Source organism: Benincasa hispida, chromosome 12 (assembly GCF_009727055.1).
Source record: "Benincasa hispida cultivar B227 chromosome 12, ASM972705v1, whole genome shotgun sequence".
Classification (NCBI taxonomy): domain Eukaryota; kingdom Viridiplantae; phylum Streptophyta; class Magnoliopsida; order Cucurbitales; family Cucurbitaceae; genus Benincasa; species Benincasa hispida.
This window is the reverse complement of record NC_052360.1, coordinates 28585597-28657685: the sequence shown is the minus strand read 5'-3', so window position 1 is coordinate 28657685 and position 72089 is coordinate 28585597. Positions and strand designations below refer to the sequence as shown.

The following is a 72089-nucleotide window of genomic DNA, read 5'->3' as shown; positions in this document are numbered from 1 at the left end:
TTTTTTTTTCTTTACCTTTCTTCTTAATTTTTCCTGCCACAGGTCACCACTTTTGATCATCGTCGATGGCTGTTACAGCTATCCAACTCTAGCTACCGCCCACTGCGGGCACCACCTCCAACTATCGTTGTCGATCACTTCTGACCACTACCATCAATTATATCGAGATGGTAGTGGTGGAAAGAACAATAATGGTAATTTATGTGTAAGACTATCCATGGAACTCCAGGAAGCTAGATTGGAACTTGAGGGCTTAATTTTTCTTTTTCCTTTCTTTGTTAGAGGAATTGAAGGTATGGAAGACGAAAACAAAAAAGAACTAAATGACAATTACACCCTTCATATTATGGATATTCCCTTCTTGCCCTTTATTCCCACTTCAATTTCTCTCTTTTCATTCTTTACTTTTAAATTAAGTAATTATTTATTATTATTTTTTTAACAAGGCAAAATCAAATCCATCCAATTTCTCTCTTTTCACTCTTTACTTTAAAATTAATTATTTATTTTTTATTTTTTTTTTAACAAGGAAAAATCAAATGCATCCTTACATATGATACATAGTTTTTTTCTGCTTGTCAAAAACAAGCATTTGATTATATTCCGTAAAGGTTTATATAGTATAAACTATAAAATGCTTATGGTTAAAATGTCACCCACTATTTACTCCGTTAGCATCAAATTATAACTTTTTTATAGATAGTTAAATTATAATTTTAATATTAAAATAATAATGATGATATTTCTTTATTCATCACAATAAAATGTACTATTGCTCTATATTTTTTTTTTAAAAAAAAAAAACAAAACTATAAAAGTACTACCATAGATATATCGAGAGGGTTTATGATTTCATTTCATATTATAATAATTAAATAAAATTCTGATTTCGTGCTATAATATATATAGAGTTTTTTTAGTTTCTAAAATAGTGTTTACGTATAAAAACTTTTTATTTATTTAGTTTATTATTAAACTTTTGAACAATAAATAAAAGATTTCTCTGGAATTCTATTTTTTAGTTAGTTTTTTTTTCCAATTTTTATTTTCATGCTTATAACTTATATTTATACACACATAAATTACTAGAGAACTTGAGTTACCAAACAACATAATATTGATACACTGAGATGGATATCACATGATCCTTCACCTTATATGGTAATTTATTCTAGTTATGCTATGAATGGCACTCGTTTCATTACATAACATCATGATGGTGTTCATAATGTGCAGAATAGTGATGTGTATTTAATAGAGAATAATACAGATAACTAATGCAAAAATTAAAAATCACATAATGACATGATGTTCTACAGTGTGATCCAAGAGATGTGGGAGTTGAATTACACTAACCTTAAGATTGTAATGTTTAAATGTAATTGGGTTGATAATGTAAGCAGCGTCAGAACAGATGAGTTGGGTATTAAATTAGTTAATCTTAAACGTATTGGACTTAAGTCAGATTCTTTTATCCTAACATCACAAGCAAAACAGGTACGATGATCATATTAATGAAGATGAGAGTTAGAGGGCATAACTTTAAATTATAACAGTTCTAACAATGTTGCTACAAATGCATTTGATAAAATGGATGATGAAGATGGTCCAATCTACATTCAAACTAACTGTAATAGCATTTGGATAGTCAATGAAAATGAAGTGGCCAATTTTCCATGATGTGAAATTTTTACTTATATATTTATCTTAGTACAACCATTAGGATCTTTTAATATTATGATAAATTTTGCTTATTACTTATTTATGTTTTTAGTTCGATAATAGTATTTATTTTCATTATAGTTACTGGTGGACTCCAGTAGTGACGACTACTTCTTGCTTGGTGGTGACAATTGTGGTGTAGGGTTGGATGATGTTTTAGAGACACCGTCTAGTCAACGATCTGTCTGTGGTCCTACCACAATAATTCAGGACACAAATTACTTCGAATGTGGATCGACGAGTTGTTGAGTGTAATGAACGTGGTCAATGAATTAGTGAAAATATCACTCAAATGGTGAGTTACATCGAGACATGTGTTCAACTATCAAGACATGTTTTCCTTTAGTTTTCTAAAGACTTTATTTATGTCATCGTTGAAATAAAATGTTAAAACAATATTTATCTCTTATTTATTTATTTATTTTTTAAAAAATGACCTTTAAGGTTTAACTAGGGCCCTTTATAAACTTTGTTTAAATCCATAAATTCTATATAAAGTTTTTTACGATGGAAAAAAAAAACGGGTGGACTTTTCTCCCAAGGAAAAGAGTCGGCAAGTTCTTTCTTTTATTGGACTATTTTAAGTTTTGCTAAAGAGAATTTTGGGTTTTCTAATTTCTTTTTGTTGATTGGAATGGAAGGATTTTGAAATCTGTTTCCGAGTTTTAGGCCATTTTGTTTCAACTATTTTTCTAAACTTTTCAGTAGTATGTTTTATTTCACCTAATTTTGAAAAACAATGACCTAAACTGTGTTTGTAAGTATGTTTTGTACCGTTTAAAACTGATTGAAATTGTTTTAAATGTTTTAAATGTTTTCTTATTAGAAAGCATATTTTGTGTAGTTTGAGGAGATTGAAAATATTTTGTTTATTGTTTTATTGATTTTGTAAAATAAAAGTATGTGGCGGTTTTAAATGATTGGAAATGTTTTGACTGATTTTGGCACGAAAGTATTTCTGTTTTGGTTTTGTTTGCTTCTGAAATTTTTTGAAAGGTTTGAATGGTTTGATCCGATCAGTTCTACTGTTGAAATTACTATTTAAACCTATATACTTTTGTTTCAAATATTTCTTAATGATTCAATAGGAGCTATTCAGATATAGCATTTTTTGTATTTTGGTGATTGTATGTTATTTTGTTGTAGCCAAAGTTGAACTAATGTTATATGATATTACTGACGGCATGTTTTCATGATTTGAAATTCTTTGGAATGAAGATTCTTGTTTGTAGTGCAATCATATGGTCTCACATTTAAGTCTTTAAATGTTGTTCTAGTTGATTGTTTATCGATATCTCTTACGGAATGATTGGTGTTAAGACATCTTTTCTACCATGTATATAAAAATAGATTGAAAGACTAAATACTGTTTTATCGGAAGTTAGACTAAAATATTGTTTTATTGGAAGTTTGAAAATAGATTGAAAAACTAAATACTGTTTTATTGGAAGTTAGACTAAAATATTGTTTTATTGGAAGCTTGACTAAAATATTGTTTTATTGGAAGCTTGACCTTTGTCTAGCCATGGATAAAAAATAAATGTTTGATTGAATGAACTTTTTATGATTAAATATGTTTTTTTCAAAAAAAAAATGTAATATGAACTTCTTGTGAAAATTGCTTATTGAGTAGTATTGTATTCATCTTTATTTTTCAAAATATTTTTCAGATGAAAGTGCAAGCGATGATTTTGATCGTGATTGAAGGATCAACGTTCTAGCATTACACAAGAGTTTTTATTCATCATCTTAAGAATTTATGGGTTGTTTGGGAGGTTGGAATGTAATCATGATTACTAGGAATCATAGTAGTGTTGTAATGCATGAGGACTCAAAGGCGAAATGGAAATGAGATCGTGAAAAATGAAAACGGCACAAGAAAAGGTTGGGATAAAAACTAGCAGAACGGGAAGAGTTTAATATTACAAATCGGACCAAAACACACAATCAAAATAGGAAAGTTGTATTTAATGGCCAAAATGGGACCTCCAATTGAAATAATTACCATTTTTTTAATTCATTGATTTATGACTAAAGATGTGGAGGGTCCCATCTCTCTATGTTATGTAAAGTTTCAATTCTACCCTCCTAAATCCCAAGCTCTCAATAATTGTGATTGAGGTATATCCCCACAAATTTAGCAAAATCCACGACCATCCACAAATTTAGCTGCCAACAACAAGGGAGATTTCGTTGGGATTTAGTTTTTAATTAGTAGGGATGGTTTAAAATTTTATTAAAAATACAGTGTTGTTTGTTTTTACAACAAAAAAAAAATGTTCTATCACTAGTAATTAATGGTGCCAAGGGTCGTAATTTTGGATTGCAATCAATAATGGCAATAAGGCTTCTACCATTAAGTATTGGATACCCGATTCCATCTTCCACCCCGATATATGGCAAACATAGAAAGAAGAACATACGGGAAGTAGGAAAAGCAAGTCAGCTACCGCTAATAGAATAGCTTCGTCCGGGAAATGCGCCCCTATTTTAGCATAAGTCTTTATCTACTGTGCACGTAAACAATCCTATTCATTGCCCCTTTTTAAGTGTAAAAGACGAAACGTCTTCTCATTTTGAAGAATTCTGTTCAACAGCCCAAGGACTTGGAAAGGAGATTCAGTCCCCAAGAACCCAAAGGACAAAGACAAGGGAAGCATTCTGATCATGAACTTCTAACATCTCTGGTAGGCGAGGTTCCTTGTAGCATGCAGCAACTAGTTGTAATTTTTTTTAACTTAAGGTATGTAATGATATACTCTAATATCTAACCTTAGATATTTGTTTAATGAGTACCACATTATAATCAACCAATCAAAACTAAGACGATGTACAAGGGGTTTGAGACTAGGTTCCATTTGATGATCTTCCAAAATAAATCTTCCTTGGCACATTCCTCCTAAAATGTAACTATACTGAAAAATCTTTAGGTTTTTCTAAGTTTACGGTATTCGCTTGGTTTGTTTTCAATACAAGGTATTTGCATACCATAGTATAAAGTGCATATTTATATGACTCATTTTAGTTGTTTTTTTAGCTACTAGGAGGTCTTTTTTAGTTGTTACAAGGTATAAGATTTAAATTGTTTAGGTATTTGTGTTACTAAAAGTGTGTAATGAAAATTTAGCTAATTTTAGTACAAGGTATTTGTGCGGCAAAATTGATAAGAAAATTCTAGGAATTGGAAACATAAACAAAACACAAATACCCTCTTTATAATTATAAATAATAGATAATTAATAAAGCCGAGAGGGTTTGCTGATTAATAAAGGAGTTGGGGCGAGTCGGTATATGTATATGATGGGCAATCCCAAATTAGGTTTTATTCTTCACCTACACAATATCTATATATCCCAAATTAGATATATATTTCTTTTGGCACAATTTTTAAAACTTTTACAATATCCACAAACTTTATTATGTTAGGTGTTATATTTTTGTAATTTGTTGTTAATAACAATGTTTTTACTTGTTTTTAAGAGTTGTTTTCAGGATTTGTTTTCAAAAGTTGGTTCATTAAAATAAATTACTTAATATTCCTTCATTTGAGGAATTATTTGTTTTTATTTGAATTTTAAATTTATTAGTATTTCATTTAGATAAAGGGTGTTTTTTTATTTGATAAATCCGATTAAAAATTCTAAAATAATCATTTGACCATTTATTTAAAGAAAAAGTTTGACAGGGTTTATTTAAAAAGTCCAATTTGGCCATTTACTCAAATAATCCATCAAAATATGGCTTTTGTATTACATTACAATCCAAACTCATTTCATTACCGATCCTCAAACAATCCCTAGGTTTCCACATAACTTTGATTAGTTTTGGACCTTTTGAATTCATAGTTATTATACTTTTTTTTTTCTTCCAAACATTGGTATACTACTGTATGTTTGGACAATGAATTCGCATCTTGGAGTTCTTGTCTTGTAAGTTCAGTTAATTAATGAGGTTGTTCTAAGTTTCTTTTGCTTTTATTTACTTGCTTCCACATTATTGTTAGGTTTTTTGAAATAATAATTGTGGGCTACATATCAATAAAAATGCTGAAATGCCGATGAAGATTTAACAACATATTCTTACTTATTATATATACTAATATCCAAGTATTTGTTACATCAGAAAATAGGTACAAAATTAGCAAGTTGCTAGTTTAACTTAACCATACCAAAGCAAAGACGAGAAGCTTCAAATTCATCATCTCTTCTGAAGCACCAAATTTGAATATGTTGTCCACTTTTCAATCCCGTTTCTTCCACAAACGCATTTCACTGTGTCATCAAACAGTACACATCCCCACTTCCAATCTTCCACTTCTTCAAGCAAATCATTCTTTCTTCAAAAACATTGTCCATTATCAATACATTCATCCCTTTCTTCTTTTTATTTTCTCGTTGGTTCAGCAATTTCTTCTCCTCTTCTATTGTAAAATCGAACAATAATTTCTTCTTGTTCATCTGTTTCTTAGTCATAGTTGTCGGCGTCGGCGTCGGAGGCTTTTTTCTTTTGTGGGTTCTGTTAATTTTTTCTGGTTCAACAAAAAAAACAGAGCGTGATATCTCTACCAGAATATCCGCAGCCTCTGACATAGACATTGGAAAATCGGTTTCAATCTTAGGTTCTTCTTTATTTCCGGCACCGGAAGATCTTCTTCTCTTCGGTATGTAAATTTGGTTTAAATCAGGAATACGAAAAACCCATTCTGAAGCCTTCAACCTCTGCCCCCTTTACCCTTATTATTTCTTAAACACAAAAAGATCGAAATCGAAACAGAGTAGAAGAAATAGAACAGAGGTAGGTATTTATCTAGCCGGACTTCAATCTCCGGATTACTTATGGAAATTAAAACCTAGAAGGAATTTGATTCCTAATTCGAATTTAAATCACTCATTTTGTTACCGTTAAGAAAATCTTTAGCGGAATGAGATTTGGTTTAGGAAAATATTAGGAAATCTTTATCTTTTTGTTTCATTAAATGCTCTGTTTCTAAGAAATGGAGTCCAACTCCGATCAAACTCCGATCAAAATCTTATAAAAATCTTCCATATAAGATTTTCACTTACTTGCATTCAATTTCTAACGAAATTAGATTTTAATCTCAATATTTGTAAATATTCTTATCTCAAACACTACTAATTCGGGTCGCCGGATTTTTGCTTTTATATTTTTGTTCTTCCCGAATATCACTCCTGGAATCCTTCCCTCTCCAGTTATCGATTTGATAATGTTATTATTTCTAATTTGTTGTTTCTTGATTTTGATTCTTTTTGTTTCTTTTTTTTAGAAATAGAAATTATTAATTCCTTAACTTTTTTTTGGTTTTACTTTCTTGAAAGAAAAAAAAGGGAAAATAAATGTGTGATAATTGTTTGTGTTTTTAATTGAAATAAAATCTAGTACATATAATATAATAAATATAGAACCAAGATTAAAACAAATACAAAATCATTCTGAGGAGTTTATAGTATTTGAAATTTTTTTAAAAAAATAATAATATTATTAATGCATGGCATTGTGGCATAAAATTCCGATGTGAAAAGTATAGTAAAAAAAATTACATTAATGAAAATTCAAAGCTAAATGCTAATTGTGAAAAATCGTTTGCTTGCTATGAAAGATAGACCAAGATATATATTTAGATTTATGAATTTGAAAGATAAAATTCTAACATTTTTTATATTTAGTTTCGGAAATAAAATGGTAAAATAAAAATGAAAAGATAAAAGGATATTCGGTCTTTTTATAGTACGAACAGAAATTAAAAATTTAAAAGATACAAAAGGAGAATTTTTTTTAATAATACATAGAAAATATATGCATATTATTAATTGATTACTTTGATGTATAGTTAAATTTAGAATTTACGGATATTAATACTCTTATAATTTACAATGTTTTTATGGATAAAATCATGCATAATTTTTTATTTTTAAAATATGTTAGGATACAAAATATAAGAAGTTGTTTAATGCAATACGTACAAAACTATCCAATAGTAAAGTGAGGAAGATTTATTTTAAACTAATTAAAACGATTTAATTTATTGAATATAACTAATAATCCCTCCTTCAAATCTTTTAAAATTGAACTAAATAATTGCTTCACGAATTAATTAATAATCCATTTAATTATGAATATGCACGCTTTTAAATAGTTCTAAATCTCAATAAATAAAAGCGATTCAAGTTTAATTTATAAAGTGAAAAAAATTAAGGAAAAGAAAGAAGTTCTAAGAAAAACAGAAGTTTAAGAAAGAAGAGCAACAAAATATGGACGGTTTGTTTTGCTAATCAAATTTTTTTATTAAAAAAAAAAAAAAGATGACTTTAATAGATGAAAATTTTAAGGAGAGGCCTTCTTCCAGAGTTGTAAAAAAAAAATTAAAAATAGAGAAATATATTTTTCTAAAAAATAATAGAGGAAGTAGGAAAAAAAATTATTTTAAATGAAAAAAGATAAAAACATTTACAAATAATAGCAAAATATTATCGTCTCTCTACGAATCACTGAAATTGATCGTGATCAAACAGACACAGATAGTCTATCGCGATTTATCGCACATAGACGGTAAAATTTGGCTATATTTAAAAAAAAAAAAAAAAAAAAGTTTATTTTACTATATTTAAAAACAGTCCAAAAAAATCTAAAAGACTAAAAAGGATATATCTTATAAAAACGATGTCTATCTAAACCTAAAAATGAATAAAGAAAATAATAACATTAAGAAAGAAGATATACCAGAAAAATTGAAGGTGATACCTACTTCTAAAGCTAGAAAAAAATGTTAGAAACTTAAAAGAAGAAGAAAAAAAGACAGCTGAGAATGATGTTGCTGTTAATGAAATTAAAAATATGTGTGAATGCTGCAGCAAAATTTCTATAAAAATAAAAGCAAAATAAATTGAGAAGAAAAAAAAAGAGAGGAGAAAGTGAGAGGTTTAAATTTAGTCATTTATATAAAAATTTTAGATTAAATCCTAATTTGATTTATAATTAATCAAATCATATTTTTAATTTTTCACGTCATTTGTTTTATAAATTATACTTTAGTTAGAAAATTGAAGATACTGAATCTAGATTTCAAATTGTAATTTAATTTTAAATTATTTTTTAATCTTTAATAATCAAATTATCTAATATATTATAATAATTAGCTTGTAGATAGTATATATAAAAATGGATAGATTATAGTGGGCAAATAGTTTGGAAGCTGAAATTTATCATTTTGGAGGTTCTCTCATTTCATTGAAACTATACATTTTTATTTTTGTCATCTTTCAAATAAAACTATACATGTGACCATTAATTCCAATTTCTCTCCCTCTCTAATTTTTTCTGTTTTCGGCTTATGGGTTTGAATTTGTCATATACTTGGCAAAATATATATATATATTGATCTACCAATATTTTGAAAGGTTATAAATAATATGTTAGATTCAATAAATAATATATAATGGTTAGATGAAGTCTACATCTTTTTTTTAAATATATATATATATATGAAGTCTACGTCTTTGAATGTTTAATGTAATGTCCTAGGATTAAAAGTTGTTAATGGGGTGTTTGGTTTACCAACATAAGTTGAGTTGAGTTGATATAATATACCAACTCAATATTTGACCTACCAACTTTAAATGTTGGTGGAGTTGAATTGGTATATTTTACCAACTCACCTCAACTCTCCTTTCTTCCAATGTTTTCAATGGCTCCACCCATCGGCCATTGTCGGTGACTATCGCTTTCACACTTCGGGAACCAACTTCGAGCTCCAACAATCACCTTCGATGACAACTCTGATGACCACCTTCGCACGACCAACTCCGACAATCAATTTCGAACTTTGACAACCGCCTTCAATGAAAACTTCGGCAACTAACCCTAACAACCACCTTCACGTGATCAACTCCAACAACCAATTTCAAGCTTCGAAAACCACCTCCATGTGACCAACTGTGAACTCCGACGACCACCTTCACGTGACCAATTACAACAACCAATTTTAGGCTTCGGCAACCAGATTCGACAACAAACTCCGATGACCAACTTCGACAACCACCTTCGTATGCTCCAACAACCACATCTGATTGCAAACTCCGATGAAAATTACCCTTCGAGTAACCACCTCTGGGCTTCAACAACCATCTTTGACAACAAACTCTGACAATTAACTCCAATACCACCTTTATGTGACTAACTTCGGGCTCCGACTACAAACTTCAACAAAAATAATCTTCGATGGTCAACTTCAACGACCACCTTAGCCCAACCAACTCCACTACCACCTTCATGCGACCACCTTCAGACTCCAATGGCCACCTCCAATTACAAACTCCAGCAAAAATCATCTTCAATAATCAAATTTGACAATCACTTATGACTATTATAAGTAACTGTTAAAATATGTTGTAGGGTTGTTGATTATATAAATAATAGTATTTTGTCTACATTAAGTACAATATTTATACATAGAAATTTGTAAAATATATTTTTGTTTAATTGAATTCACATATCATAAGAGTGTTAAGAATATTTAGAAAAGTATATAATATAGAACAAAAAAAAAATCATAAAATGGAGTTTTTTTTCTAGAACATTTTCTAACAAGAATTAGTGAAATTTTGAGATTTGTTGTATGATAATCCTCCAAATTTGAAGAATTGAAAATGAAATTGTTGAAGAAATGTGGTGACATTCCATTGGCTACTAAGATGATGTGGGAGATTCAATTAAAAGAAATTCATAGATAAATTTAAGGAATCAAGTTTTGATTTCTCTTTGTTTCTCATTTTATTTTACCATATTTCTGCAAGAAATTTAGTAGGTTAATTGTTGTTCATTACCCAAAAGAAAAAGAAAGAAAAAATTGCAATTCATATTTTATTCAAACAAAGATGGATAGAATTATTGAATAAAAAAGTTTCAAAACAAAAATAGTAATCATAAAAGTAAATTATTAAAAGTTCAAAAAATTGTACCAAATACCCAAACATATGAACTCAACTTTACACCATAAACATAAACATACGAACTCCACAAATATATGAACTTCAGACATCATATCTAACTCAATGTCTCAATTGTTTTGTCATCTTTTAAGATTAGATATATAACCAACAAATATGTTATTTGATAAATATTTTGAAAAAAGATCCACGACAATTTTGAACTAAGTTAACTTATATTAGTTTTAACCTTAAACTTGTAATTTCACTCCATTATACTTTAAACTTAGATAAATATTGTAATGATTACCTTATAGTAGGCTTTCATTTTAAAAGATCATTAAAAAAGAATTATTTTCATTAGTATCTTATAAATTATAGAACATATATTTAGTATAAAATTGACATGATCCAAGCAATAACAACAGCTAAATTTCTATTGATATTTTTCCTATGGTGGTATCTAATAGTCAATTTTCTCCATTAATCAAATTTATTTTTGTGCAAAGCTCAATTTTCATCCAAATAAATTAGTTTTATTTTCAAATATATATAATATATATAATTCCTTAAAAAATATGAAAAATAAAAATAAAAATAAAAGCGTGAGCGGCAGGATTCGAACCTGCGCGGGCAGAGCCCACATGATTTCTAGTCATGCCCGATAACCACTCCGGCACGCCCACTTGAAGAACTTCAGTATAATTTTTTTCTAATATTATATTTTGTAAACTCGTGTCCTATATTTCAGTTTATAGGAAAAACATACATAAATAGTAGATACCTAACCAAAATCTTCGCACAGCACGATTATTAAGTAAGATTCTTTTAATAACGTTTTCATTTTTTGTTTTTTGTTTTCTGTTTTTCGTTCACTATTTTTTTGTTTCATATTTCCTATTTTCAAAGAAGAAGAAACATGTCTATGTTTAATAACTATTCAAATTCTCTATTTTTTGGAAAAAAAATAGAAACACATTTTTCTTAACAATATAATAATAATAATGAAAAAAAAATGTGTCATACATTGAACATAAAAGAATATATTATCAAAATTTTATGTCATCTAATACAAGCAAGTCTCGATGATAGCTAAATATAATAACAAAAAATTATATTCTATCTTTCATATATTGTCCAAATTTGAGTGGTACTGTCATCTCTAACTCGAGCCATTTTTCTTAGATGATGTCGAGTCAAATTCATTTTAATTATATTATTGTGTAAATTTCGTGGTTGTAAGATATTAAAGTTAAGTTAAATGAATGTCTTGGTCAGCAAAATTCATATATTGTAAAATTATATCTAATTTCAGGTATATTAAAAATATTAGAAATTAACTATTATATAAACATGCATAGTATAAAAATTAATACTCAAAAGTTGAAAGGTCAAAAAAAAAAATAATATATATATCAAAAATTAAAATAATATTTAAATCTAAATATTGGAGGATTTTAAATTTTAAAATTAAAATAAAATATAAATATAGCAGAATTATTTTTGTAAATAGAAAAATTAATAAAGAAAATAAATGAAATATAAAAGATGGAAATAAATATAAAAATAAAAACAAATAAAATAAAAGTGTACATGTTTGGGAGCTGAAATTTGAAATGTAACAAAATTTACATGTTGAAAATTAAAATAATATGTAAATTAAATATTGAAAATTTTTAAAATTCAAAATTAAAATAAAATATCATTATAGCATAATTAGTTATGTAAAATAGAAAAACTAATAATAAATAAATAAAATATCAAAGGTGGAAAAAAAAAGTGTCTAACTTAGGAGTTAAAACACACCACCAAAAGGTGAAATGGTGGTTTAGGCCTGCATGACTACCAATAGGCAAAGATGAGTTTTGATTAATAAAAAAACAGTATATATAAAATAGAAACAAATCGGTATTATATAAATTTCATAAATTAATTTTCGTAGTTTCTCAAATTTGGTCCACTTTTCTAAACGTTTTCAAATTTTAGAAAAAATAAATGAGAACAATTATCAAATAAGTTAGTTTCTTAAAAAATAAGAAATAGAAACAGAAAACAGAAATGTTATCAAATGGATCTTTAATTTTTTTTTTTTTTTTTTTAATCTAATTTGGATTGTTACCAAATTTCCTATTTTTAATTTATTAAGAAAATTGCTAAGTTTAAGATTGTTATGTGAAATTAAAAATTTTGAAGAAAGACACAAAGTCGAGAAGAATAATGGGTGTTGATAAAAAATAAAGCTAATATTAATCTTGTTGAGTTTGTTAGAAAATATGCCATATATAATTAAAACCCTACAAAAAAAAAATTAAATTAGCGGGTTGCTAAAAGCTTTAATTCTTAATGACACCCATGAATTAGCTTGACCATTGCAAAATAGAGACGATAACCCTCAAATTCATCTTCTTTTCTAAAGTTCCATAGTTGAATATGGTCTCCACTTTTCAATCACGTTTCTTCTACAAATGCATTCCATTGTGTCATCAAACAGTAATTTCCACTACTTCCGATCTTTCACTTCATCAAGTAAATGCTACTCTCGCAAAGAAGTGTTGGGATTGGTGTCGGGATTGGTGTCCTAATTCTCCTGGAATCTCGTAGTTTGTAAATTGTTTGTACACATTGTTATTAATAAAATAAGAGTTATTTTATTTGCATTTACTCATATCCAATAAACTAAGATTTGTGGTTATTTTATGTAAACTTAAACATGTATGTGAGACATACAAGTGGATCATGTCTTAAGTAATAACCTAAATGGTCTGTAGTATAAGGATAAAGGAGGGATACCTTATCTTGGTGACACTACGGATACGACCCGTTTTGTAGATATTTACGAGTGTTGTAAACTGCTACAGATAGTCTAATTCTGACCATTCACATGGAGACATGCGAGCAGGGGTGTCCTATACAAAGAGTTTGTATAAGACCGAACCACGAGATGATTAGTCTCTTTATATAACGCCGTTGATAATTGAGACTTACATCTCACTAAAACGACCATATGTGACATGACCTTAATCCTGAGTGTTTTGGGAACTCCTGCCTTTGAGAGCGGTCCTTTGATTAGTATTGGTGAGAGTGGCCAGATTACCAACTCAACAAGCCTACCTTTTTGGGGATTTGTCTCATTGGGGAGCTGAGAACTCAATTACACAAGATGGAATTCACTTCTTCCCCGAAGCAAGGGTAGGTAGATAGATTGCTCCCTTAAGGCTGATTCCGAGTCTTGAATATAGTGACCACACCCTCTTTGTGGAAGAGAGGACCCAGTCATAGTAGGGCTATGACTTATTGTTCATTAGGGGAATCAGTGCTACTTAAGGAGTTAGATGTAAGTAAAACGATAAATTGGCCTAACTATACTTACGAGTGATTTATGAAGGGTTATGGTACTGTTGATTGGTTATATGGACACAGAAATATATATGTAGTGCAAAGAGTGCAGCTATCGGTCTTTAGTGGAGTGTCTGGTAGTTAACAAACGGTGGATCTCGTATTTAAAGAGTTTAGTCAGTTATTCATGTACCGTTGGAGCTTCAAACTATAGGTCCATAAGGTCCCCTTGGTAGCTCAATGGTTTCAAGTTGAGAATCGATTTTTGGGTCAGTTTGAAATGTTTAAATTGACAATAGGGAGTTTCATATATGATATAATTAAACTGGTTCAATTATATGTGATATAATTGATTTGATGTATGAGATACGTTAGTTGGAGGAAGTTGATATAAATATGATTTATATCAAGGAGAAAAGAACTATGGTTTAAATATTACATATGATGTGATATTAAAACTATAGGTTATAAATATAATATGATAAGTTAGTTATTATATTTATTTGTAATTAAACAATTATGAGATAATTGCTGAATTGGTTATTCTTTTCTCTATTAACCGTACAAGTGGGAGGTTAATTTCAATTATTTTATAACTGAAGGATAAAAATGAAAAGTGTTTTCATTTTGTAAGAATCACTGTATTAAGAAATTCGCTAATCCTTTACTCACGAGAGCCTGCACGATAGCCCTCACGAGAGAGTAAACAATAGTGAGATATTTGCTAAATGATCGTGAAAACGAGATTTGCTAAACGATCATATAGGCGAGATTTACTAAACGATCGTATAAGCGAGATACTAAGCGATCAAGTGAGTTTTGCTAAACGATCGTATAAGAGAGATTTGCTAAACGATCAAGTAAGCGAGATTTGCTAAACGATCATGTAAGCAAGATACTAAGTGATCATGTAAACAATTGAGCGAGAGACTAAATGATCTGCTAGACGATTCTCACGAGAGTGAGATTTACTAAACAATCAAGCATTCTTAGTCTATGTGATAGACATTTTCCTTCTCCCACTTGATTGGTCGTGTAGTTCGGTCGTTGAATTCCTCCTTCCCTCTACCAAATTCATATAGAGCCCACACCTTCTAGATTCTCACTCCAAGAATACCAAGGTTGTCGAGTGGTAGTGTCGAAGGGCGTTTGTTCGTGGAGAAGTATGTTTGTGATTGCAAGTGACAGCGAGAGATTGTTGGCCAGACGATTGGCGCGATAACTAGAGATCACTATTCCATTGCTCACGAGAGATCAGTTTGGCTGGACAACGACAGCGAGAGATTTCCAGAAGAAGAGTTCTTTAAGGATATATTTCTCTCCTTTTGTATTTATTTAAGATAGCATGTTGTAATTTGTTCTAAGATGCATAACTATTCTGTATGTTTGTGAATGTTTTGTATTCTTGTACAATGTGCTTGGAAAGATCTTGCTTCCGCTCATGGAGATCTCGGTTTAGATTTCCTTCAAGAAGATGATCAATTATCAATACATTTATCCCTGTTTTGTTCTTGTTTTCTTGTTGGCTCAGCAACTTCCCCTCTTTCCTCTATTTCAAAATCGAATAACAGTTTCTTTGTTGGGAGGGACAAACGCCCGTGATTCTTATTTTAATCTGTATCTTGTAGTTATTTTTGAATTACCAGATTAATTTCGTAGCCATCCATCTCCACGATTCGTTCTCTCGTCATCGTCAACATCTTAGGAATCTACAAGAACTTACTTTTCTTTGCCATCTTCTTCCTTGGTGGTTTCTAAGTAGTAACTATTGTCGGAGGGTTCTTCCTTTTGTAGATATTTTCATATTTTTTAATTTCACAATTGCAGAAGCTTTCAACATCAGAAACAAAGTTTGCAGTGGCATTTAACTTATTTGTTTGATATTTTATTCCTTTGATTATTAACTCCATTTGTCCTTGACTATTCACACAAGTTATGCATAAAGTTGCCGAATTTGGTTTGAAAGAATGATATTTAAAGATAAACTTTGAGTAGCTATATAATTCATAACTTTGAGGAAATCTATGTCCATAACACCATCTACTTAAGTTGACTCTTTTTGCTATTTCAGGTGAAACAGAGATCAATAAATGACAATGATGTCTTCTTCTCAGATCTATAAGAATTTATCAAATAAAGTTTAAGAGCTAGTTATTGTACATAATGACATAGGAAATGAATGGAGAAACCTTTCAAAGAAATGAATGGGAGAAAAAAAACTGACAAATATGCATTATCAATCGTAGGCTAGCATCTAAACTTGTGCTTTCCCAACTTGCTTGTTCTTACCTATTTTCCAAGCTGAAAGGTATTGCAAAAAAAGAATAGAGAATTAGTTTGTCCATTATGAGATTGAGGTCCATATTGGTAAAATGTGACCCTCATTTCCATGCAACTGAGTCTTTTAGTTATGGTTGTTCTTCTCTCCATCAGTGTTGAATCCTCATCCAACATAGCACCAAAACGTTCCTTCTGCAATGATGCAATGGCAAGATGTAGTAGACTTTTCAATGCAATAACAAGTTTATTTTAATTCTTTTCTAACAAATGAATATTATGGCTTCAATATATTCCAAGTTTCTAACAAAAGGACGAGAAAGGATGATTATTTTCTATTCAGGTTAAATTATGCAAGGAAAACTAAGTGCATAGAATTTACTTCAAACTTATTGTTGTGTTTATTAAAAAAACATACCTCCCTTTTTCCAACTCGCACATAAAAATGGTTTAATATTGATCTCTTGGCCTCTCAAACTTGATAGTAGTGACAAACTTCGAAATTGAATTTTTCAATGTGTCACAAACTATCCCAATATAAGAACTCACATTTGAACAAAAACAATTAACAAACTCAATGATCACGTAGTTGAAGGGAATCGAATTCCTGTGGAAGCGTGTGATCGCCTTACATTTTGTTTTTCAATTTTTAAGAAAACAAAAACAACAAAGAAAACAGAAATAATAGTGAATAAACATTATAGGAAGCATGCTTTAAAGGAAGAAACGTAGGGATAAAGCAACAAACCTTTGTCGAATCCCGAACTATTCACATTTTCCTCTCCATCTTCTCAAGAATGTTTCTTCAAAGAACAAGGGACACCACCGCAAGTGCAACCTTGTTATTCTCTAGGAATCGAAGGGTAGAAGAGTGGTCTCTATCACCGTGGAGGAGGAAGAATAATAGATAATGGTTGAGAGGAAAAAATTTGAAAGAAAATCTAGATTTGAGGTTGAGATTTTTCACAATGAAATTGCATCCCCTAAATTGACCATCAAGGGATATTTATATTGAGAAAGGTTTACCTCTTCGAGTCTTTCTCAATTTATTTGATAAATTTTTTGAAAAAAGATCCATGACAACGTTAAACTAAGTTAACTTATATTAGTTTTAACCTTAAACTTGTAATTTCATTAGATAAATATTATAATGATTATTTTATGGTAGGCTTTCATTTTAAAAGATCATTAAAAAAAATATTTTCATTAGTATCCTATAAATTATAGAACATATATTTAGTATAAAATTGATATGATCCAAACAATAACAACCGTCAAGCTAAATTCCTACTGAAATTTGCAATTTCTTATGGTGGCATCTAATAGTCAATTTTGCCCATTAATCAAATTTATTTTTGTGCAAGCTCAATTTTCATCCAAATAAATTAGTTTTATTTATTTATTGGTTTAAAGAGAGCGAGCGAAGAAAGCAGAAAAAAATAAATGAAAAATAAAATAAAAATGAAAGCGTGAGCGGCAGGATTCGAACCTGCGCGGGCAGAGCCCACATGATTTCTAGTCATGCCCGATAACCACTCCGGCACGCCCACTTGATGAGGCTTCAGAATAATGTTGTTTAGCAAATATGATTGCCTCGATAAGATATTCCTTTCATTCTTCCTCTATGGTGTTTACGAAATCTGGTTCTTTTGGGTTAAAACTTTTTAATAATAAAGGAGCATACCATCCTATTATATTTTGTAAATTAAATATTACAACCTTTTATGGGACTCTTGTGTCCTATTAAATTTATAAGAAAAACAATAATGGGGAAACATCATGTAGATAGTAGATACCCTAATCAAAATCTTCGCACGAGTAGATTTTTAAGTAAATCTTGTTTGATACATTTTCGTTTTATTTTTTTATTTTGTTCATTGCTTTTTGTTTCATGTTTCCTATTTTCAAAGAACAAAAAACAGTAATATGTTTGAAAACTATTCATGTTCTCTGTTTCTTGAACAAAAAGAGAAATTGAAATAAAAACTTATTTAATAACTATTTCTTGTTTCTTGTATTTTTAATAATTAATTATAATATAAAAAAAAAAAGATGTGTCATACATTGAACATAAAAAAAATATTATATCATCAAAAATTATGTCATCTAATACAAGCAAGTCTCAATGACAACTAAATATAATAACAAAAAGTTGTTTCTATCTTTCATATATTGTCCAAATTTAATTGATACTATCATCTCTAACTCGAGCCATTTGTCTTAAATGATATTGAGTCAAATCCAACTTAATTATATTATTATGTAAATATCGTGGTTGTAAATATTAAAGTTAAGTTAAATTAATGTCTAGTTAGCAAAATTTATATATTGTAAAATTATTACCCGATTTCAGTATATATTAAAATATTATAAATTAAATAATATAAAACATGCCTATTGTAAAAAATGATACTAAAAAATTGGAATGTTAAAAAAATAATATACATTATTGAAAAATTTAAAATAATATATAAATATTGGAGTATTTTAAAATTAAAAAAGTAAAAATAAAATATAAATATAGTGAATTGCGTTTGTAAATAGAAAAATTAATAAAGAAAATAAATGAAATATAAAAAAAAAATTAACATACATATTGAAAATTAAAAAATACACAAATTTAAATATTGAAAATTTTAAAAATTCAAAATAAAAATAAAATATAAATATAGAAGAATTATTTTTGTAAATAGAAAAATTAATAAAGAAAATAAATAAAATATGAAAGATAGAAATGAGGGGAAAAAAAGTGCCCAACTTAGAAGTTAAATATACAACCATGAGGTGAAACGGTGGTTTAGGCATGCATGACTACCAATTGGCAAAGATGAATTTTGATAAATAAAAGAAACAGTATTATATAAAATAGAAATAAATAGTATTATATAAAAACAAAAAACAAAAAACAAGAAACAAGAATCGAAAACAGTTATCAAACAAAAAACGAAAAAAGTACAAGTGTTTTTTAGAAAATGAAAAACAGAAATAGAAAATAGAAAATGGGAACGTTATCAAACGAATCTTTAATTTCTTTATCTAACGTGGATTGTTATCAAAATTCCTATTTTTTAATTTATTAAGACAATTGCTAATTTTAAGATTGTTAGGTGAAATTTAAAAAGTTGAAGAAAGACTCAAAGTTAAGAAGAATAATGTGTGTTGGTAAAAAAATAAAGGTGATATTAATCTTATTGAGTTTGTTAGTTTGTTACATTACACCAACATAATATGTCTTATATAATCAAAACCCTACCAAATATATATATATATAGTGAGTTGCTAAAAGCTTTAATTCTCAATCACACGAATGAATTAGCATGACCATTGCAAAACAGAGACTAACCCTCAAATTCATCCACAGTTGAATGTGTCTCCACTTTTCAATCCTATTTCTTCTACAAACGCATTCCACTGTGTCATCAAAAAGTACACATTTCCACCATTTTCGATCTTCCATTTCTTCAAGCAAATGCTACTCTCGTAGAGAAGACGATCCATTATCAATACATCCATCCCTATTTTGTTTTTGTTTTCTTGTTGGCTCAGCAACTTCCTCTCTTCCTCTGTTGCAAAATCGAATAATAGTTTCTTTGCTAGGAGGGACAAACACCCATCATTCTAGTTTAAATCTGTATCTTGTAGTTGTTTTTGAATTATCAAAATAGCCACCCATCTCCACGATCAGGAATCAACGGGATCTTGCTTTGCTTTGCCCTCTTCTTCCTTGGTGGTTTCTAAGTAGCAGCTGTTGTCGGAGGGTTATTCCTTTTGTGGGTGTTTACATATTTTTTAATTTCACAATTCCAGAAGCTTTCCACATAAGAATCAGAGTTTGCAATGGCCATTAAATTATTTGTTTGATATTTTATTCCTTTGATTATTAAATTTCATTTGTCCTTGACTATTCACACAAGTTATGAATAAAGCTGCCAAATTTGGTCTGAAAGTATGATATTTAAAGATAAAACTTTGTGTAGAGCAATTCATATAACTCAAAACTTTGAGGAAATCCATGTCCATAATATCATCCACCTAAGTTGACTCTATTTTCTATTTCAGGTGAAACTAAGATCAATCAATGACAATGATGTCTTCTTCTCAGGTCTATAAGAATTTATCAAATAAAATTTAAGAGCTACTTATAATTATTATACACAATGACATAAGAGATGAATGGAGAAACCTTTCAAATAAATAAATGGGAGAAAAAAACAACAAATGTGCATTGTCGATGTAGGCTAACAACTAAACTTGTGCTTTCACAACTTGCTTGTTCTTACCTATTTTCCAAGCTGAAAGGTTTTTCAAAAAAGAATAGGGACTTAATTTGTCCATTATGAGATTAAGATCCATCTTGGCAAAAAGCGACCATCATTTCCAAGCAACTGAGTCGATTTTGTCTCGAGCTAACTTGTCAAGCTCGTATCTTTTAGCTATGGTTGTCTCCACATACATGTTTAAATTTCATAAAATAACATTGAATCTTAATTTATTGGATTGAATTAATGCAGTCTAAACGTCAATAAAATACCTCTTATTTTATTAGATATATGATTTGTATTTACAAACTACTACAAGGCATGAGATTTAAGACATCAACTCCAATCATCTCCCACTTTTCCTAAAGCAAGTGAGATGTACAGTATCAAATATAATGCAATGAGTGGAGTATACAGTATCAAATACCATAAGTGGGATATACAGTATCAAATACAATACAATAAACTAGGGCATACAATATACCCAACAACATCTCCCACCTGCCCAAGATTAGGTGACCCATATTTCTAGACCCATGTTCTCTAGGTGATCCTAAAAAACTTTAGCCGTGAGAGCCTTTGTAAATGGATCAGCAACGTTGTGCTCCAAGGCAAACTGTTTGACATGAAGGAGCTCTTAAACAAAAGAATCCATGAGCGGAAGCGGATCTTTCCGATTTCATTGTGACAGAATTATCACACATACATTCTAACAAACAGATATGCATTGTTCCACTAATTACTGGCATGTTTTAATAAATAAACTACAAAAGACCAAGTAAATGTACCAGTTGAAGACTTTCTTCAATCAAACTCAGTCCAGTGGAAGCGAACTCCTCTACGCTACTTATCGTCTAGTAAACAGTCGCCTAGCAGCACCACGGTTGTCTACACGATCGGCAGTGCACGAACCAACAGCAACCAAGGACGACACCACCACTCAAAACCCTCAGTATTCTCGGAGTGAGAATCCAAATGGTGGACTTTGATGGAATTGGTAGAGGGAAGGAGGAAAAGACGATCGTGTAGTACGAACAAGCAAGTGGGAGATAGTAGAAGACTATCGTATAGTCGAGTGCTTGTTATTTAGAAAAAGGTACACGATCGTGTAGGTTTTTCTAATTGATCGTCTAGCAAAAAATAAGCGATCGTTTAGTTTCGCTCTGCGCACTAAGTGATCGTCTAGCAAAGGTAAGAGATCATTTAGATAATCGTGGGCGATCGTTTAGTGCAACGCGGGTGTGCAGCCGTTTAGTCGCGGGCGCTATCGTATAGGCTTTCAACACTAAGCGATCGTTTAGAAATCACACCGTAAGCGAATTTTCGAGTCTCTTTTCGTGTATTGCAAAATGAAAACAATTTTCATTTTATTCTTCAGTTACAAGAACTGAATTCAAATTTCTCACTTTCGCCCGATTCCGGAGAAATACTCGGCTAATTATCTCATAATCGCCTAATTAATTAAATACAGAATATAATCATATTATATTTTTAACCTATAGTTTGATATCATATATCTACTATAGTATTTTCTCCTCTACTTGATATAAATCATATTTACATCCAATTTCCTCCAAAATGATGTATCTTATACATTTAGTCAATTACATCATATATAATTAACGAGTTCAATTATATCAAACTTTCTCTTGTCAATTTGAACATTTCAAGCTAACCCAAAAATTGATTTTCAACTTTATCCAAGCTACCAAGGGGACCTTATGGACCTATGACTCGAAGCTTCAACGGTACGTAAATAACTGACTAAACTCTTTAGCCACGAGATACACCATCTGTTAACTGTCAGACATTCCACTAAAGACCTATAGCTGAACTTTTCTTACCACAGATATATTTATGTGTCCATTGGATATAACCAATCATAAGTATGATGACCCTTTACAGATGCTCGTAAGTACAACTAGGCCAAAATACCGTTTTGCCCCTAAAGTTACATCTCACTCCTTAAGTACCATTGATCCCTTTAATGAACAATACAATATAGTCCAACTATGTGTGAACACCTCTCGAACCAAGAGAATGTGTGTGGCCCCACATTGTTCAAGCCTTAAAATCAGCCCTTAAGGGAGCTATCTATCTACTTATCCCTGCTTCGAGGAATGAGTGAATTTCATCTTGTGTAACTGAGTTCCCAGCTCCCAAATCAAACAAATCTCCAAAGTGGTAGGTTTGAGTCGACGACCTGGCCACTCGCACCCATGCAAATCAAAGGACCGCCCTCAATGGCAGGAATTTCCAACTCACTTAAGATTGAGGTGATGTTACCTATGATCATCCTAGTGAAGTGAAGTCTTTGTCATGAAGATGTTATATAACGAGACATTAACACTTTGTGGTCAGGTCTTATACAAATTCTTTGTATAGGATGCCCCTGCTTGCATGTCCCCTACACGAATGTTCAGAATCATACCATCTGTAACAAGTCACAACACTTGTGACCATTTCACAACACTTATGGAATGGTCATCAACCCCAACATGACAGTCACATCTTCCCGTTGCAAAATCTTCTTAATAAGATGATATTTGCGCTCAATGTGCTTTACTCATTTGTGACTACAAGGCTCCTTGGAGTTTTTCGCTGCACCATTGTTGTCACAATCAAGGGTGACGGGCAATGTCATGTTTGTAACAACTTTCAAATCTGCCAGAAAATGTCTGAGCCATACTGCTTCCTTAGCAACTTTACAAGTAACTATATATTTTGCCTCCATCGTGGAATCTGCAATGCATCCTTGCTTGATGCTACACCATACTATAACTCCTCTATTCAGAGTGAACACTGATCCTGATGTGGATTTCCTAGAATCCTCATAAATCTGAAAATCAGAGTCAGTGTATCCTGTAAGGATCAAATCCTTAGCACCATACACAAGCATATAGTTTCTCGTTCTCCTAAGATATTTAAGAATGACTTTAACCATTGTCTAATGATCTAATCCTGGATTAGATTGATATCTACGAACCACTCCCATTGCATGGCAAATATCAGGCCTAGTACACAGCATGACATACATAAGGCTACCTACCGTAGATGCATAAGGAATCTGTCTCATCTCCTCAACCTCTTGAAGTGTCTTAGGACACTGTTACTTAGATAGAATAATTTCATGCCTAAAAGGTAATAAAACTTTCTTGGAATTATGCATCAAATACTTGATAAGCATTTTGTCAATATACAATGCTTGAGGCAAGGCTAGCATTTTGTTCTTATGATCCTTTATGATTTGGATCCCTAGAACATATTGTGCTTCACCCAAATCTTTTATTTGGAATTGAGCAGCTACCATTCCTTAATTTTGGTAAGAAAACCTACATCATTCCCAATGAATAAGATATCATCCACATACAACACCAAAAATGCTACTAAACCGTTAATGATCTTCTTGTAAACACAAGGTTCATCAACATTTTGATTAAAGCCATAGGTTTTGACCACAACGTCAAACCTCACATTCCAAGATCGAGATGTTTGTTTCAATCCATAGATGGATCGATTTAGCTTGCAAACTTTTTATCCTTGACCTTGTACTATGAATCCTTCTGGTTAAGTCATGTAGATTATCTCTTTGAGATTACTATTCAAAAAGGCAATCTTGACGTTCATTTATCATATCTCATAGTCATTATATGTGGCAATAGACAAGAGAATCCAGATAGATTTTATCATAGCAACAGGTGAGAAGGTTTCTTCATAGTCCACCCTCTCAACTTGGGTATAACCCTTTGCTACTAATCTAGCCTTAAAGGTTTGCACTTTTTCATCTACACCTCTTTTCCTCTTGTAGATACATTTGCAACCTATAGGTTTTACACCATCGGGTTGGTTTATAAGTTCCCAGATAGAATTGGAATACATAGACTTCATCCATTGCCTTCTTGTAAGACAATGGATCCTCAATGTTATTATCTTGATGATACTTTGAGTCTCAGTTAAACCCAAATAGCAAATGGGTTGAGTTCTAACCTTCCCACTATGTCGAGGCTCCCTCAACACTTGAGTAGGATGCGTTTGACTTGATGAAGCAATATCAACAACTCTAGTTGAATTGTTTTCTTCTTTAACAACTCTGGTTGAAGTTTCAGTAGTGTCTTTGGTGAGTTCATTCAAACAATCATACTCCGTGGTTTATGCTCTCTAATATGGACTTCCTCTAAAAAAATGTTGCATTTATCGATACAAATACCTTATTCTCTTTTGGATTGAAAAATAGACCACCTCTCATTTTCTTAGAATAGCCTACAAATAGGCATAATTTTGAAAATGGTTCTAATTTCTTCAGGTTTGCCACAAGCACGTGTGCTAGACACCTCCAAATCAAAGACCATCGATACTAGTTTTAATATTTTTGCTAGATTTGGTTTATGGTAGTGTTTGAACATTGCTCCTTGTAATCATCATTCATCAAATTTCATATGGTGGAGAAGAACTTAATTTTCTTTGTTGTTAAACTTGTGGGAATTTAGTTTTCTTTGTTGTTGACATAAAATTGTGAATATATATTATTTGCTTATATGATTGACAAGATTGGAAATGCCATTTATTTGGTTGATGAATATTGTTTGCCTTATATATATCAATGTGATTGTTGGACCTTAAAACAGGAGCAATTATATAGGTAATTTCTAATAGTACAATTTAAAAAAAAAAAAAAAAAAAAAAAAAAAAAAAAAAAAAAAAAAAAACATACAAACTTGACAAGAAAAACGTATCAAGTATTCATTAAGTTGTCAGTTTTTGGATGTCAAGAAGAAATTACATTTAACAAGTAAAAACTGTCGAGTTATGAAAACCTTGATCTATAATAATGTCAAGAATTTAGATACTTGAATCTTAAAATAAGTCAAGAAATCTCATATATTTAACAATTATAACGTATCAAGTAAATTACAGCTTGACGCTTTTAGGCAGTAAAAAAAATTTTCTCTTATTCTTGACACTGGAAAAAACGTCAAGTAACACTAATACTTGATTACGAAAAAACGTCAAGCAATACAAGTTTTGTGATAGTGAAGGTTCCTATCAAAAAATTAAGTTAGATATAGAAGAATAATAATTTAATAAAGTTATAAACCACAAAAATAGTAATGGGTAAGCCCAGAGTGAGCTTACATCAATAATAATTAGTATGGTTTTTCTCTCTCGAAATCACAGATTTTACCTTTCGCCCCACCCACTAAACCTTAAGAAATGTTAAAAATGGTTGGCAATATAAATAAATACTAGTTATATATTAAATAATACAAAGTTGATTTAAAATTTAGGTTAAACAGGTCGACATTTAATTATTAATGAAAAGTATTTATAAGGAGTTAAAATATGAGAGCATAAAAGTTACTTGAGTGATGTAATAAGGAAAAAAAATAAAAATTAGGGTGTTCAAAAAATTTGATGATCCGAAAAAATAGATTAATCTAACCTAACTCGTGGGTTGGATTATCAACTCATTTCGATTGGGTTTGGATTCAAATAAATGAAAATTTTAGGAGTTGAGTTGGTTTATGGATTCATCTAAAAATTGGGAGAGAAACTTTAAAATGCATATTTCTTTTCACTTATGATACAACCATAGTTTCAAATATCGGTCGACGTTTCGAAATTTCGATCAATATATCAAGATGTCGATTGGCTCAATACGTCGATTAGAAGGATTTCGCCGTCCCCCCTCACCTCGAAACCTCAAAATTTTGAAGTTTCAACGACATTCGTTTCTTTTTTTTTTTTTTTTCCTTGTTTCAATTGTAAGTCATGTGAAATCAGAAGTGTCCATATCCTTGCTTACACCTCAAGAAATTGAGAGAGAAAATCACACCAAAGATCTCGTCGAAGCTCCTCGATTTTTCGTTGGGCTTCTTAGGTTCACTTTTGGGAAGAAGACGACTTGGAGAGATTGAGTGAGTTAGTAGGATGATTGTGATGATCCTTGTTTATACAAAATTCCCTTACCCACCTAGCATGTAATGGTAGAAGGAAGGGACATTTTTTTTTAGAGAAAATGTAGAAGAAAGGGAAATTAAATCAACAATGAAAATTACTAAAGTATAGGTAAATAATTGGCATACAATGAAAACAACATAAAATTATTTCAATAAATTCAATCAATTTTAAGTTCCATCTTTTAAGAAAAAATAAAATCTCCTTGCATCAATATTTTTATTGACTTTTACAATTTATATATAAATGTTGCCTTAGTTTTTAGATATGTTGACAAAAACTGTCAATTATGGTCTAATTAAACTACACTACAATTAAAGTTTCATTGATTAATTAAAACAGTTTCCATTGATTTCTACTGTTTTCATAAATTTTCCTTCAATTTTCATCACGTTTTTCAGTTTTATGGTCTTTTCATTTCACACACATTTGTATAATTTTACCTCAAAATTGAATTGATATGAGTTTTTTTTTTCTTTTACCATAAAAAAATTCAATTTTCACATCATTTCACCTCAAAATATTTCTAAACTTTATATTATATTATAATTATTATTATTTTTTTCAAATTTATGTTTCGCATCGACGTTTATAATATACATCTAAATGTTATCTTATTTTATACAAATGATGATTAAAAATAGTCAATTATAACCTAATTAAGCCACAATTAAAGTTTTATTGACTAATTATAACAATTTTTCATAAAATTTTCTCAAGTTTTCATCGATATATTGATATTTCCATAAAATCGAGATTTTGATATTTCTATTGACATCGATATTTTGAGCCTTGGATACAACTATATACACATATATTTATTATAGCTTTATTTAATTTCATTATTTTTTTCAGAAAAAATACCTTTTTAGTCCTCGAGTTTTCTGAAATAAATGTGTTTGATCTCTGAAGTTTTAAATTAGTCATTTTAGTCCCTAAGTTTTCAATAATAGGTTTAAAAAGCTCTATTTATGAACAGAATTGCTGACTAAGTTGATGATTTGGATTTAAATTCATCTCATGAAGTTATTTCACGAGATGAACTTCACAAGAAATAAACTCAACTTCACGTCATTTCTGTATTTTTTTCTCGTGAAGTTCGTCTCATCAACTTAATCTGCAAGTCACATCAACATTTAAATAATCTACTTGGATAAATATGTTAATTTAAACAGTTCTGTTAACGAAGAGGACCTTTTAAACCTATTATTGAAAACTTAAGAACTAAAATGGCTAAGTGAAACTTCAGGGACCAAATGCACCTATTCCAAAATACTTGGGGACTAAAAATATATTGTTTTCTTATTTTTTTGATAATTTATTTTCCAAAAACTCCTAAAAATAGTTTTCTATCACATTGAAAGAAAATTTTCATTATATAAATTGAAATTGAATTGGTAATTTTAATTCAATATATGAAAATAATCAAATACAAAATTTACGTATTAACATTTTACTTATTTTTAAAACAAAAATTCAAATAAATGGACTGAGTAACCCGAACCAACCCAACTCAAATGTTCCATAGTTGGGTTGGATTATATTCATTTTTTAATAAGGATTATTTGAGTTGAAAAAATTTACAACGTGAACAATTGGGTTGGGTCTAAAAATTCATTCAACCCAACCAAATCCAACCCACAAGCTGTTGGGGTTGATGCCCTAAATCTCTTAGGGTCCTATAGTTTATAAACATTGTATGAACAAATGTTTATGTGATTAATACTATATGATATTTTTATTCACTTTGTTTATAAAATATGTGATATTTTAGTTGCATTAACCACAAACCAATAAACTAAAATCCAAGGTTATCGTTGTAACTTAAACATGTATGTGGAGACATACAAGTGGATCATGTTTAACTAATAACCTAAATGGTTTGTAGTATATGGATAAGGTTGGATATCTTATCCTGGTGACATTATGATCATGACCCGCTTTGTAGGTGTCACAATTGTTGTAGAGTGTTACAAATGATCTGATCCTGATCATTCATGTATTAGACATGCGAGCGGGGATATTCTATACAAAGGAGTTTGTATAAGACCAAACCATGAAATATTTAGTCTTATTATATAACACCATTCATAATAGATATTTTCATTTTACTAGGATGACCATAGGTAACATGACCTTAATCCTGAGTGAGTTGTGAATTCCTGAGAGCGGTCCATTGATTTGTATGAGTGAGAGTGGTCAGATCGCCGACTCAACAAGCCCATCATTTTAGGGATTCGTCTTATTAGGGAGTGGAAAACTCAGCTACACAAGATGAAATTCACTCCTTCCCTAAAACAGGGGTAAGTAGATAAATTACTCTCTTAAGAACAGATTCTGAGTCTTGAACAATGTGGCGTCACACCTTCTCTTGGCCCGAGGGGTTTAGTCATAGTAGGATTATGATCTGTTGTTCATTAGAGGCATCAGTGGTACTTAAGAAGTTAGATGTAACTATAGGAGCAAAACGGTAATTTGGCCCAGGTGTACTTACGAGTAATTTGTGAAGGGTCATCGTACTGTTGATTGATTTATATCTAATGGACACAGAAATATATCTATAGTGCGAAGTGTGCAGCTGTCAGTCTTTAGTAGAGTGTCCAACAGTTAACAAATGGTAGATAATGTAATTAAAGAGTTTAATTATTCACGTACCGTTGGAGCTTCAAGCTACAGGTCCATAAGGTCCCCTTGGTAGCTCAAAAGGATTTAGTTAAGAATCAGTTTTTGGGTTAATTTGAGTTGTTCAAATTAATAAGAGAGAATTTAATTATATATGATATAATTCAATTAATTAAATTATATATGATATAATTGTTATAATGTATTTGATACATTATAATGTAATTGGAGGAAATAAATATTTGAATGAGATTCAAATATTTTTTCTATGAATATGATTCGTATTTTTTAAATTTAATATAAATATCATTTACATTAAATACCATAAAATTGAGAAAAGAAATTATAGTTTATATTGTATATGATACAATATTAACTATAGGTTATGTGTTATATTTGATATGGCATATAGTTTAATATAAATATGATATGATAAGTTAGATATCATATCTATTTATATTATTTATTATTTTGAATAATAAATTCTTATTTCTCACCAATCACCTTAGTGGGTGATTATTGGGTTTTGTGGCAAAAGGAATAAAAAGAAAAATTAGTTTTCTTCTTCTTCCTGAAAAAATGACTGGCATTTTTTTTTACTGTACGATTGAAAAATAGAAACGTTCTGTGTTTTCAATCTTCTTCCTCCTCCAAACTCAAACAAACCCTCCTAACCAAAATAGTCAGAATCACCACTCCTGGGTTCTCACCCTGAGAATACCAAAGGCTCCCTGTGGTAGTGTCTCCTTTTGGTTCGAGAAGTTCTTGAAGAAGGTCTTCAAGTTTTTGCTGAGTTCGAGGTTCGTGATTGTTTGAGGGATTTACAAGGACAAAAGTTCTTCAAAAATAGTATCTCTTGAACCCTTTTTCTTTATAAAAAGCATATTGTAATTTGTTTTGCAATGCATATCTTGTATGTCTACTGTAAATTTAGTTTTTCAATAAAAATGAAATTTGGACGATCCCCTTCCGCTCAAGGATCTCTGTAAAGCGAGTTCCTTCACAAACACCCCTAATAAAGATTGGGAAATTATAACAAATGCCCACCTTAAGTACCCATTGTAGAAAAATGCTTAGTTTGTTGAGTATATTGCAAATATGCTTATTGGTTTTTGGGTAGGAGGGAGAAGTTTTTTTTTGTCGGTTATACCCCTCGTATATAATGGTAATTACAGCCAAGTCATCCCGTGTATAAAAGTCATTGATAAGCCACACTCCTCAATCAAATTATCACAAAAATGGACATATACTTCAATTTTATGATTCCGGTCGAAGATGTAGATAAAAGGATAGGCTTTAGGTAGGATGTAGACCGAGAATGAGAAGTAAAAAAAAGATCATCGAAGGAAATGTTTGACGGAGACATGGAGGAACACAAAGATGGAAAAGAAGACTTCTAATGCTTTTATCAGTGTATTTGTATTTGACAATAATGGAAGATTTTGAAAAAACTTCATTTAATGGTTGCAGGTAACTATTAATGGTTGTAGGCAATTATGCAAAGGTTAGTTTTGGTTATTTTGAAGTTTAGGGTTCCAACTCTCTACAAATTTTTTCTCAATGTAAATGTCTAACATTTCGGAGGGTGAAGGTTAGGGTATATACTCACATATACATTATATGGATCATTAGATGTACTTAATTATATATGTATTTAACATTCCATGGGGTAGGAGGTTATGGTATATATTTACAGTTACATTATATGAAATATTTAGTGATGTACCTAGTTATAGGAGCTCACTCAATAACCTTGTGCACTTATTTCCACTTTTGCCGCCCATTTCATTGAAAAATTCGGAGCTATTTATTTACTTTGTGTTTTTCGATTGCTTATATACCACGTAGATAATTATATTTACAACATTTTTCTCTTGAGATTTACACTGCACAAGAGAGATTTATATGTAAAATAAGTTTCTTTTCAATAATTAATAGTTAAGGATTTTGTGTTTTATAAAATTATATAAGGTAGTTGCATCAAACTTTCATTCAACTTATCCTTATTTTAAATTATTCGGTATTTCTCCACATATATGGTACATTCTATATTAGTTAGAGTTCTTATATATACATCGAAACACCAACACTTATGATATTAATAGGTTTGTTTACATGTACATGACTATGATATTGTGGATACATTGTGAAAGTTAGAAACTTTGTATTTTATATTTGTTTTTGTTGTTTTACGTAGTGATTTTTTTCTATTTGATTATAGTTTATTTAGTATGTGTCCTTAATGGTAGGGATTGAGGTAATTGGTAGAATTTTATTTAAAAATCAAAATCTTGAGGGAGGGGTAAATTTGTCTTATAAAAACTAACAAATGCTCCTCAAATAAATGTTTAGGCATTTTACAATAAATAAAAGATTAGTGAGAAGCAAGGATGGCATAAACTTGTTTTAAAAGCTGGTTATTACCTTGACTAAAATATAGTCTCCTTTCTATACTTTATAAATTGCATATTTTTACTTCATATTTTACACCACAGCTTTCGTCAATATCTTTTTTAATGTCATTGCTTTGTTTTTGGTTTACAGTGCTTCCAGTTCTACAAGTTCTCTTTATCTCTTACTCTAAAATCTCTCTTTTTCTATATGAATTAGTGTGATATGTGAAAAATTCATACGTTCTAAACATTATTCTTAAAAACACACATGTCACTTGTAAGTTGCTGAAAACACATTATATAATATTTGTTTTACTTGTTAAATATATATTGAAATCTCAAATAAAAAATTTTAAAATGGAGAAATTTGAATCTATGTGATATTCGGGTCAAGATCACAACATCTGTTGTACTTATATATACTACTATTCAAGTCTTTGTTACATCGAAAAATAGGTATAAAATTAGCATGTTGCTAATCTAACTTAACCATAACAAAGCAAAGACGAGAAGCTTCAAACTCATCATCTCTTCTGAAGCACCAAATTTGAATATGTTGTCCACTTTTCAATCCCTTTTCTTCCGCAAACGCATTCCACTGTGTCATCAAACAGTACACATCCCCACTTCCAATCTTCCATTTCTTCAAGCAAATACTTCTTTCTTCAGAAACATTATCCATTATCAATACATTCATCCCTTTCTTCTTTTTATTTTCTCGTTGGCTCAGCAATTTCTTCTCCTCCTCGGTTGCAAAATCGAATAGTAATTTCTCTGCTGGGAGGGACAAACGCCCTTGATTTTTGTTTAGATCCGTGTCTTGGAGTTGTTTCTGAATCACCAGATTAATTCCATAGCCACCCATTTTCACGATCCGATCTCTCATTGCCGCCGGTATCTCAGGAATCGACGGAGACTTGCTCTTTTTTGCCTTCTTGTTCATCTGTTTCTCAGTCATAGTTGTCGGCGTCGGCATCGGCGTCGGATGCTTTTTTCTTTTGTAGGTTTTGTTAATTTTTTCTGGTTCAGCCTCAAAAACAGAGCATGACATCTCTACCAGAACGTCCGCAGCCTCTGACATAGACATTGGAAAATCGGTTTCAATCTCGGGTTGTTCTTTATTTCCGGCACCGGAAGATCTTCTTCTCTTCGGTATGTAAATTTGGTTCAAATCAGGAATATGAAAACCCATTCTGAAGCCTTCAACCTCTGCCCCCTTAACAGAGAAAGCTTGAAATCTAAACAGAGTAGAAGAAATTGAACAGAGGTGGGTATTTATCTAGCCGGACTTCAATCTCCTGATTACCTCCGGAAACTAAAACCTTGAAGGAATTTGATTCCTAATTCGAATTTAAATCACTCATTTTGTTACAATTAGGAAAATCTTTATTTGAATGAGATTTGGTTTAGGAAAATATTAGGAAATCTTTCTTTTTTTGTTTCATAGATGCTCCGTTTCTAAGAAATGGAGTCCAACTCCGATCAAAATCTTATAAAAATCTTCTATATAATATTTTCAGTTACTTGCATTTAATTTCTGCCGAAATTAGATTTTAATCTCAATATTCGTAAATATTCTTATCTCAAACTCCACAAATTTGCTTTTATATTTTTTGTTCTTCCCGAGTATCTCTCTCTAGTATCTTAAACCCCACGAATTCATGTTTATAATAATTATCATTATTATTTGATAATATTTTTAAAAAATTTGTTGTTTCTTGATTGATTATTTTTGTTTCTTTTTTTAAAAAAATAGAAATATTTTATAACTTTTTTTGTTTTACTTTTTTGAAGAAAAAAAACCCGGAAATATAAATGTGTGATAATTGTTTGTGTTTTTAATTGAAATAAAATCTAGTAAATATAATATAATAAATGTAAAATCAAGATTAAACAAATATAAAATCATTATAAAGAGTTTATAGCATTTGAAAATTTTTAAAAATTAATAAAGAATATTAGTATTGTGGCATAGAATCACTTGTCCGACATGAAAAGTATAGTACAAAAAAAATTAAAACATAAATAAGCATTCAAAGTTAAATACTAAAATTTAGGAGTGTGAAAATTCGTTTGCTTGCTACGTAAGGTAGACCAAAATATAAGATAAAATTTTAAAATAGTTATATCTAGTTTCGAAAATAAAAGGCTAAAATAAAAATGAAAAGATAAAAGGATTTTTTTTTTTTTTGCGCAAAAGAAATTCAAAATTTAGAAGATATAAAAAGAGATTTTTTGAATAAAAATACATGTAAAATATATGCATATTATTAATTGATTAGTTTGATGTATAGTTTGATTACTTTGATGTACGGTTAAATTTAGAATTTATGGATATTAATACTCTTATAATTGACAATTTTCTATATTGATAAAATCATGCATAATTTTTAATTTTTAAAATATGTTAGCATACAAAATATAGGTTCTTGTTTAATGCAATATCTACTAAAACTATCAATGAAATTCAATTATTAGTGAAGTGGGGAGGATTTATTTTTAAACTAATTAAAATGATTTAAATTATTGAATATAACTAATAATCCTTCATTCAAATTGAACTAAATAATCGCTTCATGAATTAATTAACTATCCATCTAATTATGAATATACTTTGCTCTTAAATAGTTCTAAATCCCAATAATCAAAGGCCATTCAAGTTTGATTTATAGAGTGAAAAATATTTAAAGAACAAAAAAAGTTCCAAGGAAAACAGAAGTTCAAGAAAGCAGAGCAACAAAATAATGGTTTGTTTTGTTAATGAAATTTTTTATTAAAGGAAAAAAAAAAAAGATGACTTAAATAGATGAAAATTTTAAGGAGATGCCTTCTTCTAGAGTTGTAGAAAATAAAAAATAGAAAAATATATTTTTTAAAAAAAATAGAGAAAGTAGAAAAATAATCCAAAAGAATAAAAAAGAGGATATATTTTATAAAAAAAACGATGTCCATCTAAACCTAAAAATGAATAAAGAAAAAAATAATAACATTAAGAAAGAAGAGATACCAGAAAATAAAGCTAGAAAAAATGTTAAAAACTTAAAGAAGTTGCTGTTAATGAAATTAAAAATATATGTGTGAATGTTGCTACAAAATTTCTATAAGAAAATGAAAGCAAATAAATTGGGAAGAAAAAAGAGAGAGAGGAGAAAGTGAGGTTTAAATTTTTTGTCATTTGTATAGAGAAATTTGATTTATATTTAATCAAATCATATTTGTAACTTTTAACGTCATTTGTTTATAAATCACAATTTAATTAGAAGATTGGAGGTACTGAATTTAGATTTTCAAATCGTAATTTAATTTTAAATAATTTTTTTAATCTTTACTAATCAAATTATCTACCTTTTAGATAGTATATATAAAAAGTTTAGAAGCTGAAATTTGGCTTATGAGTTTGAATTTGTCATATACTTGCCAACAAAAATATATATTTTGATCTACCAATATTGTGAAAGATTATAAATAATATGTTAAATACAAAATAATTAATATATAATGGTTGGATGAAGTCTACATTTGTTTTTCAAAAAGGAAAAAAAAAATGATGAAGTGTCCTAGGATTAAAAGTTGTTAATTGTCGTTTCACTTTTTAGGATTAGATATATAAATAACAAATGTGTTATTTGAATTTTATAAATTTTTTGATAAAAGATCTACTGCAACTTTGAATTAAGTTAACTTGCATTAATTTTAACAATAAGCTTTTAATATCATTTAGTTATACTTTTAAACTTAGATAAATATTGTAATTATTACTTTATGGTAGCTTTCTTTTTTAAAAAAAATAAAAAATAAATCATTCTCAACAGTATCTCATGGATTTTATAATACACATTTGGTATAAAATTGACATGATACAAAGAATATCGACCATTGAACTAAATTTCTATTGAAATTCATATTTTTTTATGGTGGCATTCAATAGTCAATTTTGTCCATTAATCAATTTTATTTTTGTGCAAGCTCAAATTTCATTCAAATAAATTAGTTTTTATTTATTTATTTTAAAAGAGTGAGAGAATCAAGTTTTAACATGAAAGCAGAAAAAAAAAAAACAAAAACAAAATGTATAGAGGAGACAAATATATATAATATATATAATTCCTTAAAAGATATGAAAAATAAGATAAAAATAAAAACGTGAGCGGCAGGATTCGAACCTACGCGGGCAGAGCCCACATGATTTCTAGTCATGCCCGATAACCACTCCGGCACGCCCACTTGATGCAGATTAAGTGAATAATGTCATTAATCAAAACAAAAAGTTAATAATTACTTCTATTAATTAACTTATTATTATAATTAATTAACTTCTCCCTTCTGCCGCTCACAATCTGAAACTAGCCTCAATTTTTCTTTTTTTTTCCTTTCTTGGGTTGTAGACTTGTAATTTCTAAACAATACATAATGTGTTACTTTAGTTGTTAATTTTTTTGGGTACATCGATATATAATTTAAATTTAGTTTTACCTCTTTCTTTTTTTAAGTTAATTAGCATGACCTTTTTTTTTAAGAGGTTGAAGATTCAACCTTATTTCTACATTTGTATTAAAAAAAATTGGTAATATGATCAATTTTTTTCTTTCTAAATTTTGGCAATAAAATTAAAAATAGAAAAATAAGCAAGTATTAATGATATTATATAATATATATATATAATATTTTCAAAATTTAATAAAAATTTTGAAAATTAAAAAATATACTAACGATTTCCATCTTAAGTTAATTATTAAAAAAATTTTGAATTTTTTTTTTTTAAGTTTAAGGTATTACTAAAATTTGTGAAAATTCAGAGGTGTTTTTAAAAGAAAGTACAAGTTCAAGTCTATTTCCTATAATTTAGCCTTATTTATATATAATAACTTATTTCTTTTTTTTTTCCTTCATTTTAAAAAGGTACAAAGTTAACTATTCATAGGTATATTTGGCATATATTCATTAACTTAATTGTTTGGTGTTTTATTCCTTTGATTATTAACTTCATATGTCCTTGACTATTCACACAAGTTATGAATAAAGCTGGTAAATTTGGTTTGGAAGAATGATATTTAAAGATAAACTTTGAGGAGAGCAATCCATATAACTCATAACTTTGAGAAAATCCATGTCCATAATATCAACCACTTAAGTTAACTTTATTTGCTATTTCAAGTGAAACTGAGATCAATCAATGACAATGATGTCTTCTTCTCATATCTACAAGAATTTATCAAGTAAAATTCAAGAGTTACTTATAGTTATTGTACACAATGACATAAAAAATGAATGGGAAAACCTTTCAAAGAAGTGAATGGAAGAAAAAAAACAACAATTTTGCATTGTCGATCATAGGCTTGTTCTTAGATATTTTCCAAGTTGAAAGGTATTGCAAAAAAAAATAGAGAATTAGTTTGTCCATAATGAGATTGAGGTGTGTGATAAACAAAGTGCAAGCAACTGGAATCTTAGTGAAATATGACCCTCATTTCCATGCAACTGAGTCGATTTTGTCTCGAGCTGACTTGTAAAGCTCGAGTCTTTTAGCTATGGTTGTTCTTCTCTCTATCAGTGATAGATACCAATCCAACATAGCACCAAGATGTTCCTTCTGCAATGATACAATTGTTAGGTTTTATGCCCTAAAACTCGTAGATAGTAAATATAATATTTGACCAATCATTAATAAAGTGTTATTGATGTTTATTTCAATAAATTGTTATTGTTTTATCTTGCCTGAACAACCCTCATATAATAAATTAACATCCTAGGTTGTTGTATAAGACTTGAACTGTATGTAGAGACATATAGGGGTCAGTGTTCAAGATGCAGCCTAAAGGGTCTATAGTATAAGGATAAGGTTGGTTACCTTATCCTGGTGACCCTATGGGTATGACCTACTTTGTATTTGATACAAATGCAATGATCCAACACGTTCGTGTAGGGGACATGCGAATGGGGGTATCCTATGCAATGAGTTTGCATAAGATTGGACCATGAAATAGTAACCGATAGAAGTAACACCGTTAACTATTTAGGTTTCTATTTTATTAGGATGACCTAGGCAACTAATCTCATTCCTAAGTGGATTATGGACTTTTGTTCACGAGGGATTTGTTGGGATGTCCTAAATCTCGTGGGTTCTGTAATTTGTAATTATAATATACAAATGATTTATTTATTTAATAAAATACGAGATATTTTATTTCATATTTAGTAACATTAACCCACAAAATCAATAAACTAATATCCAATATTATCTTATGTAGTTTAAACATATATGTAGAGACATGTAGGTGGATCATATTTAAGTGATAACCTAAATGGTCTGTAGTAGATGGATAAGGCTGGATACCTTATCCTGGTGACACTACGAATACGACCCGCTTTGTAGATGTTATAATCGTTGTAAAATGCTACAAATAATTTGATCCTCATAATCATTCATGTAGAGACACGTGAGCGAGGGTATTCTATACAAAGGGGTCTATATGAACGAAGGTATTTGATACATTATAATATAAAGTTTATTTTGATAAGAATTAAATATTTGAATATGATTCAAATACTAATTATATGGATGAGATTCATACAATTAAATTTAGTATAAATGTGATTTATATTAAATGTCATGTATTATTAAAAGAAATAAAAACTATAGGTTATATGTTATAATTGATATAACATATAGTTATATATACATATAATAAGTTAATTATTATTTAAATTAATTTTTTTAATCTAAATTTAAATTTCAAAATTAAAGGGAGGAAGTTAAAACTCTCTCCCCTTAATTATCTCTCAATGAATTGTGGTAAGGGAAGTTATATATTATTCATCTTCTTCCCCTGTCTTCTTCTGAAAGTTTTAACAGAAGTTCTCTCTATGATTTTGTAAAAGGAATACATAGAAGAAAATTTTCTCTCTCCAAAAACTTTCTCCCTCTCCCAAAACTTAGAGCCCAGACACTCCTGAAAATTCTCTTCCCCTATTGAGAATACAGAGGTTGCTTTTGTGGTGGTGTCCTCATCGACGGCCTTTTGATTCGTGATTGATCGTGATCGGAGAGGAGGCTTTTGTGAAGAAGTTGTTCTTCAAGGGGTAAGTTTTTCCTATCTCTTCAATTCTCTTTTAAGCATGTTGTAATTTTTTCTGATTATGCATAATTTTGTTGTTTTGTAAATTTTATTATGTAAAAATTGAAATTTGGACAATCCCGCTTCCGCATTCGAATTTTACAGTCCTTCAAGACTGTCCTTTGATTTGTATGGGTGAGAGTGGATAGTTTTCCAACTCAATAAGTCTACTATTTTGGGAAAAAGACCGAGTGAGGAGCTGGAAACATAATTACACAAGATGGAATTCACTCCTTCCCGACTTTAGGGTAAGTAGATAAGTGTTCCCTTAAGTGGTATCTCCAGTTCTTGAGCAAAGGGCCCTACTCTCTCACTGACCCAAGAGAGATTTCTGTTTGATAGTTGGACTACAAACAGGGGGTTCAATTAGAGGAGCACTAGACTTAAGGATGTAGAGGTAACCCAGGGGTAAAACGGTAATTTGATCTAGGTGGTATTATGAACACTCATAAAGGACTCACTTGATGTTATTGATCAATATCCGTGGACACAAAAATATATCTACAGTGATAAGAGTGCAACTGTGGGTCTACAATGGAGTGTACCCATAGTTAACGAATATTGATTAATTTGGTTAATGAGTTTAGCCAATTAATCTCATATCGTTGGAGCTTCTGATCTGTAGGTCTATTAGGTCCCAGTGGTAGCTCATAAAGGGTATTGAGGTAATTAAAGTAATTTGAAATGTTCAAATTTACTAAAGAAACGAATATAATATATGGTGATACATTATAATATAAAGTTTATATTTTAATTAGACTTCATAACATAATTTTATTTTGAATTTGAGTCAAAATTAATTTATGGTAGAATTAAATATTTGAAGGAGTTCAAATATTAAATTTAATATAAATAGAATTCATACTAAAACTATAGGTTAAAATTAATGTGCATCTAATGCACATTAAAACTATAGATAATATGAGAGAAAAATAATTAAATGTGATTCAATTATAAGGTTAAACTAAATATTGAATATGTGATATTTAATATAATGATTAATTAATGGAAGAATTAATCCATTATTTAATTTAATTTAATTAATTGAATTAAAACTATAGGTTATCAGAGAGGGATGTGTTAGAATATGATTTTAATAGACATTAAATTAAATACTAGAAATATTTAATATTATTAATTATTTTGATTAATTAGTAGTTATTTGATTTGTTTAGTAAATTAAATTTTGATTTAAATTATTAATTTAATTAAATTTTATTTAATTTATTTTATATATATATATATATTAATTAATTATAACAAACTCTGGGAAGTTATATGGGATCGAGAGAGATCTTTTTAAAAACTTCCTCTCTCTCCAGGTAGTTCTCTCAAAGAAATTTTTTTTCCTCTCTTGTCGTGGTCTTTTGAGATTTTTCTTTGTAGAAAATTTTCTCTAGGGATCCTACCTCTTTCTACCTCACAAGCCCAAGGAGATTACTGGTGAAACCATTTTGGTGGTGTTCACATGATTTGCAGTGAATCAAGATCGTAAATTCAAAAAGTTCATAGTTAGCTCAAGATTAAGATCGAGTTACCTAGGTCATCTATTTGAAATAGTCAATCTTAAACAGTAAACAACGTTATAAAGTAAGAGTGATTTATTTCTTGGTCCGATCTTATACAAACTTATTGCATAGGACGCCCTCACTCCTTATGTCAATACATGAACGAATCATGATCACTTCATTTGTAGCACCTTACAACAAATTGTAACAACTACAGAGTGGGATGCATTTGATAGTGTTCCAGAATAAGGCACCCAACCTTATTCGTATACTATAAACCTTTTTGGCTATTTACTTGAACTTGATTCATATTTATGTCTCCACATAAAGTTCAGGTACTCATATAATAGCCATGGACCTTAGTTTATTGAATTTAGTCCTTACAAGTGCAATCTACATATTTAACAACAACTTTATTGAGTAAATGTCAAATAACATCTTTATTGAAAAATAGAAAATGTTTTGCCTTACAAACTGCGAGTTTTAGGACATACAACCCAACTTCTATAAGAGAAAACAGGGTGCTAATGGCAAGGTGCGAACCTTCAAGGCTAGACTAATGGCAAAGGATTATACCCAGGTTGAGAGAGTCGACTATGAGGATACTTTCTCACCTGTTTCCATGTTAAAGTCTATCTGGATCCTCCTGTACATTGCCTCATATTATGACTATGAGATTTGGCAGATGGACGTGAAGACTGCCTTTCTGAATGACAATCTTGAGGAGAATATTTATATAGAGCAGCCTAAGAGATTCATAACCTAAGGTCAAGAGTAAAAAGTTTGCAGGCTTAATTGGTCCATTTATGGACTAAAGCAAGCTTCTCGATATTAGAATATAAGGTTTGATACTGCGATCAAATCTTATGGTTTTGATCAAAATTTTAATGAGCCTTGTGTATACAAGAAGATCATCAACAGTTCAGTACCCTTCTTAGTGTTATGTAGATGATAACCTACTCATTGTGAATGATGTAGGTCTAATGACTGAAGTTAAGAACTGGCTAGCGACCCAATTCCAAATGAAAGATTTGGGAGATGCTTAGTTTGTTCTAGGAATTCAAATCTTTAGAGATCGAAAGAACAAAATGTTAGTTCTGTCTCAAGCATCGCATATTGACAAGATGCTTGTCAAGTATTCGATGCAAAACTTCCAGAGAGATTTTCTACCTTTCAGGCATGGAGTAATATTGTCTAAGGAATAGTGTCCTAAGACACCTCAAGAAGTTGAGGAAATGAGACGGATTCCCTATTCATCGGCTATTGGCAGCCTGATGTATGCAATGTTACATACTCAACCTGACATCTGCTATGCTATGGGGATAGCCAGTAGATATTAATCTAATCCAGGATATGATCACTAGACCGTTACTCAAGTATCTACAGAGAATGAGGGACTATATGCTCGTGTATGGTTCTAAGGATTTGATCCTTACAGGATACATGGACTCTGATTTTCATACTGATAAGGATTCTAGGAAATCTACATCAGGATCAGTGTTCACTCTTAACAGAAAAGCAGTAGTTTGAAGGAGCACCAAGCAAGGGTGCATTACTGACTCCACCATGGAGTCTGAGTATGTAATGGCTTGTGAAGCTGCTAAGAAAACTGTTTAGCACGGGAAGTTTCTAACTGATCTAAAAATTGTTCCAGACATGTCAAAACCCATCACACTTTATTGTGATAATAGTGGTGTTGTGGTTAATCCTGAAAGCCTCGGAGTCACAAGCGCGGGAAGCATATAGAGCATAAGTATCATCTCATCCGAGAGATTATGCATTGAAGAGACATGATCGTCATATAAATAGCTTCGAAGCACAATATTGCTGATCCATTTACAAAGGCCCTCATGGCTAAGGTGTTTAAGGGTCACCTACAGAGTATGAGTCTATGGGACAGACCACGTTTAGACTAAGACAAGTGGAAGATTTGTATTGGGCGGTTTGTGCCTTAGTTTATTGATTTATATACTATGTATTATATTATGACTTTTACATTATACACCTTACTAGTTTTAGGTCAAGTGGAAGATTGTTGGGGTTGATGCCCTAAATCTCGTAGGGTTATATAATTTGTAATTGTAATGTACAAACATTTTATTTATGTAATAAAATATGTGTTGTTTTATTTCGAAATTAGTTGCATTAACCACAAACCAATAAACTAACATCCAATGTTATCTTTGTAGCTTAAACATGTATGTGGAGACATACAGGTGGATCATGTTTAAGTGATAACCTAAATGGTCTTTAATAGATGGATAAGGTTGGATACCTTATCCTGGTGAGACTACGAGTATGACCCGCTTTGTAGATGTTACAATTTTTGTAAAGTACTACAAATGATCTGATTCTGATCATTCATATGGAGACATGTGAACAAGGATATTCTATACAAAGAAGTTTGTATAAGACTGGACCACGAAATGTTTAGTCTCATTATATAACGTCGTTCATAATAGATACTTTCATTTCACTAGGATGACCATAACTAACATGACCTGAATCCTGAGTGAGTTACGAACTCCTGCCTATGAAGGCAGTCCTTTGATTTATACGGGTGAGAGTAGTCAAATCGTTGACTTAACGAAGCTACCATTTTGGGGATTCATTTGATCGGGGAGCTGGGAACACAGCTACACAAGAAGGAATTCGCTCCTTCCTCAATGTCGGGACAAATAGATAAACTGCTCCCTTAAAGGCTGATTCCGGGGCTTGAACAATGTGGTGTCACACCCTCTCCTAGCTCGAAAGGGGTTTGATCATAGTTGGACTATGATTTATTGTTCATTAGAGGGATCAGTGGTACTTAAGGAGTTAGATGTAACTACAGGGGCAAAACGGTAATTTTATTCCAGCTGTACTTACAAGCAAATGATGAAAGGTCATCGTACTGTTGACTGGTTAACCAATGGACATAGAAATATATATGTAATACAAAGAGTGCAGTTGTCGATCTTTAGTGGAGTGTTCGACAGTTAACAGATGGTGAATAATTTAATTAAAGGAGTTTAATTAATTATTCATGTACTGTTGGAGCTTCAAGCTACAGGTCCATGAGGTCCCCTTTGTAGCTCAACGGGAATTAATGAGAATCAATTTTTGGATTAATTTGAATTGTTCAAATTAATTGAGGGAATTAATTATATATAATTATATGTAATATAATTAATTTAATCCAATTATATATGATATAATCACTATAATATATTTTATACATTACAATATAAAGTTTATTTGAAAGGGAAAAAAAACTTGAATATGATTCAAATATTAATTATATGAATTTGATTCATATAATTAAATTTAATATAAATGAAACTTATATTAAATTTCATTGTTGAAATAATATAAATTATAGGTATATCGTATTTGATACAATATAGGATCTATAAGTTATGTGTTATATTTGATATAACTTATAGTTTAATATATATATTATATAATAAGGTAGTTACCATGTAAATATATAGTAAATTGATTTATGAAAATAAATTTATTTTATTTTATTTATTTTGAAAATCATTTTGGGAGGGAGTTGTAACTCTATTCCCATCTTTTCTCTAAAAAACGTGGTAGTGGGGAAGTAAGAAGGAAGGTAGTTATTCTTCTTCCTGTGTGGTTTTCACAAGAGAGATACACAGAAAAGTTCTGTGAGAATTACTGAATATCATCTCTTCCTCTCAATACTCTCATAATCTCTCTCTTCCAAAATAGCCAGAGCTCAAAAAACATATGGATTCTCATCTAGAGAATACAGAGGAATCTTTCGTGGTGGTGTCCTCGTTGACAGTTAGAGAGTTCGAGATTGTTAATGACAAGCTTTGGATAAAGAATCTCGTGAAGAAGAGTTCTTCAAGGGTAAGATTTCTTAAATTCTTTTACTATTCTGCAATTTATTCTTTAAAGCATGCTACAGTTTTTTCTTTTAAATGCATACTGTAAAATTTATGTTATGTAAATTTTGGGTATTTGGTTCGATCTCATGCTTCCGCTCAAGGACCTTCAATGATTCTTTCATGATTGATATTAATACTATAGGTTATGAGAGATATCTATATTAAAATATCATTCAAGTATACATGAAATTAAATATATGATATTTAATAAATATATTAATTAAATTTATATTTAACTAATAATTCTTTTATTTTATTTTAATTAAGTCAGTTAATTAATTTCAATTAATTATTAATTCCCCTGCATTACAAGGGAGTAGATTAATGAGGTGGGGGGAGTTACAACTACAAAAAAAGTTTTTTTAAAAAAAAATTCACCTGTCTTTCTCATTCTCTTGCTTTCATATTTACAGGAAAAAAAAAAGTCACTAACAAAAAGGTTTTTCCTTCTCTAAACTTCCAATTAGATCCCACCATCATCCTTGTTCCAAAAAGAATAGTAGAGAAGACCGGTAGTCATATCTTACTTGGAGTTTCAAGAACGTGGTTCATCTGATCGTGCCATTTATATTCAAGGTCGAGAAAAGATTTGAAGAAGAGTTCCTTCAAAGATTTGTTACTCTTCTCCCTTAACAATCTTGTAAAAAGCATGCTTAATTATATAACTATTATCTGTTATGTAAAATTTGTCTATAACAAAATTGGGCAAAAAGCGATTAAACGCTTCTGCTACGAGATTCAATCCCTTAAAAAACAAGGACTTGGGGATTTAGTGTAAAATCCGAACCCTAATTACTTCAAGTAAGAGTAAGTAATGTGATGTCTTCTAATGAGCTAAATGAAGCCTTGTCTTAGGAAGGATAGAAGATGGAAGCAAGAAGAAATAGGCTCTTGGGTAGCTAAGTGTAAAAGTAGGACAAAACTCGGCTAGGCCAAGGAAGGTCATGCTTGATGATGAAATGCATAATAATCATATGAATGAGACCATGTTATTTAATGAGATGTAGTGCTGAAGTAATATTGTGAGTGAAGTTGGCAAAAGTAAATTTGGTAAATCTTAGCCCTTCTTCACCAATAGTGGGCCAGATGGCACAAGGAGGGTCATGCTGGATTTTGGGCGGTAATATAAGCAAGAAGGTCGAATTCATTGGGTCGGTTTGGACAGACTACTTAGGCTATTTATGTAATTTCAGTGGCATTCAAAAGCTCTATGAGTCTATTTTCTGTGGTTGGGCTGCTGGAAGAAAAACTCGCCGGAATAAGGCTGGAGAGACAAAATGAAGATGAAGGGTTCGTTTCTTAGGTGAATCTAGGCCATCAGTGAAAAATTGAAGCTCCAGGACGAATTACGAAGCATTTTGAGCTAAAAATTTGAGATAATATTGTTAACTCGGTTATAAACAACTTTGTATTAGAAATTTTGTGATCTTAGGTTTATGTGAATCATATTTTAAAACTATTTTAAAAAGTGATTTGAACCTAAGTTTGCATGCAATTCTGAATTCTGAATATGAAACTTTTTAAGATAAGGCCTGGAAATCGAGTTATATAATTTTGAAATTGGAACTAGAAATTGTTGAACAAGCAGGCAGCTGCTTAAATTGGGGCCAATGATGAAGTTTTGAATCTCTAGATTAAATGACAAGGAATTTTGAGCTGAAATTTGAAGGTAAAACTCAATTTTAAACATGTTTGTAGAAGGAAGTTTCTTCAAAAGAGGGCTTGATTTTGAGTTATGAATTTTTGAAATTGTAATAGAGGATCTGGGCATAAGATAGACAGCTGCTTAGGAAGATTAAGCAGGCAGCTCAAGAGCGAGAGTGAATGAGAGGGAGCGAGAGCGAGAGAGAGCAAGAGGTAGATCTCGCTAGGGATGGAAATCTCACTGGTTTACACTGAATCTCGCTGGAAAGTACCAAATCTCGCTGGGAATGGTAAATCTTGCTCATGTGGGTGATCTCGCTCATGATGATTATCTCGTTAGTAATGCTAATTTTGTTGATAAAAGTTCTATTAGTAAATGAACTATTTGAGGTATTTTGCTAAGAATTCTAAGTAGTCTAACCGGGAATTATGTTCTTTTAGGCCAAGAAGAGCTAAGAAAGACGTATAACCCGTTAAGAGGCCAACGAGCTGTGAGTGGCTATGTGATGAATTGATGTTTTAACGATTTAGAAACCATGATTTCCTTGAATTTATTTCTCATGCTAAGTGTTATAAACTATGATATCTTTGAAGTTATTTCTCATGCTAAGTGTTTAAATGAAGTGCCAAGCAACGTGTTTGTGAAACTGTTTCTCATGCTAAGTAAAGCATGTTTTCTATGGAATTGATATGATGTAAATATGTTATTTTGTCCAAATACTTTCAGCATGTTTAAGTAACTCCATTTTTATGATGAACTAGTATGATGGATGAACTAATATGATAATTTGAGCACTAAGCCTTAGTGTTCAACTAAATATTTATGACTAGTTTTACTTAAAACGCGATACCGAAGGACATTTGAGAAGGTATCCATCCAACCAGATGCCGAAGGACATGTGAGAAGGTATCTGATCAACTTGGTACCGAAGGACATTCGAGAAGGTACCAGACAACTTGATACAGAAGGAAATTTGAGAAGGTATCTTAGCAGCTCGATACTGAAGGATGTTTGAGAAGGTATCTGAGCAGAAGTACCTAAGGATACTGAAGGACAATGAGAAGGTATCCTCGTCAAGTACCTAAGGATACTGAAGGACAATGAGAAGGTATCCTAGTCAAGTACCTGAGGATACTGAAGGACAATGAGAAGGTATCCTAATCAAGTACATAAGGTACAACGGTACTCAGTTATAACCACGTGCACATAGGTAATACAACGTCGAGGGACTGAGCAAAAGGGGTTCTCCCCGACTAAGGTTGACGTTGAGGGTTAGAACTAGTATTTCACTCTCAACTAAGGATAAAGGCAGTCGCATATTCTTCTAGACTAGAAGGATAGTTTGAAATTTCTAATGCTTATGAATGTTTATCAACGCATGATGTTTACTAATGTATGAGATTTCCAAGTATGTTTTCCATGTCTAACGCATGCTAGTGGTTTTACATGCTAATTCAATATGTTTTAAGCCAACTTATTTCACAAAGTATGAAACGTGCATTAGGGTTAAAGCTAAGGTTAAATGAAGCTTGACATACTATGTTTTAAATACGTAAGGTTGCCAAAGTACATGCGTTGGTATTTCTAAACATAATGAATAGGGATACTGAAGGTAGGGAAAGTATCTGAACAAATGTACCTAAGGTGTTGATGGTACATAGTAAACTCCATGTGTATGTAGGTAGGTCTGAATGAGAGGCCGAGGTATGGGTCTCTTGGTCGATAATAGACGTTGGGAGCTAGAGCAATGTATACTCGTTCTCAACTAGGGAATAATGATGATTATTGATGTTTAAGGATTGTTAACAACGTCTATGTTTTAAGGATGTTGCTTGAGATGCCATCGGTATATTTAAAGAGATCGACGTAGGGATCTCTTCTGGCCATAGTTTAATGTGAACAGGTCAAAATAAAGGTCTCATCTGACCATGGCTTGACGTTAAGAATTAGAGCAGTGAATGTTCATTTTCGTCTAAGATTCAGGTTGCAGATACAATGGTTTTAAAGGTTTTATGTACACGTTTGCTTGGTATATTTTAAGTCCCAGTATTATGTTTTCAAGCTTTCAGTTTAAGCATGAGATTTAAGTTTTATCAAGTCACTCACTGGGCTTCTAGCTCACGTTTTCAAATGTTTTCTTTCAGGTAGCAGTCAGTTCCCAAAAGACTATTCTACTGCTGCTCTGCCACTCAAAGAAACAGGTTGAAGGAAGTGTAATTAAAGACCTATGTTAGTACACATGTGTCTGTCTAGTGACTAGTATTCTTGATGGAGCTTACTAGATTGTAATGTCCATGTATGAACAGTGCTGCGAAACCTTGTAGTGTAAATATGGTAAGTTTTGAGTTAATTTGTATGTATTCAGGATTTGAGCAATATTTAACAGGTAAGATAGACAGTAAGTGCCAGCAAAAGGGTTGGTAACTGCTGCAGTCACCATTCCATCCAGGTTAGGAAGGTAATCTGGAGCGAGGTGTGACATCTAGTGACTATGAACGTTGTCAAGATGTCATTGTTGCCAAAAGTGGTGGCCCAAGTGGGGTTGTACTTGATTGGAATTGTACACTCGTGTGAATTTGTAGCAATTTAGTGATTCGACATAACGATTGTCAGATGTGCTATGAAGAGTGCCAATAGGTTTGTTGAATGATGTTGTTTTCAATAAGAATGTGAGTAGTTAAAAGGTGTTGGATGTGAATGGTCAACCTACAAACCCAAAACTTCAACTTTAGTTCAGCAGTAGTTCACATTAAACGAAACTTGTTAAAGAATTCATTTAATTTGTTACCTGTTTGATTTGATGCCTTCAAGATATAATCTCATTCTTGTTACTGGTTAGTTATCCACTATAACCTATTAATAGCTTTACATACTTCAAATTAAAGGTTTGAATAAGTCACCACTAAATAGACTCAAAAGTTGAAGTAGATGAATTGTTATGATTTACCTGAGTTGTATTTATATATAGTTTTGGACCCATCAAATAGAGTTGAAGGGAAGGAGAAGTAGTAATGTTGGGAATTGGTTCTAAAGAAAGGTCATCGTAGATGGGTGTCTAAATCTTGTGCACTTGAAAGTCCAAACAATATTGCAAGTCTACTATAGGAGGCTTGTCGACAAGAGAGAAGCACATACAAACAAACATATGATAATAAAAAAAATAAAATAAAAAATAAAAACAAAAGATCAAAAGAAGACAACATGATAGAAAAACGATGAAGAAGAAGAAATTGCATATACATACATCGGAGATAAAGGTTAATGGCATATGAAAGGAATCTTGTGCCTGGAATGCCTTTAAAGAAACAGATGATGGTAATGAACAAACAATGAATCGCGTCGAACAATTCGTGCACAATCGAGAGTCACTCGCAATGGCTACTTGTTGTTGGATTTCTTTCTCTCTTTAAAGTTATCATTATGATTCCCTACCAAAAAACAAGCAAATGACTATTCTCAAAAATCACAAAGAGTTAAATACTATATGTTCATTAAATAAATTTGTATTGAATTTCAGCGCCATGATGATTAGCTAAATAGAGCTTGAAAAAAGATGGTTCGCTAAATATAAAATAACAAATAATATAATATAGACATGTAAAGGTAAGAACATTCTGGAATTTTCAATTAAGAAAAGAAAAACAAAAATAATACATTTTGTCAAAATGTTGAAGGAAATAACTTTTGGTTCCTTTTCAAAAAAAAAAATCTTTTGGTTATTTATTGTTGACGTGGATATTAACCGTTATTACGTGCAACTGCAGAAAATCTTTCCTCGTCAAATTAAGGACTAACAAGTTAATTTTGTCATGTCACCCGTTACATCAAAGATTGTAATAATTTTCTTATTTAAATGGATATCTTGAAAACAACAAAAATACATGCACATATTAATAATTATTTTAAAGCATTTTTTATAGACTATTATTGTGAAATTCATTCATTACAAATTACCAATGATCTGTTTATTAAAAATTCATTTATATTTCTAAAGACGAGATGATTTGTGGTATCCTACAATTCACACCAAGTATCGATGCAAGCACGACATTACATTCTCAGTTGTATGCCCTTGCTTTACTGTAGAGGGTGCAGATAGCCGAGAGTTGCCTGGAGTTGGATGTGTACAACCAGTGGGTGGTGATTCGATAGTTTGGATCGACAAGCTTGGTACTCGGGCGTCGAACATATAAAGTAGGAATTTGAGATATAATTTAGTTACCACATTTTTTTATATCTAGTATAAATTTCCAATCATTTTTAACCAATTTTAACCTTGTTTTGTTTCTCTCTTTCCCTGGTATCCTTTAGGTATTTATACACTGCCCATTATTCAATAAGATTGAGGCAAGTTGAATTTACTTTTAAACTCTTAATAAATCCAAAGTAGAGTTAATGAAGAATGACTCTCAAGAACTTTATCAATGGAAGTAAAAGTTAGGATCGAGAAGAGGGATGGCGGATTAGAGCTGGATACATCAGTAGATTGATTTTTCTTCGATCAGAATACACATTTTGGTTTCTTCTTGGGGGATTTTCATGCTTAGAAAATATGGACGAATAAAAAATGAAGATGGAGATGGAGAAGATAAATGGAAAGAATGAGTCACCTCACTAATTAAATTATTATTAAATTAATATATTTGCTCAATCATCGATATAGATTCAGTAGTTAACTTTCACATTATTCTCTATTAGTCAAACTACCTATCAAAGACCATTTAGAATTATTAACTAAATTTCATGGAATAAATTGTTCATTTTGAAACCTCCACTCAGTTTAAAGTTCAAACTTTAGGAACTAAAAATATTTTTTTCTTGGAAAATATATAATATAAAATTTTAAAATATATTTAAAAGAACGTAGAGGAATAAGAGAAAAAAAAAATCAAAAGAACTAAAAGAGTTGACATACCTTAATAGAAAAAAAATGATTTTCATGTAAACCTAGAAAAAAAGGTAAAAATACCGAAGAAAAAAAAAAGAACATTAAAAAAGAGGAGATCTTTGAGGAAAAATGAAGGGAATATCTACTTCCAAAGTTGAAAAAAAAAAGTTAGAAGCTTAAAGGAAGAAAACATGGGAACAATGCAACTATTAACGAAATTAAAAAATATATTTGTGTGTGAATGCTACAACATAATTTTGTAAAAAAAAAAAGAAAAAAAAATTGGGAAGAGCATGTTAACAAATTTTTTAAAAAAAGAGAGAGGAGATACTTGATAGAAAATGAAAGGTTTAAATTTAGTCATTTATAGAAAAAAAAAATTAGATATCAAATAATAATTTGGTTTTATTTTTATCAAATTATCTTTTAAATTTTTCATGTAAATATTGTTATTTTTTTATTTTTTTTATAAATCACAATTTTGTTAGAGGAGTAAAGCCACTGAATTTATATTTTGTTCATTATTCATATATTTTTAAATTACTAAGTAACAATTACGAAGGTTTTAAAAATATATATATTTTTTAATATAAATTAAAGTTTGAAATTAAATGATAATTAGATTATCCAAATAAAAATGTATATATACATATATATATAGTTGGTTGAAATTGAAGCTTAAGATTAAGAAACTAATCAAATGAATAAAATAAAAATTTTAGAAATTTGTAAGTAGGCAGAGGACAAAATTCAATAAAATTACACTAATAATTTTCGGAATTATTACTAGTGTTTGTTCTCAATGACTATTATTAATATTTATTTGTATCGTATAATAACACATATTTATTTGTCTTTAGCTATTCAATATGTTAATGGTTACTGTGATTTAGGGGATGGATATCTCTTATTAATACCACACAAATTAAAGATTTTCACTCCATCCTTCCCATTAGATGTCGGTCATTATGAATTAAAACCCCTTATAGTATAAATTATATTTTTTAAAATTTTGTAATTAAGTGTTATTTTTAAACTTTATCAAAAGATATATTGCGCATAGTACTAATTAGTTTGTCGTAAAAAATTTATGTAGAGCTAAATTCTCTTTTTGAAATTTGCCAATTTTTTTATACAGTTGCCATCTAAAATCTAATAGTCAACTTTTAGACCGGTACTCTTTTTTTTTTTTTTTTGTAAAGCTTAATTTTTATCAAATAATTTTTCTTCTTCCTTCTTTTTTTTTTTTTTTTTTTTGAAAAAAATTGGGTGAGAGTGAGGGAATCAAATTTAATATGTAAGTGAAAAAGATTCAAATGCATAATGTTGATATTGACAAAAATATCGAGAGCCTTAATCTTACGAAAATTTTAGTTTACATATCGATAAATTTTCCTAAAAAATTATTATTTAATCTTTACAAAGACAGACAATACAAATAGTATCAAACTAGTTTGGTATAAAATTGGCATGTTACAAATGCCAATTTGGTGCATTAATCTTTCTTTTCTTTTCTTTCTTTTTTTTTTTTTTTTTGTGCAAAGCTTAATTTTCATCCAAATAAGTTTTTTTTTTTTTGAAAAAATGAGTGAGATAGTAAATTTTAACATGAAAGCTGAAAAACTCAAATGAATAATGTCGGTAATGACAAAATATTGAAGGCCCTAATCTTACAAAAATGTCCGATTTAAATATTATTTTGCGTAAATGGTTTGAGTCGATAGATTCAATATAAAACAATAAGAAGAAAACAAGAAAATAATTTGTTATATCTTAATACTTTACAAAGGCTGACAATGCACCCTATAGGGATATTTTTAGGAGTATAATTAATGATTACCGTATTCGAAACGCTAGTGGATTAATTTGTCCATCCTAATCAATTTTTTTTTTTTTTTTTTGAATGCAAAGCGTATAATTTAAATATAGGGTTTCTATTTTACTGAATTTTAATTATAATATAAAAAATGAGTGAGATACATTCATAGAGTTATATAAGCGAGTGAAAAAGCCGAACCGCAAAAAAAAATCAAAGATGCATTGAAAAGTATGATATTGAGACGAAATTATTGAACGGCCCTTAGAGTTACGAAATTGTCGATTTTACACTCATGGAAGTGAGTTACCTATTGGAATATTTTCTAAAGAGAAAAGGTTATTATTTTAAAAACGTTTACAATGCACATAGATCACCAATATCTAGTTTGGATATAAAATTCCGACATGTTTAGGAAAGATAGTACCAATTTTGTTATCTTTTTAATAGTTTTATTTTTGATTTTTCGCTTTTTGTAAAGCTTACTTGGTACTCATTCACAAATAAGTTTCTATTGGTATAATTTTGGTTTTATTTCGAAAAAAATGAGCTGAGGAGGCAATATTTTTTATAAGCATGGAAGCCATATAGATAAACTAAAATGATCTGATCAAATGAATTATTTGAAAAAATTTAATTAATTCTCGGAAAATTAATATAAATATTTATAAATTCTCATGAAAAGATTTTAAAAATTATATATATTTAAAAATAAAATAAATACATCAGCATTGAAACATGGAAATGTTTACTTGTCCATGAAATTTTAATACTACATTATATCCTAAAAAGAATTAATAAATAAAAGGTGATATTTAAAAAGACAAAAAGAAAAAGGAAAAAACGTGAGCGGCAGGATTCGAACCTGCGCGGGCAGAGCCACAATGATTTCTAGTCATGCCCGATAACCACTCCGGCACGCCCACTCGGTGAGCCTCCTTTCCGTTTTTTTTTTTAATTTAAATAATTACTTTTATTAATTTACTTTTCAATGAGACTCTCGTGTCCTATATTTATATTTATAAGGAAAATGAATTAATGAGACAACAAATGTAGATAGTTGATGGTTAATCGAAGAAAACAAAAATCTCCAAGTAAATTTTTTGTACGTAATTTGTATCATAACCGTGGGCTCACATGGTTTTGAAAAAAAAAAAAAAAAAAAAAAACCTTTATCTTAAATATTAAAATAATAATTAGCTTTCTGATTTCTATCTCTTCAATTCACTTCCTCATTCTCATAGTTTTCCCCCTCCTTCTTCCCCTCCTCCACCGGCCACCGTCTATCACCGCCGTTGGCCGCTGTTTATGTTTTTTTCTTCTTTCTTATTAATATCTTTTTCCTTTCTTTTTATTTCTTTGTATTTCTTTTCTCTATTACTTGATCTTCTCCATGTTTTGTTTCTTTTCGGTTTTTTTCAGTTGAATTGCTGAACGGTCGCCGGCACAACGACCTCCCCCAAAAATAATTTTTAATTCATTAAGAAAATTGCTAATTTTAAGATTGCTGTGTGAAACTGAAAATTTTGAAAAGAAGAGGATCAAGACGAAAGGATTTTGTAGGAAAACTCAAAAGTCAAAGAAGAAAAAAAGCTTTAGTGAAATAATATTCCTTACATAATCAAAACACTACAAAATCAGCGAGTTTGCTAAGAGCTTCAATTCTTAATCCACAACCATGAATTAGCTTCACCAATTGCAAAACAGAGACGAAAACCACCCTCGTTTTCATCATCTTTTCTGAAGCTCCATAGTTGAATATGGTCTCCACTTTTTTAATTCCTCTTTCTTTCACAAATGCATTCCACTGTGTCATCAAACAGTAAACATCTCCATCCCGATCTTCCACTTCTTCAAACAAATGTTTCTTTCTTCAAGAACATGATCCATTATCACTACATTCAACCCTTTCTTGTTCTTATTTTCTTGTTGGCTCAGCAACCTCCTCTCCTCCTTGTTGCGAAATCGAACAACAGTTTTTTTGGTGGAGGGACAAACGTCCAAGATTCTTGTTTAAATCCGTATCTTGAAGTTGTTTTCTGAATCACCAGATTAATTTCGTAGCCACCCATCTCCACGATTCGGTCTCTCATCGCCGCCGGCATCTCAGGAATCGACGGGAATTTGCTCTGCCTTGCCCTCTTCTTCCTCGGTGGTTTCTTAGTAGCAGCCGTCGTAGGAGGGTTCTTGCCTTTTGTGGGTGTTTTCATATTTTTTGAGTTCACAATTGCAGAAGCTTTCGACATCGGAAACAGAGTTTGCAATGGCCATAAGAACAACCGCAGCCTCCAACATGGAGATTGGGGGTTTGGAGCTTTCAGCTAAGTGTTGTTCTTTCTTTCCGGCACCAGAAGAGCCCCTTCTTCTCCGAGGTATGTAAAGTTTGTTCAAATCAGGAAGACCAAGCTCCATTCCCATTATTTCGTAATACAGAGATTATTTTCAGAGTTTCATAATACAGAGATTAGTTTCAGAGTGTAGAAGAAATTGAAGATGGATGGGTTTTCATTTATTAGGATTTAATTTCCTAATTTGATTTCAATCTTCAGATGGTCTCTCTAATTCCTTTTCCGACTTCACTTTGTTACCGTTGGATTGAAATTTAGTTTAGGAAAATATTTAGAAAATCTGAAGCGGAATGATGTTATTCGAGTTTGTTTCCATAAATACTCTGTTTCTAACGGTAAGAAACAGAGCCAATGAACTCCGGCGAAAATCCGATCAGAATTTTCACTCCAATATTCCCACTATTGTTCATTTAATTATTGTAACTAATTTCTCCCTCTGCCTTTAACTATTTGAAATTAGCCTCTATTTTTCTTTTTCTTTTTTCCGATGGAATGTGTTCTTATCTATTAATAGGTTCCACATCAAAGTTAATGAATAATTCATTCGGCAGCTCGTAGACCACCTAAAAAGGAATATTTATTATTGGATCCATATCCTGCCATAAGAAGTCCGATGGGAGCAACACTTTAAATTTTTTTTTCCTTTTTTGGGTTGTAAGCTTGTAATTATTAACTAATACATAATGTGTTATTTTATTTGTTGTTGCAAATCTTTTTATTACATCGATATATTTTGGGTAGCAAATATAATTTAAATTTAGTTTTACCACTTTCTTTTTTGAGAGACTAATTAGGTTGATTGGGGTCAAAGGTTGGATCTCATTTCTATAGTTGGACTAAAAAAATTTGTATTCTGCTCAATTTTTTTTCCTTTCTAAATTTTGGCAATAAAACTAGAAGTAGAAAAATAAGTAAGTTTTAAGGATATATATATTTTTTAAGGGTATTAATAAAATTTCTGAAAATTCATGTATATTGTTTAAACAAAATACTCCCTGTTTCCTTCTAAAGTTAACTATTACAAAAATTTTGATTTTTTTTTTTTTTTTAAGTTTAAGGTATTATTAAAACTTGTGAAAATTCAGAGGTATTTATTTTAAAATGATACAAATTGAAGTCTATTTTCTATAATTCAACCTTATTATATATAATAATTTATTTCAGAACAAAATATTAGCTTTTTTCCCCTTTAAAAAAGGTACAAAGTTAACTGTTCATAGGTATATTTGGCACATGTTCATTAACTTATTTGTTTGGTATTTTTTTCCTTTGATTATTAACTTCATCTGTCCTTACTATTCAGACGAGTTATGAATAAAGCTGGCAAACTAGGTCTGAAAGAATGATATTTAAAGATAAAACTTTGAATAGAACAATCCGTATAACTCATAACTTTGAGGAAATCCATGTCCATAACACCATCCACTTAAGCCAACTCTATTTACTATTTCAGGTGAAACTGAGATCAATCAATGACAATGATGTCTTCTTCTCGGATCTATAAAAATTTATGAAATAAAATTTAAGAGCTACTTATAGTTATTGTACACAATGACATAAGAAATGAATGGAGAAACCTTTTGAAGAAATGAATGGGAGAAAAAAAACGACAATTGTGCATTGTCGATCGTAGGCTAGCAACTAAAATGGTGCTTTAACAACTTGCTTGTTCTAACCTATTTTCCAAGCTGAAAGGTATTGCAAAAAAGAATAGGGAATTAGTTTGTCCATAATGAGATTGAGGTCCATCTTGACAAAGTTTCGTGTGATAAACAAAATGTGAGTAGCTCGAATCCGTGATCCTCATTTCCATGCAACTGAGTCGATTTCGTCTCGAGCTGACTTGTAAAGCTCGAGTCTTTTAGCTATGGTTGTTCTTCTCTCCATCAGTGCTGGATCCTCATCCAACATAGCACCAAGACGTTCCTTCTGCAATGATGCAATGGCAAAATATAGTAGATTTTTCAATGCAATAATAAGTTTACTTTAATTATTTTTAACAGTTGAATGTTATAGCTTCAATATATTCAGAGTTTCAAACTAAGGGACGAGAAAGGATGATTATTTTCTTTTGAGGGTAAATTAGGCAAGGAAAACTAAGTGCACAGAATTTGCTTCAAATTTATTGTTGGGTTCATTAAGAAAACATACCTCCCTTTTTCCAACTTGAACATAAAAATGGTTTAGTAATGATCTCTTGGCCTCTCGAACTTGACAGTAGACGACAGCTTTTGGAATTGAATTTTTCAATGTGTCACAAACCATCCCAATATAAGAACTCACATTTGAACCTAAAACAATCAACAAACTCAGCAATCACATGGTTTGGTGCTATTTTAGTATACTCAAACAATCATGAGCTCTTGTGTAGACAGAATGAATTTGAAATTAACTAATAAAGAAATACATGTATTCAAGTATGTGCGTGTAAGTATAGCAAAAAAATATGAGTTGCTGCCAAATAATGTATATGCATATATAAGCAAGATATGACTGTACCAATCCTTCTGAAATGGTTATCTGTATAGCGGTCCGCATTTGGTCCCGTTGGGGTAGGATTAGGATTTTTGTCTGGTTCCATATGCAGCTTTCGGAAAAAATCTACGGTGAGGTAGCTAGACTCCATATCAACCAACCGTAGAACTGTTTTTCGACTTTCTTCACGAAATCTCTCTAATGCCTCTGTTGCAGCTGTTGCAATGTCCGATTGAAGTGTTGGAAATCTTTTCAGTTCCTGAAATTTGTGTTAATCCAAGGAAATCTTATAAATTAGAACATGTTTGCACTTCAATCAGTAACAAAGTACTGTATTAATGAATGTGAAGTTTCAAAAATAGTCTTACATGTGAATTTATAATGCCATATAGATATAGAAATGTCATGGGAAAAACTATTTGACTAAGCATTAATCAATAAGAGCTCTTACCCAATGTTAGATGTCTCATCTTTAATCATCCAAACATATTATATACCAGTTGAGCTATACTCACTTTGACGATTAGAATATTTATTTGATATAGCTTAACTATATGTCCAAATAAAAATGAACACTTAATAATGACTTTTCAATTTCTAACGATCACAAAATATTGTTAGAAAGAGAAAAGCATTACTCTAGTAATCCTTCCAACAAAAGAAGTGTTGAAAACTCAGAATTCTTTTGTTCCGTCCTTTTATTTTGGTTTTATGGAGGAACTTCAAACTATCCCCAACTATCAGTTTCCAGCCTCTAGATGTTGAAAGAATTTCTTCATAGTCTAACTAGCTACATTTTTTAGGATGTGAATAATGGCTTCCATGTTCTCACTTAGGGACACTTGTTGGAGAAAATAAATTTAAGCAATCTTTTTCTTCGGGAGTTTATAATTTTGCATCTTCCTCTTAAAGTATTTGTGACTAAATATTTTTCTAATTACTCATCCACTATTTATGCCAGTTAGAGTCCTTTAGAATAGGAAAAAATCAAGACATCCAAAGAATCCTCCCTTTCTCGTGGAAGGGAGGATTCAAGAGCACTTCCTAGCAACTCAGTAATACCTTACTCCAATTTTGCCAATCATACAAACAAAATCATCTTTATCCTCAAGGAGCAACTCAGTAATACCTTACTCCAATATAGTAAGGAAATTTTTATTACTTTTCATATAGTCATGCCAAATTAGCGGCAAATAGAAATTCAACTATTCACTAAGAATAAATCTCTCGAGAATAATTCCCCAAACACTATTCAAGAACACATGTTTGATTAAGAAGGTTTACCTCTGTTTCAGCTATAGATTTACGAACAAGTTCTTTCAATACAAAATGCACCTGCACAAAAGTACAAGACAATTAGTTGCTTTGATCTTGAAACCACCATGGACAATTGGAAAAACATCATCTTTACAGACTGAGCAAATTCTATAAATTCATAGAACATAGAACGCATCTTCATAGTTTATCTCAAGAATGCATAGATATTTCCAAAATCAACCACCGTTGGATTGCAAGATAATCCCAAAAAAAATCTCTGCAACATACAACTTCTATTATTTCTCTTTTAGACATCAGACATACTTCGTTGTATTGGGTTGATCTTTAGTTATTGAGCTGTCAAGTTAAAATGTCACATAAGAATACAATCTCGAATGAACATGTCCAATGAACTTTCGCCCCAAAAAGAGTTATTGGTGACAATTCAATAATCCACTCAAAGCTTCAAACATCACTGAACTGCTCCAAATTTAAATAATATCCATTGGCTGAGTGAGAGATCAAAATGTTCATAATATGTATAACATTCTTTCGAATAAATTACGCATAGCTAGAAGCTGAGTTTCATACACGTGAAAGAGAGAAGCAAAACCAAATCCCAATATGATTATAGATTGAGATCAAGTTGACTCCCTAAACTCCTCAGAAAATTATAATTGATATCAAAGTTACAAAGGGACTGATCAAATAACAGTTTATTAGATAGGCCAATCGACACGATATCTTAAATCTTTGTAAGAATGCATAAATAAACAAATAATCCAATTCGATCTCATAGCCAAAGCCCAAATTGAATCTAAACTTCAACTATTTCTAAATTTTTATAACACAGGAGCAGGCTAGCGAATAGAAACTGTAATATATATATTTATCAAACCGTATTACCAGATCACTTCATCCTCAGAGAGAAGTGGCGTTGATACTTTTTCTCATATTAAAAACAACATATACTAGAAATTTAGGTTTAATTTAATAATATAAGCAATTAAGCACACATAAATTCCATAATTTAGATTTTAGATTTCAGACAATTATCAGATAGAGATTGAATTAGAATATTACAGCATCAACAGAAGCTTCAGCCGGACCCTTGAAATAGCTGATTGAACCATCAATAAGCCTCCTGTATCCTTGTTCTGGAGCAATTAAGTGAGGCTGGTAACCATCAGCTTCACTCACAACTTTTTGGACATTTTTTAAAGAAAGATGACGATCAAAAGGTAATTTCTTCAGGGCAGCAGGTAGTTGATGGTCAAAAACTCCATATATTCTATCTCCACCAGGCCGCCTGTAGCATATATTCGTTGTAGACCATGTGAATATCATTATCAATTGGAAAAAGGAAGTTAACTTTCCAGCTGGAGAAAGATATCATGATACAATTCAGCATGAATTATATTTCAATAACTTCTAAAACTTCTCGTGTTGGTCATAGCGTAGGATTACAATTCCCGTAATTTTCCTTTTCTTTCCTCATGACAAATCTGACTTCTCATTTCTGAAGAGGATTTGTGTAAAATTCTACTTTCTCTAGCCATAAATTCACGGGGAAGAAACTTCACCAGCATAGTGCTTTAAATATCCTCGAGAAATGTTCACTGTATTATGACTCAGGACACCAAGAGCTTGTTTATTATATGCTCTTGTTAATCTTTCATTTTCATCGATGAAAAATTGGTTCCTTACACAAAAATTAAAAATTTTCGGTTCAAACTAAAACATAAAGTATTAAATTTCATAAGTTCATAACATGATAGTATTAAGAGGTTTGTGCTGATGCTCCAATCCAGATTAGAAATGCTAAACGGAAGTCAGAACATTACCCTCCATCCAGATGTTCCTTGAACACACGGTCAAAGGCACGACACATTTCTAAAATAGTGTACAATTGTGCCTGCATAGAAAACATGAATGCAGATTTGTGATGGATGCAGGGTAGAGATAATTTTATTTGCTAACTTGGAATATGGTATCCACAGGGGCTAATGCATTACCCCCGAGTCTACTGCTATAGGTCTGCCAATTCTGTCCAACTCCGCATTCAGTTCGTCAATTGTCTTATTTATCAAGGCAATGATACTCGGAATCCGTTGCCTGATAACCCTCTCCAAGTGCTGAAAACCAAGAACATAACATATGAAAACACAAATCAGCCATGCCAAACTGCTAGAATAGTCCTAGTTGTGACAACTAAATATCAAGAGGGCTAACAAGAAGAAGATGGATATACAAAATTAAAATAACAAAAAAAAGAATTAATTGGAATAAGGACCTGGGACAAAAGTTTAGCAAGATATTCTGAGCCCATCTTATGGGCTAGATGTCCATACTCAGGGCTTGTTTCAAAATATTCACGCTCCTTTTTGCGCGCAATAATCATGTCTACATTCTTATTAATATCAGCTTGTGAACGATTTACAATCCCTACCCATGGATGCTGCAACCTGTATGCTCTTCCTTCAAGAACCTATAACATTCATTTAGAGACTTTTCAGTTTTTGTACTTTTTAATTACCTGGGTAAAGCATGGTAACAAATCCACAATTAGGAGGGGTGAAAATTTTATAACAATCAAGTTCATTAAAAATGTTTAAAGTTGTTAAAAGCAATTCAAGAAGATTGGCATCATACAAAATGTCAAAAGCGGATTTGAATATCACATATTACTAAAAAATGTTTACTCTATTTATATTTCATTTAATAAAATCCGATATACAAAGTTGGTTAATACTATAAGGTAACTGAATCATACATCCAGAGCATTAGTTCCCTTGTCCATCAAGTCGAGTTTTGTAAGCACTCCAAACGTTCTTTCACCTGAAAAACGCAATAAGACAAGAGGCAAAAATCTTAGCCAATTTATCCAAGATCCACATGACCTAAAACTCCATACCCTCTTTTACATGTACCTGAGGGATCAACTTCCCTTGCAAGCTTTATAGCGTCTGAAGTTGCAATATCTTGATTAGCAGGAGAAATTGCAAGTATAATGCAGTTAGGCTACAAAATCCAAGACAATAATTAATGCAACGGTTTAGAAGAAGACAAAAAGAAATGCAAGTACACTCCATAGTTTAAGATTCCGTAGAAGACAAAATACAAATGCTCTTATTAATCTTTGACAAATGCATGCCAATGAACCAAGAGTGATCACCAAATAGCAAGAACATAAAAGGCAAAAAACTGGAATGCCTCCATTTGGCATACAACAAAAGCAAAACCCATGATTTCCCTTTATTCCCTTTATCCTTAAAATGCCAGAGAAATAAAAGAGCAGAAACTATTCAAAATGCTAAAGAATAGAAATAAAGAATCAAGGATAGCTCAAGCGGCCATAACTGCATATATAAGTGCCTACGGGTGTTTTAGATTCATGGTATTAGTGTAGTAACATATTCCAATTTCAAAGCCAAAAGAAAAATAACATATCATTGAAGACATTGATTTAAAGTTTTCGTCAAGGTTGATTCGAGATCCTTACTTTCTCAACATAAGAGCGGACCATGTTTTCAATATCTTCAACAATAGACTCGGGTTGTCCTTCTGCAAAAGGCAGGAAACAAAAGCACATTAGTTTTTTAAAAATGTAACAAAAAAAAAAAATTTAAAACGTCCAATATAAAAAACTAACTATTTCAAACAAATTACCTACAGCAACCTTTGTCAACCCAGGAAGATCTATGAGCGTTAAGTTTACAACTGCAAGAAAGGATCAGGTAAGAAGCATCATCATACGCAACAATTGAAAGAAGACAACAAACAGCATAAGAAACCAAAATTCTGAAGAAACAAGGTTAACAGGTGTTTGATAATCAAAAGAAATAATTGAACATTATTTTTTTTCAGGAAAATATTAAAAAGAGAGAGAGAGAGAGAAATAAGAAAGGAAAGGAGTCCTGCTTTACCAAAAAATCAAATATCGCCAAGGAAAGAGAACAAGATGCCACACAGGAAAACAATGGTAATACAAGGATATGGGGGACTGAGTGTCAAATCTAGAATTTTCTGAAAAACTTGTCATTTGGAGCCTGAAAAGGCCAAGAGCTAAAATCTAAAACTTGAACCCGAAATCGAGTGTACAATGGGGAAAAGGATTTGAGTATTTAGATATGCATGCATGGATTTGTGCAAGTAAGAAACCAAATAGGTAATAGAAGGCTTTCAGGTCTGAATTCACTCATTTAAGAGGATGGATACAGATGAATTTTGTATGATTTTTGTATAAGTAAAAAAGGGTGAGTAATTACAAAAGGCTTTGGAAAGGATTCACCGGTTAAAAGTTATAAACTTAACGAAGTCTAAAAAATTCTTCAAAAATTTTAGAAGTATCACTGAAAGAATTAATTTATTTTCAAATTTCCCAAAGACGTTAACAATGGTCAGCACATAATTCTGTCGACCTTTACTGTCATATATGATTGGAGCCTGGAGGGAATTGAATAAAATAAGGAGTCATATGCTTCATTGCACAGTTGAACAGAACCAATCACCTATAGATACAAGCATCCCTTGGGGTTTACAAAGCTATTGATCCTCTGTTATGTGTTAATTTAGATATCTAGGTGTTAACATTCAAAGTTGTTGAAAGATTAGAGCATCTACGACAAATCTCATAATTCAGTTTGTACCAATTAAAACTTATGCTTCAATTCTACAAAGTGAGTTTTGAAGTCAGAGTGATCCTTTATATTATAGAACAAACATTTATCTCTTCACCTAAACCCTGAACAGTATGAGTCATACTGTAGAACATTCACTATATGCTTCCAATCAGGATCCTTATATGGGCAAAATGCTGGCGAATGATAATATTCAACCTGGTGATTCCATGGTTTAATTATCACGTTTCATCTTATTTACCATTTGGAGAATATATGCTCAAATGAATTGGTATATTTGAGATTTGCTTTGACTTCCCAGTAATCCGATCAGTCTCATCTGATATTTCTTTACGCACAGAAGCTGCACATGAGAAAAGTGGACACTTTTATTTGGTAAGATGTTCGTGATTGTAACATGAATACATATTTGAATCTTATGGAGGAAGGAAAGAAAGAAAGTCCTACAGTACTAATTAGCAAGAAAATGTGTCAAAGTATTGCTAGAATTATATGATAAAACTTTACCCAAGCAGGCCACAAAAAAAAAATCTACAAACAAGCCAGAGAATTTTAATGCAGGATCAGATTTTAGTCAGACTTCCTCTTCTTCCATGGTTATGCAATTAGCTTCTACAAAATATACTCAATGTCGATAATGTACAGGAATAAGAAACCTAGGAATTTTCCAAGCTTGTAGTAAGCAAGAAACTTCGGAGATTTTGATATGAGAACAAGTACATTCAATTTAGACATAACGAAAATATGCCCAGAAACACTCTTATTTTCATGAGAATCTTTTACAACATCAAATGGAAATTTAGCTCCAGAATAGACATTAATAAATTCACAAAATACACGTCAACAAATAAAACAGAATACATTGACCAAACCTTGTCTCCAAAATTATAGGGAATGCTCGAGATTTGAAAAAGGGGATAGTGAGTGAAAATTGTGAAACTTTAAAGCTTTCTTATACATTAACCAATCTATAAAACAGTCCTTATCAGAGGAAGAAGAGGAAATACAATATACCAAAATCAGCAAACTTCTTCTTTGGGGCATGGAGAAACTCTGCATATTCAGATCGTCCTTCATCTGTCTTATGAAGTTGCAACACCAATGGTCGTCGCGTTACAATGCCTATCAATAAGAAAGATAGATTGGAGATGAAAGAAACCATTTTTCGTCAATCACCAGTAGCCAAGCACGATTCTGAAACTGACATTCATACTAACAAAGGCAACTTTCGGTTTTGAAGTGATAGACCGAAAAGAAAACCAAATACTTTTCAGTATTCAAAGAGTAACTATCGCCTAATTACTTTAATGATTGGAGCTCACAAGCATAACTCAATCAATTAGGAAATGTAAGAACCCAAAATCTAACTTCGTCTTATCGGAAGTAAAATGAAGATCCTCGAGTATAGAGTAGACCAGTGAGTAAAATGAAAAGTCCAGCATTATCAGATTAGCAAAATGAGGGAGAACGTGAAAAGGCATAGCAAATCATTTATACGCAGAGACAAAATAAGTAGAACAAATCTAGGAGATTTACCGGATCCACGAGGAAGAAAGTCTCTACCGACCACGCTTTCCAGCACTGAAGATTTACCGGAACTCTAATTTCCACAGGAATAGAAATGGATCAGAAACGAAAAGAAACAGTTACCAGATTATACATGGAAAAGAAGATGAGTTAAAGAGATTACAAACCTGTCCTCCGACGACGGCGACGGAAGGAAGAGCTTCCCAGAGGGACATTCCCTCACCGCCATGATCTCCCAAGACAGTGCAGGCTCGCTGGATTCGGTTGACTAAACCGATCAAGCTCTCCATCGTAGCCATTGGAAGATGGAAATGCGGCGAAGATCTGAGGGATTTTTTAGGGAAAAGGAGAATGCAATGAAATGTGGGGGTCTTGTGGGAAGAGGATGGATTGAGATCTGAGATCGAAGAGGGGTTGGATCAATGGCGTTTTAGGTTGGAAGATCAAATCAGAGAGGGTGGAAAATGGAAGGAAGCAGAACGAGAGAGAGATTAAACAGCAAAAACGGTTGCAGGACGCAATGACTTTTGCTTGTTGATTTTGATTGAATATATTTTTCTTGCGATTATTGTTTTTGGAGCGAAAAATATAAGCCGCGTTTGGACATAGTTGAAATTGAAATTTCAGCTTTCACTTCTTAGATACAGATATAACATAAATTGAAATTGGACATATTTGCAATTTTTTTAAAATGATGTTATACATTTGATTATTATTCCAATTATAACTATCCTTAAAAAAAAACACTTTTTTTTGCCTAAATTAATGACAATTGAGTCTATATCAACTTTGATTTATAATGATTTAAACTACATTTAGTCTTTAAATTTTTGTATGTATAAGTTAGTCTTTAATGTAAAAAAAAAAAAATCATAAAAATTAAATGTTAACTTTTATTATTTTATTATGTAACTTTGTATTTTATAAAAATGTTGAGTCTTTAATTAATTTATCATTTTATTTATGCAAAAAATCTCATTAAATCTTAACAGGAATTTCTACAATGAAGATTAAATTATTACCAATTTTAAAGTACAATGATTAAATTGTTACTTTTTTTTTTTTTTACAACATCGAAAGGAGATCGAACCTCTAATATCAAGGTTGATAGAACAAGTTTCATGTTAGTTGAGCTATACTCGGTTAGCTATAACATTTTGAATTATTGTAGTTAATGTAAATCTTTCACCCCTAGACTAAGATCTCATGTTTGTTTTAGGTTATAAAGTTGCTATCAATATAAATTTATGTTTAAGGAAAAAATCAAATTTCTTGCATACGAGCATAACTCAACTGGAATGAAATTGTACAATCAATCTCTAGAGTCTAGATCAAGGGTTTGATCCCCCTGAATGTCGAAACAACAAAAAAAAAAAATAGTGAAAAAACACTTTTGATCCATATTTCGTCTTTAAACTTTAATTTGTAACAAATTGGTTATGCCCTTTCGAATTGTTATAATTTAGTTTATGTATTTGTCAATTAGTAACAATTTACTAATTTAATTATAAACTTTAACATGTAATAATTTAATCTTTGTATCTTTTAAATGGTAATAATTTAATTCCTCTCACAAAAAAATTGATCAAAATAAATGGTCCACTTTTACCTTGAAACAAAATTTTTATGGGTTACAATCACATTTAGTTTCTAACAAATTTATAGATCTATCTAGGTAAGAAACTTCCTTAAATCCTAATAATATCTTTACAATAGAGATTAAATAGTTAACCATTTTAAAATACAAATATTAAATTATTGAAAGATGGAATTCACTCATTCCCGTCTTGAGGGATAGTAGATGAATTACTCCCTCGATGACTGATTCCGAGTCTTGAATAATGAGGCGCCTCACCCTCTCACTAGCCAGAGAGGGATCTAGTTTATAGTTGGACTATAACTAATTGTTCATTAGAGAAATCAATGTTACTTAAGAAGTTAGATATAACTACAGGGGTTAAACGATAATTTGACTTAGTTGTAGTTACGAACAATTCGTGAAGGGTCAACTCAATGTTCATTGGTTATATTTCTGGACATAAGAAATATATCTACAATGTGAATAGTGCAGTTATCAGTCTTTATTGGAGTGACCGACAGTTAATGAATATTGATTCGTTTAATTAAATAATTCAATTAATTAATCTCGTATGATTGGAACTTCTAATTTGTAGGTTCATAAGATCCTCTTGCAAGCTCACTAAGGATAAACACAAGGGATAATTATTTTTGGAATAATTTGAATTGTTCAAATTATTTTGGAAATTAAAAGATATTGGTTATATGAATATGACTAATATAAAGTATAGTGTATAGTGATACATTATAATATATGGTTCATTATAAATATGATTTATAATTAAAATTATAAAATATGTTATAGATAAATATTTGAATAAAATTTAAATATTATTTATGAATAAGATTATACAAATACTATAATTTTAAATTAATGTGAATGAGATTCATATTAAAACTATAGGTTAAAAGAGAGGGTGTATTTTGAATATGATTCAAATCATATTAAGCATATGATATTGGGTTGGTTAATTAAATGTTAATTAACCTTATTGATTTAGTTATATATTAAAGTAGTTTAGTATATAATCTAAATTAATTATAATAATTCTCATTCCATCTCTCTCGTTTAACAAAAAGAGGAAGTTTTTGCAGAGCAATGTGATTAACATAGAAAACTCATTTTTCTTTGAGAAAAGACTCTCAAGGAACTCCCCTCACATAACATTTACCTTTTCCTTCCCAAAATGAAAAGGGACCATATTTTCAATCTCTTATCCTGAGAATAGCAGAGACTCAAAGTGATGGTATTCTGTTCGTTGGAAATGTTGCTATGTTTGGGTAGTGTTGTGTTCATGACCTTTGGAGAAGAAATACAAGAAGAGGTTTTCTTTAAAGTAAGTCTTTTTTCTTCGTTTCCTCTTAGTAGAACAACATACTTATAAGCTTGACTTATAATGTTTATACTGTAATTTGCATTTTGAATGTGTGAAACTTCTCTGTATTTTATGTTTTTTCAAATTGGAAACTAATTGCACGACGTTCACACACTTCAGTAAAGGAATTCCATTCCTTCAATTACCGATAGATTTTGAGAGTTGGATATAAATTTTGCTATATATCTGCAAATTATTTTGCATTATATTATATTGTTAATATTTGAGGCTGATTACTATATTTGTACTTGTCTCTTAAGAAAATTGCTATATTTACAATTCTTTAAAAATGATGATATATACCTAATAATTAGCCTTTAAGGCTTACTCATTGTAATTACCCTTCAATTAATTAGAGAGTGAAGGGTTTTTTTTTTTTTTTCATTCCCTCCATCAACTCCAAGTCCATTTTAAATGTAGAGTATTAATTCATCGAACTGATCACAATACATATATGACTATCATTCAAATATATTTGTCTCTACTCACCCTCATTTCACCATAAGTTTAAAACATATACATTATTCTTTTAAAATCCTCTCAACGTAACATCTAGATTTTTGCATTGGACAACCAAATATAGAGGAGCTTATAATAAAGGAGGAGTATAAAGACTCCAAAATATTCGTTTCTTGTAACACGTGCATTATTATACTATATAATATAAGACATTATTGAGAGAGTAGAAGAAGAGAATCATGGATTGGCAATACGTGTAGATATTTTCATGGAATAATAATGGAACCCAATACCTTTTTCGAATCTTAATTCAATTCCTTGCCTTTCCTTGACCAAAAGGGCTTGTCTCCCCTACCCCAATTCTTTTAGAACATTGGCCCATTACATTTAAATCAATGCTGGCGCATATGGAGATCCACACAAAAATATGGGACACCGAAAATGGGGATCATTATTATTGGCTTTGGTGGTTTGCTGTTTGGGTTATGAAGAAGGGTTATTTGTAAAAGGTGGGTTAGGGTTTGCTTGTAACTGGGGGACGCGGTCGAGCCATCCCCTCCCACCGGATATTGTGGTTAAGTTGATGAAGGACAATGGGTTCAGTAAGGTCAAGCTATTTGAAGCTGACCCAGGGGCTCTTCAAGCTCTTGGGAATTCTGGTCTTCAAGTTATGCTCGGAATACCTAATGAATTCTTGGCACCGCTTGCTAGTAGTGTACGAGTTGCTGAGAATTGGGTCTCCAAAAATGTTTCTTACTTCGTTTCTAATTTTGGCACCGACATCAGGTATTACCTCGTTAACGATTTCATTTTTAGTTTTATATTTTTAAATTTTATGAAAAGAAAACCCCCTTTTTATAGGCTAAAAATTACAAGAAAAATTATTCAATCTATCTGTAATAGATATTAATAAATACCAATGGATAGTGAAATTTACTATATTTGTAAATATTTTGATTCATTTACTATATTTGAAAACAACTTTTAAAATGGTTCTTTAACAAAAATAAAAAACTATATAATTAAAAAATGTGAAAAAAAAAGATACAAGTATATAATTCAAAAGCAAAAGATAAATTATTCTTGAATTGGATCTTGAATACTTGACTGCTACTTTTCTTTTGGTCAATTTAGAGAGAATGTGTCATTTATTATTGATGATTCGATTTCTATACTCCATAATTGTTGGACTAAAAAAGATAATCCTAAACTGAATGGTTTAATATTAATATTAGGAAACTAAGAATTATAAACGTGTAAATTGATAGAAATATCGAGATCTAAAATTTTAGGGAAATTTAAATGTGTGTTGAAAATTATATAATTGCATCAACATATATATAATACTCCTTTTGGCTATTTCCATAAGTCTAACTCTATGCCATGAATATATATTTAATTATCATCCATTATTATATTTAATGTAAATATATATTTTTTACATTTCTAAAAAGCAATTTATATACATTCGCATATTTAATTGAACATTATGTATAAGCTTATTAAGATATCATCACACGTGCAATACACAAAAGTTTTCTAGTAACGTTTAAAAGGTTTCTTTTTTCTTTTTCTGAAAGTAAGTAACATTTTTTTAGAATAAAAAGTAAGTAATATTTAAAAGGTTAATTTCGGTTGAGTCTATTAAATCGAAATTATTCGACATCGATTTAAATTATTTTATTTATTGTTATTTAACTTATAGAATTTTATATTTTAATCTACATTTTAATTTTTCAAATATTATATTTTTAGTGAACAAAAAAAGTTATATTTCAGTATTAATTTTGCACAAGTTATTTGTTTAAATTCTATAATAATCTCAAAACTTTCACATAGTCTATTCTATTTTTCATTTCACATCCTCAAAATCGCATGATTAATTAATTTGATAATCATTATTTTTTTATTTATTATTTTTATTATAATTTTTTTTTCAAAAGGCCATGTTTGATGATCATTTAAATTTTTTTTATAACCATTTGGTTTTTTATTTTTAATTTTTAAAAATTAAGTCTATAAACATCAGATCCACCTTAACATTTCTTGCTCTCTTACCTACCAATATTTTCAAAAGCCAAGTGAAGTTGTGATTTTTTTTTTTTTTTTTTTTTTAAATAATCTTTGTTTTTGAAATTAACTTAGAATTCAACTATTTTACTTAAAATAAATAAAAATTGTGGTAAGAATTTGAGAGAAAATATACTTAATTTTCAAAAACTAAAAACTAAAAACCAAATGCTTATCAAATGGGGTCTTTTTTTAAAAAAAAATAAGTTAATTACTACTTCTAACTATTGATTTGTTTGTTTTGTTATCTATCGTAGTTTTTCTTTTTCAAATTTGGTTCAGAATTGAAATGTAATTAAGAAAAATAAAAACTATGATAAGACAGGTGGTATGAAAATAAGTATAATTTTTAAAAACAGAAAATGACAGAATACCAAATAAAGCAGACTCCATGCATCCTCTAAATTACAAAGGGATTTAAAAAAAAAAAATTAAAAATTTTCCACGTGGCATAAAAATAATTACAACTCATAATTTACCAAAGTATTTTTAATAATTATTTTACATAGTAAAATTGTTAAAAATATTTTCAAGTATAGCAAAATGTCATTGATAATCAATAATAAACAATAAATTTAAAAAACTTAATACTTTTAGTATATAAATGATAAACAGTTACATTTTACTATATTTAAAAATAAATTTATTCATTTTTCTATATTTGAAAACATAACAAAGAAAAACCTAATAATATAGGAAACGCGGATAAATGAAATTAAAAGCTTATTTCCAATATTTTACTTCTTTTTTTTTTTAAGAAACGTACACCAATGAAAGAACATATTGTATTATTGTAGGTATGTAGCCGTGGGGAATGAACCTTTCCTAAACGCCTACAACGGTTCATTCCTTCAAACCACCTTCCCAGCACTGCAAAACATTCAAGCCGCCCTAATAAAGGCCGGTTTGGGGCGGCAAGTGAAGGTCACAATCCCACTAAACGCCGACGTTTATGAAACCGGCAACGGCCTCCCTTCCGGTGGCAACTTCCGGCCGGACATCCGTGATTTGATGGTCAACATCATCAAGTTCCTCAGCAACAATGCCTCTCCTCTCACCATCAACATCTACCCTTTCCTTAGTCTCAATGCCGATCCACATTTCCCCAAGGAGTATGCCTTCTTTAGCGGCAATGCCGCACCCGTCATTGATGGTTCGATCTCCTACACCAATGTTCTTGATGCCAATTTCGACACTCTCGTCTCTGCTCTCGAGAAGAATGGTTTCTCCTCCATGCCTCTCATCATTGGGGAAGTTGGATGGCCGACCGATGGAGATCCTAATGCCAATAATGCTAACGCTCAAAGATTCAATCAAGGTACGTTGAATCACCACTCGATTCAAAATTTTAGTTGATAGCTAAGGATTTAATCTATTAATGGGTACTTCGTAGTTTTGAATGTTTTGAATTTTTTTAACTTTTTTCTAGTTCAACTATATGTATGGTGGAAATTCAAACCTTTAGAATTTAACTTTTTTATCGAAAGTATATGCATTATTCTAGTTCGGTTATGTTTATATTGATTTTTTTAATTTTTTTTAATAAAGAGTACATGTAATATTCTAGATTCAATCAAGGCATGTGTCTTTAAATTTTATTTTAGTGCCTAAACTTTCATATTTGTTATATTTTGGTCTATATATTTTCAAAATATCTAAGATTTATTTCATTTTGGTCCACAAAATTTGTAAATATCTATTTTAGTCAACCTTTCAAAAAAAATAATTATTTTGGTCTTTATTTTAAATTTATTTTTGACAAATGAATGGTGCTTTCATTCTTTGACTAACATATTAGTATGAGTATTATTTTAAACATAATTCATATGACCAAAATAGTTATTTTTAAAAATTAAGAAACAAACTTTTGAAACAAATATATGAAACTTCATAAACTAAAACAGTTGCAAATCTAATTTCATCAGAGGCTTCAACAACATGTGGGAGTTGGTAGATTGAAACTTGAGGCTTAACTAGTTAAG

At 30.6% G+C, this 72089-nt stretch overlaps 3 protein-coding genes, 4 non-coding genes and 1 pseudogene across 7 annotated transcripts in view; 1 reads left to right on the top strand and 7 right to left on the bottom strand.

Annotated features, from left to right (window-relative positions):
• Positions 1–11268: 11268 nt before the first annotated feature.
• TRNAS-AGA lies at positions 11269–11350 on the bottom strand. Its single transcript has one exon. It is a non-coding gene; the product is annotated as a tRNA-Ser (tRNA).
• A 6395-nt stretch (positions 11351–17745) lies between these two features.
• On the bottom strand, positions 17746–17827 carry TRNAS-AGA. The gene has a single exon. It is a non-coding gene; the product is annotated as a tRNA-Ser (tRNA).
• A 14154-nt stretch (positions 17828–31981) lies between these two features.
• Positions 31982–32698, bottom strand: LOC120067477 (B3 domain-containing protein At2g31420-like). The gene has a single exon (XM_039019032.1). It carries the CDS (start codon positions 32696–32698, stop codon positions 31982–31984), a length of 717 nt encoding a protein of 238 aa, XP_038874960.1.
• A 2950-nt stretch (positions 32699–35648) lies between these two features.
• TRNAS-AGA lies at positions 35649–35730 on the bottom strand. Its single transcript has one exon. It is a non-coding gene; the product is annotated as a tRNA-Ser (tRNA).
• A 17491-nt stretch (positions 35731–53221) lies between these two features.
• Positions 53222–53303, bottom strand: TRNAS-AGA. Its single transcript has one exon. It is a non-coding gene; the product is annotated as a tRNA-Ser (tRNA).
• Positions 53304–54035: 732 nt separating this feature from the next.
• Positions 54036–55533, bottom strand: LOC120067476 (annotated as a pseudogene).
• A 657-nt stretch (positions 55534–56190) lies between these two features.
• On the bottom strand, positions 56191–65190 carry LOC120068180 (dynamin-related protein 1C). Its single transcript, XM_039019885.1, has 16 exons — positions 64792–65190; positions 64634–64697; positions 64112–64219; positions 63339–63440; positions 62127–62177; positions 61960–62021; positions 61388–61478; positions 61231–61295; positions 60751–60945; positions 60473–60592; positions 60302–60372; positions 59541–59766; positions 58485–58535; positions 57225–57459; positions 56877–57016; positions 56191–56654 (listed from the first exon to the last, which is right to left on the bottom strand). Exons 1-16 carry the CDS (start codon positions 64921–64923, stop codon positions 56529–56531), a joined length of 1839 nt encoding a protein of 612 aa, XP_038875813.1. The 5' UTR covers positions 64924–65190; the 3' UTR covers positions 56191–56528.
• Positions 65191–68451: 3261 nt separating this feature from the next.
• LOC120092813 (glucan endo-1,3-beta-glucosidase 5-like) overlaps positions 68452–72089 on the top strand; it is a 5257-nt gene continuing 1619 nt past the window's right edge. The window contains exons 1-2 of the mRNA XM_039051018.1: positions 68452–68823; positions 70905–71425. Coding sequence (XP_038906946.1) covers positions 68465–68823; positions 70905–71425 — 880 coding nt within the window. The 5' untranslated portion in view covers positions 68452–68464. The remainder of the gene's footprint in view (positions 68824–70904; positions 71426–72089) is intronic.

Excerpts from the sequence above, each read along its gene's own strand:
- LOC120067477 (XM_039019032.1), bottom strand. The coding sequence starts at position 32,698 with ATGGGTTTTCATATTCCTGATTTGAACCAAATTTACATACCGAAGAGA.
- LOC120068180 (XM_039019885.1), bottom strand. The coding sequence starts at position 64,923 with ATGGCTACGATGGAGAGCTTGATCGGTTTAGTCAACCGAATCCAGCGA. Across the intron at positions 62,178-63,338 it reads GAGCATATATTCTCCAAATG|TTGTAAACTTAACGCTCATA; the intron begins GTAAATAAGATG and ends CCTTTCTTGCAG. Across the intron at positions 60,373-60,472 it reads CTATAGCAGTAGACTCGGGG|GCACAATTGTACACTATTTT; the intron begins GTAATGCATTAG and ends TTTTCTATGCAG.